At 36.8% G+C, this 72,089-nt stretch overlaps 1 protein-coding gene and 1 pseudogene across 1 annotated transcript; both read right to left on the bottom strand.

The window, feature by feature from the left end:
• Positions 1-13,289: 13,289 nt before the first annotated feature.
• Positions 13,290-45,145, bottom strand: LOC146929457 (uncharacterized; annotated as a pseudogene).
• A 6,323-nt stretch (positions 45,146-51,468) lies between these two features.
• LOC146929456 (uncharacterized) lies at positions 51,469-52,014 on the bottom strand. Its single transcript, XM_085707329.1, has 2 exons — positions 51,874-52,014; positions 51,469-51,765 (listed from the first exon to the last, which is right to left on the bottom strand). The coding sequence occupies exons 1-2, from the start codon at positions 52,012-52,014 to the stop codon at positions 51,469-51,471; spliced, it is 438 nt and encodes a 145-aa protein (XP_085563455.1).
• Positions 52,015-72,089: the final 20,075 nt, after the last annotated feature.

Here is a 72,089-nt window from a genome sequence, read left to right as displayed (position 1 = left end):
AAAAAGTAAATATGAGAGCATGAATATTATAGTCTTGATGAATTAAGCACCCTGTCAATTGTGTCCCATAAATGCGTGTCCCGCCATACTTGAACAGCTTTAGGGCACTCAATAAGAATATGGATGCTATCTTCATAATTGTTATTACATTGAACACAATCAAGTGGACAAGAAACTCCTCTACTACTTAGACGACCACGTGTTGGAAAACAACCACGACATACACGCCAAAGAAAATTCTTGATTTTAGGAGGCACTTTTAACCTCCATATAAGGTTCCACCGGCCATGCACATGCATATGAGAGTTATCTGCAATTTCAGTCGCACATATTCTATACGCACTTTTAACAGAATATTTACCACTCTTTTCCCCTTTCCAAATCAATTTATCTTCCGTTACAAGTGGCTGGAGCGGTGTGTCAAGAATTAATTGCACAGTGTGCGCATCAAACAAGTTATGAATAAGGGGCGCTTTCCACATCTTCAATTCTTGGTTAATAAATTCACTTAATTTCACCTGCATCAAAGGCTCAAAAATTGGATTAGTTGTGGATAAAGACAAACCATCCTTTAGCCAAGGAGCGCCTAAAAAAGGTATATTAACACCATAACCTATTCTCCAACGCGTACCCTGTTTCACCACAATTTTGGCACTAAAAATACTCCTCCAAACATAGCTTGGGTTATGCCCAATATTTGACCCAATGAAGTCAGAATTAGGAAAATATCTAGCCTTAAATAAACGGGAGACAAGACTAGACAAATCAGTTTGGAATCTCCAACCCTGTTTGCCTAACATAACCACATTAAAAGATGTCAAATCCTTAAACCCCATACCTCCAAAATTCTTATGAACAGATAACCTTTTCCAAGGCATCCAATGTAACCCTCTGCGCGTATTACCGCCATTACCCCACCAAAAAGCGTTTATCATTTTTTCAATTGCATCAACTAATTTATTTGGCAGTAAAAAGATACTCATAATATAAGATGGGATAGACTGTAGTACCGGTTGAATCATAACCTCTCTGCCGGCTTTTGATAAACACTTGCTCCTCCAACTATTGATTTTATGCCAAATACGATCTTTGATGAATCCGAAAGTTGCCTCTTTACTTCTACCCACCATGGATGGAAGACCAAGATACTTGCTTGTTCCCATAACTGCTCTGACACCTAATATGTTTGTAATAACTTCCTTCAAGGGAGTTGGAACAACACTGCTAAAGAAAACTTCAGATTTTGGAAGGCTAATAGCCTTCCCCGAAGCTAACTCGTAAGTATGAAGAATATTCTTCATAACCTGCGCTTCCTTCTCATCTGCTCTGAAAAATAAGAAACAATTATCTGCAAACAAAAGATGAGAAATAGTAGGTGCATGAGTACAAATAAATATTCCATGGAGATCTCCGCAGCGTTCAACTTTACGGATAAGAGCAGATAAACCTTCAGCACACAAGATAAATAAATAGGGCGACAACGAGTCTCCTTGTCTCAAACCCCTGCCTGCTATAATCGGACCCACCATCTCATTATTAACCATGACAGAATAGTCAACAGTTTCAACACACATCATAATCCATCGGACCCATTGCCTATCAAAACCCATCTGAATCATCACTTCCTTGAGATAAAGCCAGTCAATTCTATCATAGGCCTTGCTGATATCTAATTTAAGTGCAACATTTTTATCTATTACTTTCTTGCTTACTTTCATATGGTGAACCACTTCAATTGCAATCATGGAATTATCAAGAATAGAACGCTCTGGAACAAATGTTGACTGATTTTCAGAGATACATTTATGCAGAATTTTTTTAAGTCTATTAGCAAGAACCTTTGCCATTAATTTATATAAAACATTGCACAGGGCAATCGACCTCCAGTCCTTCATGGATTTCTGCTAATTACCTTTGGCGATCAATGCAATATTTGTAGAATTTAGCAACGGCGGAAATTGATTATTGTTGAGCCAGGCGCAACACTCCTGAAAAATACAAGAATTACAAACAGACCAAAAATGTTGAAAGAAACCCTGATTAAAACCATCCGGGCCAGGTCACTTATCTGGATGCATGGAAAACATAGCATCCTTGAACTCATGAGCCTTAAAAGGGGCGATTAGTAAAGCATTATCATCATCAGAAACAACTTTTTCTATAATGTCTACAACCGGTATACGAGTACCATTACTCTCCAAAAATAATGTTTCAAAATACCCTTTTGCAACCTGACGCATACCTTGTTCATCTGCAACTCGGATCCCCACATCATTTTCCAAAAAATTAATATGGTTTACCTTTTTCCTAGACGTGGCTGAAGCATGAAAAAATTTAGTATTAAGGTCACCATCACAATACCAGTGGGTCTTAGCTCGCTGCCGCCAATACTTGTCCTCTTGAACCATCAAGTGCGTCATACGCTTTCGCAAATTTGTCTATGTCTTTGGATCAGCCGCTGCCCCTTGGTTACGACAACGATTCAATTCACGTCGACAATTTTCAAGCTCTTGCTTAAGTCCATTTCGGTTTGCCTTGTTCCATGAGCTGAGGTCATTTGCGCAAATTCCAAGTTTTTCAACCACCTGCATACCTGCACTAGACTGCCAACTATCAGAAACAATATCATAAATTTCTGGTTCCACACACCAAGCATTTTCAAATTTAAACATCTTCCTAGGAACCCAAGCACGTTGAGACTCCTCTTTTTTTTTTAAAAGAAGTGGATAATGGTCGGATGTTGGTGCCACTAAATTCTCAACCGTGACATTAGAAAACATACGAAACCAATCTGCATTAGCAAGTGCTCTATCTAGCTTGACCTCAAAAGCTCTAGGCGTGCCTAAACTCTTAAACCAAGTATACGGATAATCTTTCATATAAACTTCAGTTAACCCTACATTAGACACTGCTTGCCTAAACCCATTAATAAGCCACCTAGGACGTATAACACCTCCGCTCTTTTCATGGGCATCAAGAATATCATTAAAATCACCTAAAATACACCAAGGAAGAGAGGTGTTATTCGCAAGATTTCTCAAAAAATCCCATGAAGCACGCCTTCTTCTACCCTCGGGAAAGTCATAGTATCCTGTGAATTGCCACTTTCCTTTATTTAAATCATTAACCTCAACATTGATATGATTAGCAGAGTAATTAAGAACTGTACAAATAAAAGAGTTTCGCCAAAAAAATGCTAATCCACCACTTCGACCATTACTACTAACTTCGTCAAAAAAACATTATCATTAGTGTATACTAAAATATAATTTTACTTAATTATAATTAGACCCTTCAAAAACTTAATTATAATTAGAACAAAAGATAAAATATACTACCTTCGTCTTTACTTATAAGCTGTGAAGCCCGGATACGAGATACGATATGGATACTATACTACACAGATACGCCGATATGGGAAAATTTCAAAAATCAAGATACGATACGGCTGGAATACGTTAATAAAAAATATTATATAATTAAATGTACAATATAATTATAACCATTTTTTTAATATACACATATATTAACAAAAAAAATAAACCAGTCATAGGCTCGTAGCACATCAACATAAATATAAATATAAATAATACTGACGATTAAGAGAGTGATGATTAGTCAATTACATACACAATATATCCCAAAAAGACCACCATAAGTGCTATACTATATCCAAAAGGAACATTGTTAGTATTATACTATATCGATCCAAAAAAGAAGCAATATACTCAAGAGTTTAGTTATTTTAGTTAACATTAATTGGGATGTATTGGGGCAGATATCGGTGCAGGATAATTATTGGATACTTTCCTGATACGTATCGGGAAGTATCGGATAATTATTTTTAAAAAAAATAAAATTTAATCTTTTGATACTCTTCTGATACGTATCGGGAAGTATCGGAAAGGTATCGGTGTAGGATACGCAGGAGATACGATACGTCATCCATTTTGAAGTATCGGGACTTTGTAGCTCATAAGACTCTTTTGAGTTTTTTCTTTGTCTCTTTTTATAAAACCCCTTTCAAATTTTAATGTGCATTAATTACTTTTTTACACTGTAGTCCTATTTATTTTATTTCTGCAATATATAATAAATACTTTTCATGAATTAATCCTATCTCCTAAAAGTTAAACATGTAAAATGATAACAATTATCAACGAAATTAATTCAACACTTAACTTTTTTAATTCTCGTATTTTTCTCGAAAGATTCATATATTTAGAGAGCAATCCACGTGAGCTTAGCTTAGTTGGTATGGACAATGCATAATATATGCAAGGTCTGGAGTTCGAACCCCGACCACCAAAAAAAAAGAGCAAAAAATATATTTTGGAACATTTTTTTTAGCCAATGTTACACTCATACTCATAAAACCGAGAAGGAATATCTTTTTTTAATACAGATCGTATTGTAGTCTACGCTAAGTAGTGAATAGAATGGTATGGACAATGCATAATATATGCAAGGTCTGGAGTTCGAACCCCGACCACCAAAAAAAAAAGAGCAAAAAATATATTTTGGAACATTTTTTTTAGCCAATGTTACACTCATACTCATAAAACCGAGAAGGAATATCTTTTTTTAATACAGATCGTATTGTAGTCTACGCTAAGTAGTGAATAGAACATAGAATAGAATTCTTTTTTGACTTTTTGTGTTAAGCAATAAATGGGAGGCAAATAGATACTGCGATTAATTTTGTCACATTTCTTTCTTTGTTTTCACACTCGTGTTTCAATTTTGGTTCTTTGTCCAAAAAAAAAAAAATCGCTTTTGGTCCTTTATATAAAATAAATAAAATTTCATACAATCTTATTAATTACTGGATACATATAATAAAACAATTGAACTATAAAAAACGTTACGATAATTTTTGAATGAAAAAAACGTTACGATAATGAAAGTACCATGTAGCTGGGTGTGAGACAAACAATCATCTGGATATATTATTAGACAATGAGGTTTGTGTGTGTAATGACGAGAGAGAATGCCCTCAATTAGGGATGGGAATAGGTAAGACCGTTTGTCAAGGGTCTATGGTCCGGCTTACTGAAAGTCTGACCCGACCTAATTCGTTTAATAAATAGGTCAAGCATGAACTTTTTAAAAAGGCTATTAATTTAAATAGGTTAGGCTTAGGTTTATAAAAATGACTATCAGATCGACCCGTATATGAGTATATTACATTTTCCCACATTTATTATTTATATTTTATTATTTATATAGTAATACAAAAAAAATAACAGTTTCTTCAAATTCTCATATTAAGTTGTTGATTTTTTTATTTATGCATTTTTTCCTGCGTACGTGCTGATTTTGATTTTAGTTTCTTACAGTTTGAAAGTTTGTTAAGTTATCATTAAATATCCATATTGTTATTTGATTTGTGTGAACTTTTGAGGTTTGGTACTAATAAGGTTAAGTATGGTTATCATATTAAGTTTGAAATCCTTCTTGTTATCAGACATGATTATTCTTAAGTTTCTATCCATCTATAAATTTTAAAATTGTGTTTTATTTGTTTAATGTGTATCTAATTAATGTTTATCTCTACATTAAGTACGTTGCACAAATTGAAAAGAAAGAAAAATGGATGAATGAACTCTATTTGAAAGTTGTAACACAAACTAGGTTTTTAGACAGACTAATAGGTCAGGCCAAACTCATAAAAAGGCCAGCCCATACTTAAAATAAAGTCTTTGATAGGTAAAAGGTCAAGGCTTAGGCCTTAATTTTTTCAACTAGGCCAAGCCTATTTAAGCAAAACTCGGCTCGGCCCAGCTCATTCCCACCTCTACACCAAATAGGTGAAATTCCACATCAAGCCAGAGGGAGGAAACCTTAATTTTTGGTTGAACGGAGAGAGGAATCCTCAGTCTAGCCCACTGCTATATGACATCAAGAAAAATGGTACCAAAATTATCGGGGGAGGAAGAAAGTAAAAGAATGGTAAGTAGGAGAGAAGAAAATTATGACAAGTGATTGGCCTAAATATAAATAGAAGAGTTAGGAGTCAGAAGTATCACTTTTGCTGAAATGTAGAAACAAGAGAAGATGAGAGGAGAGAAGGAGAAAACCATAGTTGCGAAGGAGAGAGCCAAAAGCCGTGATTTTCAAAGAATTCGAGGTAAGAGGGAGATTCCTTTCACTTTAGGGTATCTTATTCTATGATGGGCTGTTTTAACTCTTTAGATGTTAATGATGTTATGATGTGAATTTCGATGAGAAATTAACGATGAAGGTCCATGATGATGATGTTGAAAGATTAGAATATAGAGAATCTAGTTTAGGTTTTTGAATTGAGTTTATAGCCTTTAAAAGAGTAAATGATATGGTAGGTTAATGGATAATATTGTTGGAATGATAGGGTAACCTTAGGGTGATGACTTAGGACGAGTTTGGCGAGTTTAAGGTCGAAAAACAAAGTTTAGGAAGGTCAGCCAAGACAAAATCATGGAAAATTGTGATTTCTGCATACTTTGGGTAAAACGCACGATCGTGCATGTCAGACGCAGGGATCTTGTGTTTTTCTCTTCCCAATTTCTCCTTTTGTGTTTAAAAACGCACGGTCGTGCACTTTGAGATGCACGACCGTGCACTTTCCCCAACCTTAAGAAAACCATTTTTTTGACCACTTTATGTTCTGGATAAAGCTTATGTGTCTTCATGAAAGTTATAGATATATATGTTAGCTTTCAATTGGCTTTGGTTTCACCTCATTTAGGCATCCACAACTCGATTTCACTTCATTTGGTTTCACTTCATGATCAAAATATTACACATGGGTCAACGCGATCGTGCACTCTTTTCACGCTTAGGAAAAACCAACTTTTCGAATTGAGTCTAGATGTTTTCATGAAAGTTGTAGATAATGATGTCAACTTTCATTTGCCTTTGGTTTGACTCCATTTAGACATCTACTACTTGAGTTATGATTAAAATTTGTACTTGAGGCATGCTAAGTTTTTCATGAGATTTTAGTACAACCCTTTCAATGGACTCCAAAACCACTTTGAAAATTATATGGAGTTTAAGAGAACCTTTAGAGTGAGAAATAGAAGTAAGGGTCCTATACTAATATACCTACATGAAGGAGTGTGTTTAGGTGTAACTAGAAGTGATACCTCCGACTAGTGATGAGTTTAAAATATGAAGAAGTTTAAGAAGAAGAAGGTGAAGCCAAGAGAGATATAGAGGTGCGGTTCAGGGTGGATTGACAATTATGAGAGTAATTTCCTTGAGTATGTAAAGAGTCTAATATTTTATGTTAATTAAGAGGGTATAACCTAGAATAAACCAAGAATGCGGTGGTAGTAGTTACGATAATCGATGGTATTAAAAGTGATTGAAAATATGAAGATAGGGTATAAAATATGAATGGGTTAAAGAAGTGAGAAAGACAATAATAAGAGGGAATAATGGAGTAGGCGGCTACAGGTAACTGATGAGGTTAAACATAATCGCCTTAAAATAATAATGAGCTTAGGGAGGTTGTTAGGTTGTACGGAATAAGAGTTAAGATCAACGGGAACATTAAAAAATTGATAAGGTGTATATAAACAAGGAGGATATGTGGGTTAATTAAATGGATATGATGAGGGATAATGATCGCGGTAGAAATAAATATCGAGTATCCTAAGATTATTAAAATGAAACTATCACAGCGTAAACAACGTGGTCACATTGTGAGTCTATAAACATGAATTTAAGTTGAAGGAGAATAAGACGAATATATGAGGGGTCATAAAGTGGTTATAATATATATATATATATATATATATATATATATATATATATATATATATATATATATATATATAAGTGGTAATGACGTTGGTGAAGTAGAGCCTTAGAATAAGGGTTGGGTCTAATGATATAAACTAGATTTAAAGGATACAAAACCGAGTAAAATAAGTTCACAATGTTAGTGACCTAAAGTAATAGACGACAATAATGATGAAATTAATATCTAAAGATAAGGTCTTAAGACTTAATAAGCCTAGTCGTATAGATGGAAGTTATTATGAGGAAAGACGAAGGAGTAGTTAAAATCTTAAAGACTAATAATTAAGGATAAGATAGGTTACTAGGAGTAAAAGATGTAGACAAATGAAGAAGAAGAAACCAATGATGAGTGTAAGTTCTAAACATGATGTGAGTTTTAATAAGAACATGGGTTAGATATAATAGATGAACATTATAGTTAATGATGAGGTGCTTATGATGTAAGATGATGATGTAAATGATGTTATGATTCCTATAAGATGAACGAAGAGAAATGATGAATGATAAAAAAAAATGATAAATGACGTGTTTGTTCCTAATAACAAGTGAAATGACAAAAGACTGTGACGTAAAGATGATGTCATATTTTAGTATATTCCTTTATAAATATCCTTTTATGACAATTTTTTTTCAGACTAGTGTATTCTTAACACCTTGAAATATGAGCATCTCAAGGTATGAGATTTGAATTCTCCCGATGCAAATTTGAGTAGGCTAGACTGGACAAAGTTTGCTTTGATTTTAAATGGACCACTCTATAGTGAACATGAGATTGATTACCCGGATTAGTCAGTCATTGAGCTGTGTCATACCCAAATTTTTGACCTAAGATCCTACATTCATACTCCTTTTGACCCTGAATAGTCTTTGACTTTTGAGAGAAAAATTCGGCAGAAAGGTATTTTAAAATACCTCATTTTTGGTTTCGAGTCGGACCCCCTTCTCTCTTTATTTTTTAGTTTTTCTATTATTCATTCACTTTTAATTTCCATCTTTTAATTTTAATTTTTAATCCTTATTTTTGTTATTGTTTATTTTTATTTTAGTCATTATTATTTCTTTTTATTTTATTTTCATTTTCTTTTAATTGTTATTTATTTATTTATTCTTATTTATTAATTGTCCAAAAGTGTCCAAAAATTCAATTAGTCCAAAAAGTATATGTCAAGGTCTGAAAAAATCTTTCGCTTCTCTATGCCACAACTTTAGGAGCAAGACACTTTGTTGCCAAATTCAGAAACATGTTCTTTTCTTCACGAAGTTATTTCCATTTCTACATCAACCCTAATCCTATAAAAAGCAACTTGCAACAACACAATTGGCTGATGAGTATAACCGCAAATGCACGGTTCTATCTTAATGACAAACCCTAAGCCTAAACTTTATATTGGACCTACTTTTTAAAGACAAGTTTCTCTTAAGCGTATCAAAGCTTCTCTCGAAGTCATTGAGTGTGTTCCTCTAACAACCACGCCTATTCTCATGGTTGATTGCTATTAGAATCCTTGAAGAACGAAACTTTATGTGTCTCAAGGTTTGCTAGACTATTCTCATGTTTTGCAATCCTTGTCTAATTTCACTTGTTCCAATATCAAAGCTCCGCGTTCGTTTTGTGAATTGATACTTGTGATGATGAATTAACAAATACTTGAAGGTGAGAAAAACATAAGAAGGGGGGTTGAATTGTGTTAGCTTTTTCTTCGTTTTCTCCTAAGCTGAAAACACCGATCAGAAGCAGATAGAGTTCTACTTCTGAAGTGATGTTCAGGACTAACTTGCAGCGGATAAAAACAGAGAGAGAGTAAGAAGAAAGACACAAAGCAATTATACAAGTTCCTTCCACAAACCGGAAGTAGTCATGTCCCCCTTGCACTTCAAAAGAGAGTTCACTAAAATGTAATATCTGATTATAACTGCTCACTGCTAAACTTAGCAAGAGACTTCAAACTGCTCAAGCATAATTGCAAGAGACTTCCTATGCTCCTGAACACAATCAAGAGACTTCTAATGCTCAAGCACAACTGCAAGAGACTTCTATTCAAACAGAATTACTAAGAAAAATGTTTGAGGTTGAACACTTGATATACAATCAGTGGTGTTCACAATACAAATCAGATACAGACTCTTAAGACTCTAGAATTTCTAATATATGAAAGTTGATAAGAAATTCTAAGTGAACTTTTGAATGCAGAACAATTTCAGCAGAGTTTTGGCAATTGTAAATTGTTATTGAGTCCTTACCAATCTCTAAGTCTTCACTCCTTTATATAGAGGTGAGAAAGAGACGTTGTGAATTGCCAACACATCAAAATAGAGTCGTTTGAAGCTTTGATCAATCACCAATGATCTTTTGCCTGATATGATTATTGTCCTAGGAAGGATCAATTTCTAATCCATTCCAACTGTGAAGGAACAACGTTGCAAGCATAGCTGTTTTTCTTGTCTTGTAGCAGAGACAAAACAGAGTAGTGGAGGTAGTGGTTGTACACTTCGTACACTTGTACTTTGTCAACGCTCTTTAAAGAACAAGCATCCAATGCTTTCAAATCCTTTCAAATTATTCGATGCTTAACTCTTCCAGTCTTCTGCAATGCTTAGACGAGATTAAATCCATTGAACAACCTTTGAAGCTTTAAGTCTTGCATCTCCTGATGAACTTCAGCTTCTGGTGATCTTCAGCTTCTGATGAGATGCTTCTAATGAACTTGCTTCTGATGACGTCATCACTTCAGGAGCACTATACTTCAGGAGCACTTCTCTTTAGATGCTTCAAGTTTCCTTTTTGTTGATTCCATTGCTCTCTTTTGTTCTTCCAGAACCTATTTAAGATATCAAATTTTTGTCTATGGTCCTGTACACTTGAACAAATATTAGCATATCCAATTGACAATTTTTAATACCTTGTTATCATCAAAACTCTCAAAGGGTAATGTTAAACACATTTTGTTCCAACAATCTCCCCCTTTTTTATGATGACAAACATTAGTATTTAAAATGTGCAATTGTTGTTAATCTAATTAACAAGTTGACTATTAGAGTGTGAGGTTTGTAAGCTCCCCCTGAGTTCTATCCATGTTAATTAAATTCATCATTAAGAACAAAATATCACTCAGAATAATCTCACATTAATAGACTAAGAGATAAGAAGAAGGTCCTATTAATTTAACTTGATTAAAATTAAATTAATGGGGCTCAGAGCCTACATATACTATACATCTAGTCCCCCTTTTGTCATCAACAAAAAGTATAAAAACTAAAGACAAAAAGAAAGAGTTAAGAAAAAGATAGTGAGAAAAATTCTATATAAATAAGGTATAAACATAATAACGCAAAAAAACTTGGTTCAGAAGCAAAATATTAGATCAGTAGCGCAAAAACTTGTTCAGAAGCAAAATGATTGATCAGATGCAAAATTGAAGTCAGAAGCACAATAAGTTCAGAAGATGTTAAACAAAGAAACTTAAGAGAAATACTAAACAAGCTAAAAGATAATGTGTGCAACTAATGGTTGGCTTGTTTGTTAAACATGTCCATCATCTGTTTCAGCATCTTGTTTGTCTCTTCTAGCTATTGCTTCATTTCTCTCTTGAAATCCTCATTGCTCCTGATCAAGTTCTCTTCCCTTACTCTTGCTTCTTCCAATTTAGCTTCTGTGGATGACTTGTATTCAAGCAAAAGCAATTTCTGTTCCAGAAGTTCTTTCTTCAGCTTCTTGTTTTCTCTTTCCAAGTCAGCATTCCTTTGCAACAAATCCAAACTAGTAGAGGCTGATTTGAAGTTAACCTTGTTTAACCATGTTAAGTCCAATTCCTTGGGGTGCACGCCAGTAGGAATGAAATCAGTTGCATTCCTTTCTCTTAAGCATAGAGGACTTTGCACCCAAGTTCTTAGCACTTTAACTTCTTGAAGATTTTTACCAACTCCTTTCAGCCAATCTTGAAGCTTTTGTTGAGCAGAGTCTTGAGCATCAAGACACGTTCTCTGAAGCTCAGTCAAGATGTAGTTTACTCTCTATTTTAATCTCTGCCACTGCTTCTTATAACTTTCTTCATGAATCAGATCATTCATAGCTTGAATCAGCTTGTTGAGCTCCTGAAATATGTTCTCACACACATCTGCTAAAATAGTAGAATCTAGAAACAATGTGGGTGGAGAAAGGACATTGGTTTTGTCAGGAGCACAAGGTTGAATGACTAAGCTTGATGATGAAGGTTGGTCATTTGTGGAGGTTGGAGTTTGAATGCTGGTTTCAGAGGGTTGATCAGGAACAAAGTTTACAATCATAATAGAGAAAGAGTTTGATTGCTCAACCTCAACATTAGAAGCTTTTGATATGATCATAAAATCAGATTCACTGACGGTTTCAGGAATAGAAAGAGACACAGCTTGATCAGGAACAAGTTGTTCAGGAACAGAAAGTTTAGGAACAACATGTTCAAAGGTAGAGATATTAGGGCAGGTTGTTAAGGCCATTTGTAGGTTTGGTGCATGTTGTTGGGGGCTTTCTAAAGCAACTTCACCAGAAGCTACTTCAGAGGCTATCTCTAAGTTAGACTCAACACCTGGCAGTTCACCTGAGTAGTGACTCACCAAATTCTCTAAGACAGATGTTTCTGAAGATTGGTTGGTTGAGGAGGGATGAGATGATGAAGACACGTTGATGTTTACAGACTCATAATCTACTTGTTCACCTATTAACTCTGCATCAGCAGGAACAAAGCTTAAAGGTTCAATCATAGGTGGTTTGAGAGGATGGTTAACAGGTAGTCTATTGCAAAAGTCTGCTTTCATTTAAGACAGACCAATAATCCTTTCATCAATATTTGAATTTATGGGTTCATGGGGGGTGTTATCAGCAGGCTTTTGTGGAGTTCGGTGGATGATGATGGGGATAAAGCTTTATGTAGATTTTCATAGACTTTGTTCAAAGGAACATCGTCCATGTCTGAAGAGGATGTTGAGGAGGTTGATTGAGAGGATGTGGAGGTTGAATCAGATTCTACTACTATAACATTATCAATGTGTGGAGAATCAGGATTACCTTTATCAGCTTCTGGAGCAGCAGCTCCTGAACTAGCAGCTTCATTCTCCTAAACTTCTTTAGCAGCCTTCTTATCATCAATCATCAGCAAACTTCTAGCTTCTGAAGTCACCAAATTATGTACTTCTTCAGTAGCTTTAACAACTTGTTGTGCACTGACTCCAACATCTTCCCTTGCTATGCTTGATATAGGGACTTCAATTCCTTTTGCAAGTTCCCTTATCTTTTCAAGTGCAACAACATCTTCAGTCTTCTTCTTCTTCACTTCTCTTGCGACAAGATCAGTAGCAGCTGCAATTTGATCCTCTTCTTCCATCACATAGTCTGCTACCTTCAATTTCCTGATAGCTTGCTTTCTCTTCTTCTTTGGGATAGAAGGTTAATCAGGAGCAGACTGTGAAGTTGCAGCAGCTTTACCATTTCTGGTTCTCTTGTTCAGAACTGTATCCGTATCCAAGTCCTAAACTTCTTCTTGAATAGTTGGTACTCCATGACCAACTTCATTCACTTTACCAGAAGCCTTCTCCTTCTGAACTTTCTTGGCCTTCTTCTTCTTAGGCTCTTCAGGAGCATCATCCAGATACTCTTCCTTTGTGAGAGCTTTCCTTTTGGTCTTCCTGCTCTTGGCCAGAGGCAAGGCACCACCATACATGGTGTCTGGAACATCACACAGCCTGATTGTCTTGCCAGTTTTCTGAAAATGATCCATGATGTAGTTCATCTGAACATCAAGAGGATCTTGCTTGCAGATTGGAGGAAACCCATCCATTAGAGCAGATACAACATCTGACTCTTTCAGATCTGTACTAAGCTTCTTAAAAACTCCCTTTCCTATTAGCTTGATCTTCCTGAGTGTTTGCCCATTGATCACTTTGCATGTTTCAGTACCAAGCTGATCATCAGTGAAAATGTTGAGCTCCTTAAGTACTTTCAGAATTCCTCCTTGATGAAGAATCTCTGAAATTAATCTTCCATAAGGAATCCAGCACCTGTTGCTATTTTGACTTTCCCTGAGCTCTTTGATTATGTGCTTGAAGATGTACTTAGGCACATTATCACTCTCTTTGTTGATGAAGTAATGAATACTCTGTGCTCCAGAGAAGGTTGATCTTCACCACCACCTTTTGGTAGGAGATTCTCATTTTATATCTTCAGGAGCAGCTTCTTTTCCATTGACAGATCACAGTAAGCCCCTTTCTTCCTGCTGTTGAACATTGACCTGTTCACAACTTCATTCCAAGGACTATTCTTGCTATTTTCTATACCATCTGCGAAACTTCCTCCTGATGGTCTTCAGAGAACAAAAGCAATAACTTCCTGAGAGATGAAGACATGAATACCCATGATGCTTGACCTAATTTCAGTAACCGTGAAAGGTTCCAAGCCCATTTATCTCCTTGATTTCCCATCAAGAGTGGGATCAATCAGAACTTTCTCATCCATTTCTGCCTGAGCAGCTTTGCGATCATAAACTTGAGCTCTTACCCGGAAATGTCTAACAAGGTTCGTGTACGTTGGACCATTCAACATAGTGAAGTAATCCATCAGACCTTGAGCTTCGTAGTAGCTTCTGATGTCACAACCATGATATGCCAGAGAGATGAAATCTACAGGATTCTCAGTCTGAATGTTGAGTTCTCATTCTTTCAAAGACATAGTTCTTCCCCTGATTTCATAAGCAGGAGCCTCTTGAGTAGTTGATTTTGGAACTATTTCTTGCATATTTGATTTTGGAACGAAGCTTGAGGATGCCATTGTTGAGATTGAAGGTTTAGGGTTCTAGGTTTTGATTGAAGAGAATGAACTTGCTTCGCAGAGAACAGAGTGAAAAGAGGATAGTGTAGGTTGTGAAGTGATTTGTGTGTGATTTGTCTAAGTGTTTTGAGTAAAATGTTTGCAATTCAGTAGGGGACACAAACAAACACAACATTAATGACATAGGGGGCGCGAGATAGTGTATTCAAAGCTTAAAATCATCATTCCCCTTTTACGTTATACACCAGTACACATAAGCCACGTCAGAGTTTCTCACATTAACTTCCAATTTAGTGGGACAGGTGTTACTAAAAAGTAACTTCCAACGTTTCCACTAACTCTGCTATTCAGGAGCACAAAACCCAGCTTCTGGAGTTCAGATGTTGATGTCATCTTCAGACGCACATTTTCCTCAGAACCTCAATAAAGAGCTTCTGATGGACCATAGCTTCTGAACAACTTCGGGACCTAAATTCCTATTCAGGAGCAAGCAAATTTAATCAGACACAAAGTGCATGTTCAAATTTTTCTTTATAAAATCAAATCTTTCCACAGTTAAAGGCTTAGTAAATATATCAGCCCATTGATGTTCAGTATCAATGAATTGTATATCTAAAATTCCTTTTTGAACATAGTCTCTAATAAAGTGGTGTTTGATTTCAATATGCTTGGCTCTTGAATGTAGAATAGGATTCTTTGACAAGCAAATAACAGCAGTATTATCATAATAAATCAGAATACTGTTAGCATTAATGTAATATCCCGCTTGTCAGTATCAGAATATTACCAGTCGATTGTGCCAGAGGATTAATGTTATGGAAAGTAAGTATGACGGAAATGTTTATTATGTGATGTCATCTTAATACGGGTTAAGTGTCAGTGTCGGATTAAACGTGTTCAAGATGAAGGGCATTTAAGTACTTTTGCACGCGAGGAGTATATAAGTGTGTTTGGGCACAAAATATTCATTTTCCATTTCACTTTCTCTCTCTAGGGTTGAGAGAAAGAGTTTTCTCCTCCTTCTCTCTAGAACCCATCGCCCCTCTCCCTCTCAAATTCGTAAACTCTCTCAAGGATCCTTTGGTTGGGGATGTAGCAAGCATCATGATCTTCTCCTTCTCCTTCAAGAAACAACTAGAAGCTTGGATTGATTGTTAAGCTAAGGATCATGGATGAAGAAAGAGTTAAGGTTTGATCTTTGGAAGTTTGGAACTTGAAGCATGTTTCAAGAATCATAGGTGAGTTCTATAGATAGTTTCCTACCTTTGGGATGTGTAAATTCTTGTGAGAATGCATGGATTTGTGTTAATTAGGGGTTTAGAACCCTAGGGTCCCTTTGGGCCAATTCTTGTTGATTAGATGTTAAATTGCCATGAAATATGTTTATAAATGTCTCTATATGTTGCTGGATGTATATGGTGCATTGCAGGATCGATTTGGAAGAGGTTTGGGTCAAAATTGCAAATTTTGCACCACAGACCCGAAGAAACTCGCTATAAGCGAAATAATTTCGCTTATAGCGAAATTTACAGAACCAACCCAGATGAATTTCGCTTATGGCGAAATGCTTATGTCCAGCCGGCAAGTTTTTGGCTTGTTGGCTCCTATTAGGGCCGGTGGTGCATTCCGATGCCTTTCTTTCATCGTTTTACAACTTTATAACCCCAAAACAACATCTAAGCCATGCACAAAACATCAAACGATTCTTGAAATGAAAATCATGGCCAAATTAACAAATGCATCAAGAATGGCACAAGAGAGTTTAAGCCGAGTTACTCGGGTAGCAATGAACTAAGCAAGGGAATGAATGTAGAGCCTTGACATAGCTTGTCAAGAACTAGAATAGCTTGTCAAGAACTAGAATGCTACCCATGAGCATTATGTATATTAAGACGTGAAGCGATTTAGAGTATTCTCTTCGCATATGAACTAGAGTGACCATGCAAGTATGGCAAGACGTGATTTGATTAATTAATCTCTTCACATAGTAAGATGAGCAATGCATATAGTTTACCTCTAGTGGGATCGTTTAAGGATCCGAGGTAAAAGAGATAGCATGTATAGATTTAACCTTCATGCATGTATAGACTAAGACTTTAATAAAGTTGTGAAGCGATTAGCTATCTATTCACAAAGAAAGTTTAAACAAGATGTAGTTGTCATGTCTCTTGTGATCCACACTAGGTTGGGCTCAACGGGTTTCCACTAGGTGAAACGGGATTAGCCTAAGGGGTCCGCACGTCACTGCAGGAGTTCCGTTGGTTATACCTTAGATAGGTTTCCATCGGTTAGATAGGGATTGTGCTCGGGTTTACTCCACCCCGGGTCTCTCCGTAAAATGAACTCAGATAATGTTTATTTGTTCAATGCTAACCTAATGAATGAATCTGACTATGCATAATGTTAGACATGTATATGTTATGTCATACAGCCTTGACATAGATCGTTAAGAACTAGTATGATAGCAGAAATTCCTAAGTATGATAAGATATGATATGTTGTTAGATACAACGTATTTATGCAAGTAGAGCAAGTAAAGAAAGTTATGTCGACGATGATCTTAGGTTTTCCCTAATCGTCCGGCTTAGAATCGTGTCATGATTATGGTATGTGTAGGCCTCGATGCGTAGAGCGTATCTTGGCATAGCGGTCTTAGATTCCCCTTGAACGCCATGACACGTATAGAGATAGCAAGGCATATAGCAAGTTAAGAAGAACCTGTGACGGGTCTAGTATGCACGACCGTCTAGGAAAGCATGACCACACACGTATAATCAACCGTCAGACTATATTGTAGACACGTGGTGACCATAGGTTTTCCCAGAGGTTACCTATAGCCTAGGATTAGGTAGAACTCACTGAGACATTATGTCTCATCCTAATCCTTATTTGTTTCAGATAAACAGGTTGGTTTAGCAAGCTAGTAGCCGAATGGATATTTCAGCAAGTGATCGTTCGTACCCGCTGCAGGATGATATGGATATTCAAGGACGCATTTACTATATTTTAGAAAAGTTGAGTTGTATCATTATTGTACGAACGCTTACTGTTGTATAAGATAATTATTCGAAGTTTTATTGTTGTAAATTTTAATGTATCCAGTACTAAAGTTAATGCACATGCTAAACTTTCTAGACACGTTTAGTGTGGGTGTTACAATCAATCTGATATACTTCTAACTGATGTTTCATCCAAAGTAGTTGTGTACAACAGCTTGCAGCAGAGATGTATTCTGCTTCTGCTGTAGACATAGCAATAGTTGCCTGTCGTTTGCTAGCCCAGGATATCAGATTGTCCCCCAGGAACTGGCAATTGCCACTGGTTGATTTTCTTTCAATCCTGTCACCAGCATTATCAGCATCACAGAATCCAACCAACTGATAATCTAAGGATTTCCTATAAAGGAGTCCAAGACTAGTTGTTCCTTTCAAATACCTGAAGATTCTCTTAATAGTATTTAAATGAGATTCTCTAGGATCTGATTGGAATCTTGCACACAAGCATACACTGAATAAAATATCCGGCCTAGATGCAGTGAGGTATAACAAAGAACCAATCATACCTCTATACAGCTTCTGGTCTACTATTGATCCAGTATCTTCTTTGCTTAAGGTGCAGGTTGGATGCATTGGAGTGTTCATCACTTTACAATCTTCCAGCTTGAACTTCTTCAGAAGCTCCTTAGTATACTTTGTTTGATGAACATATACTCCATTTTTGCTTTGATTGATTTGAATTCCAAGGAAGAACTTCAACTCTCCTATCATGCTCATTTCAAATTCATCCTGCATTAACTTAGAAAATTCCTTGCAAAGAGATGCATTAGTAGAACCAAATATTATATCATCAACATATATCTGCATAACAAGAATGTCTTTCTCAAGAGTCCTCTTGAAGAGTGTTGTGTCAACCTGACCTCTTTTAAAATCATTTTTTATCAAAAAATTACTTAGTCTATCATACCAAGCTCTGGGAGCTTGTTTCAAGCCATATAGTGATTTCTTAAGTTTATAAACATGGTCAGGATGCTTAAGATCCTCAAAACCAGGAGGTTGCTTGACAAACACCTCTTCTTTAATGACTCTATTTAGAAATGCACTCTTGACATCCATTTGATATAATATTATGCCATGATTTACTGCATAGGATAGAAGTAACCTGATTGCTTTCAATCTTGCAACTGGAGCAAATGTTTCAGTATAATCAATGCCTTCTTGTTGACTGTAACCTTGTGCAACAAGTCTTGCTTTGTTTTAAGCTAATTCACCTTGTTCATTCAACTTGTTTCTGAACACCCATTTTGTTCAAATAATGTTCTTATGCTGAGGTTTGGGTACCAGATCCCACACATCATTTTTTGAAACTGATTAATCTCTTCCTGCATAGCTATTTGGTTCTTATGCAGAGGTTTGGCTCATTTTCAAACTCTCCACCATGATCACTTCTTACTTTTAAAATCTTCATTTCTTTTTCAGACTGTATTTGAGTGCAGAAGTTACTGAATACATCATAAACATTATCCTTACTTTTCAGGAATTTTACCCAAGTCCATCTGCTGTAATCATCAACAATAACTAATCCATATTTACTTCCATTTAAGGATGCAGTGGCTAAATTGTCCAAATAAATCAATATGAAGTAATTCTAAGGGTCTGGAGGTTGAGACAATGTCTTTTGTTTTAAAAGATGATTTCACAATCTTCCCTTTCTGGCATGCACCACAAAGTGCATCTGGTTGATAGTCAATGTCTGGTAGGCCTTTGACAAATTGTAACTTACTAAGTTTAGAGATTAATCTCCAGTTAGCATGTCCCAACCTTATGTGCCACATATTTCTTATCATTCACTGACAGAAGACAAATTACCTTCTGATCAACCAGTTCAGAGAAGTTAATTTTATAGACATTTTCCATCCTCTTTCCCTTGAATACTATGGACTTGTTATCTTTGTTGATTACTGTGCAGTTGGTCTTTTCAAACATCACATCATAACCATTATCACAAAACAGACTGATACTTAAAAGGTTATGTTCAAGACCATCTACCAACCACACATTATTAATTGAGATAGAGGAGTTACCAATAGTTCCTGTACCAATGATCTTGCCAGACTGGTTGCCTCCAAACTTCACATTTCCTCCTTTTTTCATTGTGAGGGTGAGGAACATAGACTCATCTCCTGTCATATGCCTTGGGCAACCGCTGTCTAGGTACCATGATTTTTGCTTTTCCTTTGCTCTCAGACATATCTGTAGCATTGACAATTTCAGAATTAGGTACCCATTATTTTATGGGTCCTTTGAGGTTAGTACTAGAAGTTTTACTCTTCACTTCTTGTACCTTGTGTTGTAAGTTTGGTAACTTCTGATTAATCATTACCTTAGGTTTAACACCTTTTGGTTTTTATTCCCCAAGAGCAATAACTGTTCTGTTCTTCTGAAGCTTAGACTTGAGGACCTCAGATTCAGGTTTCAACAGACTCTGAGGAATAAGTTCTATCCTCTTCAGAATCTTGATTTTTGAAGTCTTAGAATCAGATTTTATCATTGCCTTTGGCTTATAGTTCTTTGGCTTTGAAGTAATCTTAGCCTTAGAGCTGGAAGCTTCAGGTTCTGACTGAACTACAGTTTCAAACTTAGCACCTTCAGGTACAAAGAAGATTTTCAATCCTTCCTTGATGCATTCACAACATGCTTTAAGACTGATTTCATTAGGTTTCCCATGTACTTTTGGTTTGTGTCGAACATTGTGTTGTTGTGTCAGTTGTTTAATTTCTATCCCCTATTTGTAAAGTTTTCCTTTGTTTATTATTAATGAATCTGTTTGTTTTTGGAAATTTATCAGTCTCATAACAGTTCTATGCCAATGATATCTCAAAAAGTTCAGAGAAGCATGATGCCTAAATGATTTAAAGGGAAGTGTACGGCAAAAGGAATTAGGTAGCCACAACTCCCAGATAACTCAACTTGTAAGGTCCATAGCCTAAATTTTATTTTTCCAACTTTACATATATGAGTGTTCCATGCAACTGCTGTTTCTAGAACTTGCAATATTTCTCTATTTGTTGATTGGTCTTGTTTTGTACACACTAAGGCAAAGTGCTTGGTACCTTGAGCCTTTTTTAGCCTACCCTGATATGTTTGTTATTTATCCTTTGTAAAGCCAATTTGGGCCATTAGGTATAGATCCCTTTGTTATACCCTAATTTTGGACCTAAAAATACTAACTCAATTCTTCTTTTCTTGCATTTTAAGTCATTTGAACTGTCTCTGATCAATTACTTCTTTCTCTGCATTTTTATTTCAATATTACTTGCAAAATTCATGAAAAAGGGTATTTTAGTCATTTCCTATGTTAAAATTTCCTTCAGTCTTTAAAAATTTTGCTTGAGTCCTTTCAAATAGTTTGAATAAGTCTTCATTTCGATTCTATGTCAAAATCCATTTCAAAAATTGCATTTGAGGTCATTTTGAGTCAGTTTTGCCCCTAGGGGCATTTTAGTCTTTTCATGTGTCAAAACTCTGTTTAAACTCTTAAAATTGTCTCTGAGTCTTTTAATTTTGTTTGTAAACTCTTGCTTTAATCCCTTGTTAAAAAATCCATTTTAAATTTTTTTTTTCATCTGAGTCATTTTTAGTCGTTTTAGCCCCAGGGGCATTTTGGTCATTTCACACGAAATTTTGGTAGAGAGAGGTTACTTTAAAGTACCTCATTTAAGCCATTGGTTCGTTTTAGTCCGTTTTGTCATTTTTAATCGTTTCACTTTACGTTTAGTCAAATTACCATTTTTAGTCCAATTTTATTTTTATTTGTCTTTTAAGTCCTCAAAACTCCCAAAATTGTGTCCAAGTCCTTTTTTGATTCAAATTTTATTTTTAAGTCCTCTTTTTAGTATTTCGAATTTTTTTTTTATTTTTTTTAATTGCAGATTAGTCTTTTTTAAATTTACAGATTGGTCCTTTAGTTTTTAAAATTGCAGAAAGGTCCATGTCCAAGTCATCAGTCCAGCACAGGTGTCAAAAGCTTATTGGATCACAAGCCACAAGCTGGCCTATAAATACCAGCCAACTCATCCCATGTGTCAGAGATCCATTTACTTCACGCCAACTCATCAAAAAATCACCAGAAACACACTTCAGTTTCTCTCACTTCACAAAAACACATCAAACACCAGAAAATTCCAGAAACCACATGAACACTATGAATGTTCATCCCCTTTCAAACCCTAACCGAATTTCTTGAACTCAAATCAAGCTCAATTCTTCACAAATCCGTGTCAGTTTCACCACAAACAGATTGAATCCAACAACAAATTCACAAGATCGTTTCAAATTTCAAAGATTCTCAGAGATTCCATAGAGAATCATCATCACCGAATCGTCACCCTCACAATTCTAGCGTAGATTCATCACAAATTGTGACAAATCCAACGCGATCACGAAGGATTTGGGAAAGACGGAGAAGAAGAGGAATCGAAGCCAGAACTGGATCGAAGAAGAAGAAGGAACTCACCGAATCATTTTCAGTTTCCAGGAACAACAAATCAAATTCCAGAAGAGTTAGAAGCAGTCACGAGGTTTTCCAGAGAAAATCTTTGTACGAATCTCCGATAAAACTCAGGTAACGTCACAAACCTTCTCATATTTCTTTCAAAAAGCATCAACGAAGGCGCGTGAGTACCTCCAACCGACGAAACAATGTAGATCGGTGAATCTTAAGGAAGTTTGTTTTGAAAAAGTTTAAGATCTAAAAAAATCTTTGAAAACCGTAAAAATTTCTTCCGATCTACGTTGATTCAAGGATCCTTTTGGAAAACTAATGTTGGAACCAAAAAGAGGAGAGGAAGAGCTCCAAGAACATGTAATTAGGTTTTAATTCAGAGTGGTTTGAAGCTCCGACGCGGCGGCGCCGCCGCCGGCCACCGCGTCGGAGAAAGGTTGAAGACGATCAGAATTAGGTCGGAGAGGAGAGTCATTTGCAGACTCTCTCCCTCTAGAATGTTTAGAGAGAGAAACGAGTGAGGATTGTGGTGTCTTCTTCACACGTTTTGCTTATATATCTCCCTATGTTCTCATGTGCACACGTACACCATAGCTGCTTGTTCTCCTGCTTTGGGACTGTTAGATCTAGGGTTTCGCTGGACTGGATCAATCAAACACTCCAGATGCGTTTGGATGATCCAGATCCATATTCTCTAGGGCCTAGGCTTGGACTTTTGCGCAGATCACTGCCCTGTCTTGTTTTCTTGCTATGTCGTGCGTTGTTTTTGCTCTCTACACCTCTTTCGACTCCAAAACCTTTAGTGTGTTTCTTGATATTTTTGAGTATTTTACATGTTAAAATTGATAAAAGATATATGTGTGATGTAACTTGTGTTTTGGATGTCTTCCTTGTTAAATTCTTGCAAGTTTTTGCTACGTTTTGGCATGATTTTGTGTCCAATTGATGCATGTGCTTGTTGTGTAACCTTGTGATGTGCTTGTCACTAATTTGCATCTTTGTGTTACTGTTTGTGAATGGGGCTTGTCAATTCCTTGTTTTGCAAGTAATGATAGTATTTTTGTGAAGATAAAGTGCAAAATATGCCTAAAATAAGCTATAAGGCTTGGCTTGATATTTCCACACAATTCTTGTGTTGAAAACTGAACTAAAAAACTTAGTAAAGTGGTCATGATATGAGGATTATGGGTCATATGTTTGCCTTGCTATTTTGGTGAATTTTTAGGCATATTTTACTACTTTTTGTGCTAAGTTTTGCTACTTTGTTAGTGCCATTTTACTTACCTATATCTCTATCTCTCTATGCCTTATATCACTAACAATTTCCTCTATTGTATTTCATACATCATAAGCATTTCATCTCCCATCTCACATCTTCATCCTTTTATTTTTCCATACTTTAAGTTTCACCAAAAATTAGAATGTAACACTTAGGAATTTTGTAATATTTTTTTTCCCTTATGTCTTTTAATTTCTTGCAAGACCATAGAATGTATCTAGGCCAATGATGTAAAGGACAATGGACTCTAATGATGTACACCGACACAAGCACCGACACATGCACACACATCACTTTAGGTACATAGCTAGAATATGCATGTTTAGATGTATGTTTAGGATTGTATGTTTAGATGAATGCTTAGGATTTACGCTTAGGAAAAATCTCTTTTTTCCAAAAAATATGAATAACATCACTCAAATGTTTTTCTTAATAAACCTTGGGATCAAAATCCCATTGAATTTTCCTTTTTCTTTTCTTAAATAAAAACCTTAAAGAATTTTAATCATACTTAGGCCACATTTTGCAATTGACTAATTCCACCTCACTTTTTTCATAATCTCATGCCCTTGAGGCCTCTCTCTCTCATTCTTCAAAATTCCATTTTTTTCAAACTTAAAATCAACCAACAAAAACAAAAACATTTTTGGAAGAGAACTACGGTGGATTTGATCCCTTAAACGGGTACGTAGGCAAGGAACAAAATTCCTTCAATTCAAATAAAATAAAAATTCAAACACATTCTTCTCCCTCCAATTCTTCACTTAGAATACCTTTAGGCTTAATAACACTTTCAAAATAGCATTTAAAAATAAAGCGCGCGCGTAGAAATTAAAGACGGTTCCTATAGGATACTATAGTTGTTATGGGTGCCTAACACCTTCCCGTAGCGAAAACAACTCCCGGACCTCGATTCTCAAGGGTTTTGCTTACTTTTTCCCTTTCCAAGAAAAAATAAGATATCACCGGTTTAAAAGGTTCAAACATAATCAATGTTTGACACCCGAAAACCAAGATAAAACAGCTGGCGACTTCACTGGGGAGATTCGAGAGTTACGCCTAGTCTTTATTTCCACGCTTGCGCTCTTTTTACTTGTTTCTTTTACTTGCTTTTCTATGTGAATAAATGTTTAATTTCTTGCAAACGTGTGGGGTGAGAATATCAAAAGTCCTGCACCCGGGCTGAGTGAACTTAGGATTTAGGAGGGATATAATCGACAATTCATTCCGGGGGTTGCCTCGTGCTTTGGATTATGCGATCAATCCCACATAGCTGAGGCATTTTGGGGGTGATGTTGTCGGCGCGTGTTGTCGCGTTTAGGCACTTTACTTCTAATTGTTCTATGACGCTATGAACCGTAGATAACCAAACCCATCCATGGCCATTTTCTAGGATGTAGTGCGGAGGCTAGACCGAGTGTTGTCTCGAGTTTTAGTCGTCACGCGATACTACACTCAAGCTAGACCTTCCACGGATAATCATGGAGCGAGTGTTGTCTCGTGACACCATGATATACGTCGGAGAGGTTGCAACTTGGGAACCTTTTTTAGAACCCGGTTACTATTTCCTAAAGCCCTAGATTCACCGGACACCGTGTCCGCCCATGACTCCTCGACTTTGAACTTCAACCCACCATGTTTTCTCCGAACTTGAACATAATCATGCAGTCATGCATACATGCATACATGCATAAACTTTTTCCATGCATTGTTATCGAAGGGCTTAGACAAGTTGAATTTGTAAACATTGTAGGAATGAAGAAGACTAAGTCCTACAAGTTCAAGGAAGTGGATTTGGCTAGTTTGAGAGGTTTGGCACTCAAGGTTGAGGATCCGACTGGTTTCCGACATTGTTACGGGGCTTTACTTACTATTCTCCAGACTAATGTGGATGAGAAGCTTGTGCACACTCTAGTGCAATTCTATGATCGGGACTATCGGTGCTTCACTTTTCCGGACTTTCAGCTGGTGCCTACTCTAGAGGCTTATTCTTCCCTGATGGGTCTATCTATTGCTAAGGGGGTACCTTTCTCAGGACTTGAGCATCCTCTTACTCCATTGGTTATTGCTAAAGATCTCTATCTCAAGACCACCGATGTCTCCAAGAATCTTGTCACTAAGGCACGTATCCGAGGGTTCACTTCAGAGTATCTTTTTGGGAAAGCCAACCTCAATACCACTTGTCAGGACACTTTTGAGGCTATTCTTGCACTTCTCATCTACGGGCTTATTCTCTTTCCGAATCTTGATGACTTCGTGGACATGAATGCTATTATGATCTTCCACTCCAAGAATTCGGTCCCTACCTTGCTAGCTGACACTTACCATGCTATTCACGATCGTTCCGGCAAGGGTCGCGGATACATTCTTTGTTGTGTGCCTCTCCTCTATAGGTGGTTTATTTCGCACCTTCCGAAGTCTTTCCACGACAATCCAGAGAACTGGTCTATTTCACAGAGGATTATGGCTCTCACTCCTAATGAAGTGGTTTGGCTCACTCCAGCTTCTAGAGTTAAGGAAATTATCTTTGGTGGTGGAAAGTTTCTTAATGTACCTCTTCTTGGTACCCGGGGTGGAATCAACTATAACCCGGAGCTCGCTTTGCGACAATTTGGTTTCCTGATGAAAGAAAAACCCATCAATCTTGCTACATCTCCTTACTTCTTTCACTACTCCAATGCTCCTACAGGAATAAGAGAGGATTTCATGGATGCTTGGTCCAAGCTTCGGAAGAAAGAGGTGAAGCACATGGGTGTAAGGTCCGGTGTTGCTCATGAGGCCTATACACAGTGGGTGATAAACCAAGCTGAGGAGATTGGTATGCCTTACTCCTCTATGAGATATGTGTCTGCATATGTTCCTACCATGCCTTTGCCTCTACTCCCACCTACCCAGGAGATGTATCAGGAGCATCTAGCCATGGAGAGTCGGGAGAAGCATCAGTGGAGGGCTAGATATTATGAGGCTGAAAACTTGATCATGACTTTGGATGGAAAGGATGAGCAGCAGACTCATGAGGTCTTGACACTGAAGAAAGAGTTAGCTAAGGCTAGGAGAGAGATCGAAGAGAAAGATAGGTTGCTTATGAGAGACTCCAAGAGGGCTAGGGGTGCCCGTGACTTCTATGCACGATACTGCAGCTATGAGTCTGATTCTGAGGATGATGCTTCCACTTCCTATGATTGAGGATTCTCATTTCCTGTTGTTATTTCCAAGTTGTTTATGTTGTTTTACATTTCAAAGTCTATCCCTTGGCTTAGCATTTCAAAGGGAATCGTCTTGTAAAACTATATGTTGGTTGTTTGCTTCCCGTTTATGTTAATTATTGTTTAGTAATGTTTACAAGTTTCTAGTTTGTCTAAAAACCCTTCGATAACACAAAAAAAGAGTCTTTTTGCATATGCATTTACACATCTCATGCATCATATGCATTCATTGGTCACAAAAAACTTCTCTCGTGCTCATTGCCTCCTGGTTTTGTCCGCTGCAGTCTGAAAAGTGGCTCGTGTTCACAAGGTTTACCAACCAGACAGAATTCATCAAACAAGATTTCACAAGAGAAGAATTATGGCTAACTTTGAAGAAGAAAATGCTCAGCTCCGTGCCGAATTGGCTGCTATGAAAGAAGACTTGGCTAAGGCTCATGACGCTATGTCTACCATGATGGCTGCACAGGAACAACCAGCCACATCTGTTCCAGTTTCTACTGAAGCAATTCCATCTATCCCACTGTCTACTGTGGCTACCGATCCTCGGTTTGTCATGCCCAACGGGCGTCCTTATGGGCTCTCCGCTTACTATTCTCCTAATGCTGCTGCTGGTGTCTCTGGTTTTGCTGGTCAAGGACAGATTCCCGTATCCACTGCTATGCCTCAGGTGACTACCATTGTTATCGATCCTATTGTCCACACTGTGCAACAGTTGATTGATGTCGATACTCCGCGTGGACAAGATCCTGCAATGGAAGCTATGAAAAGACAGTTAAAAGAGTTGGCTGGAGAACTCCGTGAGGTCAAGGCTAGCCGTGGAAACAATGTCTCTGCTAAGGCTCGTGATCTGTGCTTGGTATCCCGATTTGAGGTTCCTAAGAAGTTTAAGGTGCCAGATTTTGACAAGTACAATGGATCTTCCTGTCCCCATAGCCATGTCATTCGGTACGTCCGAAAGATGGCCAATTATGCAGATAATGATGCACTGATGATACACTGCTTCCAAGATAGCCTAGCAGAAGATGCGGCAGACTGGTACACTGGATTGAGCAAAGACAATATCCACACTTTTGAGAAACTTGCTGCTGCTTTTGAAAGTCACTATGAGTTTAATACCCGTCTGAGGCTAAATAGAGACTCTCTTAAGTCTTTGTCTCAGAAATCAGATGAAACTTTCCGCGAATATGCCCAGAGATGGAGAGGGGCAGCTGCCCGGGTTTCTCCTCGACTTGATGAGGAAGAATTAACACAGACATTCCTGAAGACTCTGAAGAAGGAATATAAGGAAAGAATGATAGTCTCTGCTCCAAACAACTTCTCCGACATGGTTACTATGGGAACTCGTCTAGAGGAGGCTGTCAGAGAAGGTATCATCGTTCTTGAGAAGGGTGAATCTTCAACCAATGCACCGAAGAAGTACGGTAATGGCCACCAAAAGAGGAAAGAATCCGAAGTAGGGATGGTATCTGGTAACCCATCTGCAGCTGCTACACAATTACCTCTGCCCTATCAATACATGCAATACTCTCAACATCCCTTCTTCCCGCCATTCTATCAGCAATATCCTCTGCCACCGGGTCAACCACTAGTGCCCGTTAATGCCATTGCTCAACAGGTGCAACACCAGCCTCCTGCTCAACAACAGCAGCAACAACAGGGTCCCCGACCCAAACCTTCTTTTCCACCAATACCAATGCGGTATGCTGAGCTGCTCCCAACTCTACTTGCAAAGGGACACTGCGTCACCAGACCAGGCAAGCATCCGCCTAATCCTTTGCCTCCCAGGTTCCGACAAGATCTCACATGTGAATTCCATCGGGGCGCTCAAGGCCACGATGTTGAAGGTTGCTATGCTCTGAAATATATTGTGAAAGACCTGATAGAAAAAGGACGGTTGACTTTTGAAAACAATGTTCCTCATGTTCTTGACAATCCACTTCCAAACCATGCTGCTGTTAACATGATCGAAGCTTTTGAAAGAGTCCCTGTTCCTCAAGAGGATCCCACATTGAATGTCCGTAATGTTGTGACCCCCTTGGTACCGCTACATGTCAAACTTTGCCAGGCTTCTTTGTTCGGTCACGATCATGCTTCTTGTTCAGAATGTCTGCAAAACCCTATGGGCTGTTGTGTGGTGCAAGATGATATCCAGAGTATGATGGATGACAAACACTTGATTGTCAGTGATGTATGCGTGATTGTGCCAGTGTTTCATGATTCTCCTGTTGAAACGGTATCTCAGACAAGAAATGTTGAACCTTTGGTGATCAGGTTACCCGGTCCTGTACCTTACGCCTCTACAAAAGCAATCCCATACAAGTACAATGCAACCATGATTGAGAATGGAGTGGAAGTGCCTCTGGTATCCCCAACTGCAGTTGATAATGTTGCGGGAGAAATTACAGCCCTGAGAAGCGGGAAAGTCCGTCCACCCTTGTTTCAAAAGAAGGTGGTTACACCTATTGCCACAGTGACTCCATCAGTTGCTCCTCCTATTGACAAGATCCCCGGCCCAACAGGCCAATCTATTGACGAGTCTAATCTAGATGAAATTCTGAGGCTTATCAAAAAGAGCGATTATAAAATTGTTGACCAGCTGCTGCAGACCCCGTCAAAGATATCCATCTTGTCCCTGCTCATGAGCTCAGAAGCTCACATGGAAGTGTTAATGAAAGTACTGGAACAGGCCTATGTTGATCATGAAGTCTCTGTGGATCAGTTCGATGGAATAGTGGGTAACATCACTGCTTGCAATAACTTGGGGTTTGGTGACGATGAACTCCCCGAAGCAGGGAAACACCACAATTTAGCTCTGCATATCTCGGTACATTGCAAGTCTGACATGATATCCAATGTGCTGGTGGACACTGGATCATCCTTGAATGTAATGCCTGAGTCTACACTAAGACAGTTGAGTCATCATGGAATTTCTCTAAGGGGAAGCAGCTATTTGGTTAAGGCTTTCGACGGATCTCGCAAAGATGTTCTTGGAGAGGTAGACTTGCCAATCACCATTGGTCCTGAGACATTTCAGATTACTTTCCAAGTCATGGACATCAATGCTTCTTACAGCTGTCTCCTCGGAAGACCGTGGATTCACGACGCTGGGGCAGTTACTTCTACTCTGCACCAAAAGCTCAAATTTTTGAGGAATGGTAAGATTGTCACCATACATGGTGAAGAAGCATATCTGGTTAGCCAAGTGTCATCTTTCTCTTGTGTTGAAGCAGGGTCCGCCGAAGGGACGTCATTTCAAGGCTTGACTGTTGAAGGTGCAGAGCCCCGGAGGGCCAGTGCTAGCATGGCTTCATTGAAGGATGCCCAGAAAGCTGTTCAAGAAGGGCAAGCTGCTGGCTGGGGCAAAGTGATTCAGATTTTGGAAAACAAGCGTAAAGAGGGCCTTGGATACTCCCCGACCTCAGGCGTTTCAACAGGAACTTTCTACAGTGCTGGGTTTATCAATGCTATTGCTGAAGATGCTGCTGAAAGTAGTTATGTGCCTACATTTGTTGTACCAGGAGGCACTGTGAGAAATTGGGAGGCCATTGATGTTCCTTTAGTCATGCATGCCTCCATGTAATGTGTCTTGTTGCTCATGTTTTCTTTGTTTTCAAAATAACAATCCTCTCGCTCTGCCCAAGGTGAAAGTGATATCATTGTAAGGGCGTGTTTGTTTCGGCATTGCCGTTATCAATAAAAGTTGTCGTCTTTCTCACGACTCTTTGTTTTTTACTTTTAGTGCCTTTTTCATGGAAATAATGGTAATGCCAGAAAAAACCAAAACATTTGTTATTTTCTTATTAATTTCAAAAATCTGCATGAAAACCATTTTCTAAAATCATCCCAATCATATTATGCAGATTGAACCATAATAAACCCGTTGAACACAGTGACCCTACGGTTCCTCCGAATTTTGAATTCCCTGTATATGAAGCTGAAGATGAGGATGATGAAGAAATACCGTACGAGATCACTCGACTGCTTAAGCAAGAAAGAAGAGTCATTCAGCCTCACCAGGAAGAAACTGAGCTTATCAACCTGGGTACTGAAGAGAATAAGCGAGAGATCAAGATTGGTGCTGCACTCGAGCCAGAAGTAAAAAAGAAAATCACTCAGCTTCTCCATGATTATCCAGATGTCTTTGCATGGTCCTATGAAGATATGCCGGGTCTAGATCCCAAGATTGTGGAACATCGGATACCGACAAGGCCTGAATGTCCTCCTGTCAAACAGAAATTGTGAAGGTCTAGTCCAGACATGGCTCTTAAGATCAAGGCTGAGGTGCAAAAGCAAATTGATGCGGGCTTCCTCATGACAGCTGAATACCCTGAGTGGATTGCCAATATCGTACCAGTACCGAAGAAAGATGGGAAAGTTCGAATGTGTGTTGATTACAGAGATCTGAATAAAGCCAGTCCAAAAGACAACTTCCCATTGCCGCATATTGATGTGCTTGTTGACAGTACTGCTCAATCCAAAATGTTCTCCTTTATGGATGGTTTCTCCGGCTATAACCAGATACGAATGTCTCCTTAAGATAGAGAAAAGACGTCCTTCATCACTCCGTGGGGAACATTCTGTTATAAAGTGATGCCGTTTGGCTTGATAAATGCCGGTGCTACCTATCAAAGAGGTATGACAACTCTATTTCATGATATGATTCACAAAGAGATTGAAGTATATGTTGATGATATGATTGTGAAGTCAAGTGATAAAGAGCAGCATGTGGTGTATTTGAAAAAGATGTTTGAAAGATTGAGAAAGTACAAGCTGCGATTGAATCCTAACAAGTGCACATTTGGTGTAAGATCTGGAAAGTTGATAGGCTTCATTGTCAGTCAAAGAGGCATTGAAGTTGATCCCGACAAAGTCCGAGCCATCAGAGAGATGTCGGCCCCTCAAACTGAAAAGCAAGTCAGAGGTTTCCTCGGACGTCTGAATTATATTTCAAGATTCATATCTCACATGACTACTACCTGTGGTCCAATTTTCAAATTGCTCAGAAAGAATCAGCCTGTTGTATGGAATGATGAATGCCAGGAAGCTTTTGATAGCATTAAAGAATACCTGTTAGAGCCACCTATCCTTGTCCCGCCAATGGAAGGAAGGCCTTTGATTATGTATCTATCAGTGTTAGATGATTCAGTGGGTTGTGTTCTCGGTCAACAAGACGAGACCGGAAAGAAAGAACATGCTATCTACTATCTGAGCAAGAAGTTCACCGACTGTGAGACTCGGTATACAATGCTTGAAAAGACTTGTTGTGCTTTAGCTTGGGCTGCCAAACGCCTGCGTCATTATATGGTGAATCACACAACTTGGTTGATATCCCGAATGGATCCAATCAAATACATCTTTGAAAAACCTGCCGTTACTGGAAAGATTGCACGTTGGCAAACGTTGTTGTCTGAATATGATATTGTGTACAAAGCTCAAAAAGCAATCAAAGGAAGTGTCCTTGCTGAGCATCTTGCTTGTCAACCTCTTGATGATTACCAGCCGATTAAGTTTGATTTCCCTGACGAAGAGATTATGTATCTAAAAGCAAAAGACTGTGAAGAACCACTGATCAACGAAGGGCCGGATCCCAATAGCAAATGGGGGTTGGTGTTTGATGGTGCTGTCAATGCTTATGGTAAAGGAATTGGGGCCATCATTGTAACTCCGCAGGGGCACCACATGGTTTTGTTAAGATGTGTTGATAAGCAAGAAGCTGAGAAATTGATGCATGATGTACATGACGGTACTTTTGGGACCCATGCTTCGGGTCACACTATGTCAAGGAAACTGTTGAGAGCCGGCTATTACTGGATAACTATGGAGCGTGACTGCCACAAACATGCTAAGAGATGCCACAAGTGTCAAATTTATGCTGACAAGATTCATGTGCCTCCACACGCTCTCAATGTTATCTCTTCCCCATGGCCTTTCTCTATGTGGGGCATTGACATGATCGGAAGAATTGAACCAAAAGCTTCCAACGGACATCGTTTCATTCTAGTGGCTATCGACTATTTCACCAAGTGGGTTGAAGCTGCTTCTTATACCAATGTGACCAGGCAAGTAGTTGTCAAGTTTATCAAGAATAACATCATCTGTCGATATGGTGTTCCCAATAAGATCCTCACTGACAATGGTTCCAATCTGAACAATAGCATGATGCAAGCTTTATGTGAAGAGTTCAAAATTGAACATCACAACTCTTCTCCTTATAGACCTCAGATGAATGGTGCAGTCGAGGCCGCTAACAAGAACATCAAGAAGATTGTTCAGAAGATGGTCACTACTTACAAAGACTGGCATGAGATGCTACCTTTTGCCTTGCATGGTTACCGTACTACGGTACGCAGTTCAACCGGGGCAACTCCTTTCTCTCTGGTATTTGGTATGGAAGCAGTTCTCCCTCTGGAAGTGGAGATTCCATCTCTTCGAGTGATCATGGAAGCAAAACTAACTGAGGCTGAATGGTGTCAAAGTCGGTATGATCAATTGAATTTGATTGAAGAGAAACGTATGGATGCTATGACTCATGGACAGTTGTATCAAGTGCGAATGAAGAATGCTATTGACAAGAAAGTCCGACCTCGAGAATTCAAGGAAGGCGAACTTGTATTGAAAAGAAGGATAAGTCAGCAACCCGACCCAAGGGGCAAGTGGACACCTAACTATGAAGGTCCTTATGTTATCAAGAAGGCTTTCTCTGGTGGTGCTTTGATTCTTACACACATGGATGGTGTTGAGCTTCCAAATCCTGTTAATGCCGATATAGTCAAGAAATACTTTGTCTAAAAAGAAAAGAACAGCGTGGTAGGTCGAAAACCCGAAAGGGCGGCCTAGGCAAAAATGCGCTTCCCGGTGGATCGAAAACCCGAAAGGGCGATCCAGGCAAAAGTTAGGGACAAAAAAAAATGAATATGAAAAAGCTCGCTGAGATTGTACGCAACTCAGGCAAGAATGAGCGCCTCGATGAGCCGAAAACCCGAAAGGGCGGTTCATGCAAAAATGAGGTTGATAAAAGACAAGTAACTATATCTGGCAAAACCACCATCACCCCTTGGGGCATCCGCAACTGTCAATGATCGTCTTCATCAGAGGCTCTGTATTTGTGAATTCAAAATTTCTAGGAAATGTAGCGGTCATCGTGTTCAATGTATCACCAACCAATAAAATTACCATTTTCCAAGCTTTGTAAATCCGTGAAGTCATGCCTTTGGCTGACTCTCACTCTTCTACATCAATTTGAGCCTGTGCTATTGTTTGAAACTCTATTTTTCTTTCTATTTTCTATGCTATATACAAAATATTTTTCTTTCTACTTGATAATGTCAATGTCTGAAACAAACATTTTTGAAAGTTAAAAGTCTTTTTCTGTCTATTTTGAAAGTAAACCTGAGCAATAAGGTACATTTCAATGGAACATGCATGAATAAATGAATGTCAATGTCTATTTCAATACATGTTACAAGCAGGTTACTCCCCAGGATGATCTGTGGTCAATGGCAAGAATGAAAAATAGAATGAAAATGAAAAAAATTGAAAAAATAAAAAGCTCGCTAAGTTGAAAACCCGAAAGGGCGGCTTAGGCAAAAATGAGCACCCCGCTGATTGACAACCTATGAAGGCAATTCAGGCAAACATGGGGCAATGAAAAGAATTTATTCCCCGGTGAATCGAAAACCCAAAAGGGCGGTTCAGGCAAAAATGGGATTGAAAAATGAAAGAATGAAAAGAATATAAAAGCATTGACCACAGATGCGAACATCCAAAGTTTACCCAGCATTGAAACGCCTAGCAACGGCGACCTGTATCCAAGAATCTTCCAAGGATCCCTCCTCTACAAGTTTATATTGCCCTCAGCCATGGTTTTGATACGTCTCTCAACGACGATCTCTCCAAAGAGGATTTCTATGTGAATATGTTGCAGCACGAGCCACTACGTGCCCAATCTTCCAGTGTTTTGTCTATTTCTGTGAAACTTCTCTGTCAAATTACAAACCAATCATGCATTTCAAGCATTCATACATGCATAATCATGCATTTTATGTGCTCATACATTTAATAATCTTGCTATACCATACACACATGCTGCATTTCCAATTTCAACTTTCAATCCAACTCAGCTCCCAATTTCAACTCAATCCAAATTGCAACTGTCAAACTCAATTTCAATTTCAATTTCAATTCCAACTATCAAATTCATTTCAACTGTCAAATTCGATGCAATCTCAACTCTCAAATTCCAATTTCAATTCAATTCAATCTCAATTCGAAGCAATCTCAATTTCAATTTCAACTTGATCTCCAATTTCAATCCAATCTCAATGTCAATGACAATTTCAATTTTCAATTCAATTCCAATCCAATCTCAATGCCAATTTCAACTCTCCAATCCATTGTCTATGTCTATGTCTCTGCTCAATCTCAATTCTCAATCTCTCTTTCAATCTTAAACTTTCAATTCAATTCAAATCAATGTCAATTCACTCTCAATTTGCTCTTGGGCCAACAAAAATGGTCATGTCTATCTTCAAATCAAGTCAATGACAATTTACCCTCAATAGGTATCTTGTCAAATCAGACTCCCAACATTTCTTGTTATCGGTCAAGTGACTAGTTCGATCCAAAGAACAACTTGTACCCACTTATATACCTATAGTTCCGGACAAACGACAAGTTCGATCTGAAGAACAGTTTGTACCCAGCTTATGCTTTGTTATCAGTAAAACGACAAGTTCGATCCAAAGAACAGTTTGCACCTGCCCACATGATGTGGTGATGATCCAACGGCAAGTTCGATCCAAAGAACAGTTTGTATCTACCCTTCTGTCTATATCTCCAGCCAAACAGCCAGTTTGATCCAAAGAACAGTTTGTACCTGTCTATCTGTTTGTATCTTCAATCAAGTGTCAAGTTCGATCCAAAGAACAGCTTGTATCTGCCTATATGTCTATGTTTCTGGTCAAGTGCCAAGTTCGATCCCAAGAACAGCTTGCACCTATCTCTTGTTTTGTATTCCTTGGTCAAGTGACTAGTTCGATCCAAAGAACAACTTGTACCTTATTTTCTATTCCCTGGTTTGTCTACCCTGTCAATGTCCACCTGAATCCCCAGTGACATGACATGTTCCATAGACTCCAGTCGTTTGTCTTGCATTCATAATCAAAATGCTGCATGGCATTCATATTTTTGAAAATCTGAAGACGTATTTTTATGTCCAAAAACAGTGCAAATGTTAATATTTAAGTATCTTCGTCCCGTCAACTCTAAGACTTCGTCTCTTGACTCTCCGGACAAAGAAACTTAAATAGGGGCAGCTGTTATACCCTAATTTTGGACCTAAAAATACTAACTCAATTCTTCTTTTCTTGCATTTTAAGTCATTTGAACTGTCTCTGATCAATTACTTCTTTCTCTGCATTTTTATTTCAATATTACTTGCAAAATTCATGAAAAAGGGTATTTTAGTCATTTCCTATGTTAAAATTTCCTTCAGTCTTTAAAAATTTTGCTTGAGTCCTTTCAAATAGTTTGAATAAGTCTTCATTTCAATTCTATGTCAAAATCCATTTCAAAAATTGCATTTGAGGTCATTTTGAGTCAGTTTTGCCCCTAGGGGCATTTTAGTCTTTTCATGTGTCAAAACTCTGTTTAAACTCTTAAAATTGTCTCTGAGTCTTTTAATTTTGTTTGTAAACTCTTGCTTTAATCCCTTGTTAAAAAATCCATTTTAAATTTTTTTTTTCATCTGAGTCATTTTTAGTCGTTTTAGCCCCAGGGGCATTTTGGTCATTTCACACGAAATTTCGGCAGAGAGAGGTTACTTTAAAGTACCTCATTTAAGCCATTGGTTCGTTTTAGTCCGTTTTGTCATTTTTAATCGTTTCACTTTACGTTTAGTCAAATTACCATTTTTAGTCCAATTTTATTTTTATTTGTCTTTTAAGTCCTCAAAACTCCCAAAATTGTGTCCAAGTCCTTTTTTGATTCAAATTTTATTTTTAAGTCCTCTTTTTAGTATTTCGAATTTTTTTTTTATTTTTTTTAATTGCAGATTAGTCTTTTTTAAATTTACAGATTGGTCCTTTAGTTTTTAAAATTGCAGAAAGGTCCATGTCCAAGTCATCAGTCCAGCACAGGTGTCAAAAGCTTATTGGATCACAAGCCACAAGCTGGCCTATAAATACCAGCCAACTCATCCCATGTGTCAGAGATCCATTTACTTCACGCCAACTCATCAAAAAATCACCAGAAACACACTTCAGTTTCTCTCACTTCACAAAAACACATCAAACACCAGAAAATTCCAGAAACCACATGAACACTATGAATGTTCATCCCCTTTCAAACCCTAACCGAATTTCTTGAACTCAAATCAAGCTCAATTCTTCACAAATCCGTGTCAGTTTCACCACAAACAGATTGAATCCAACAACAAATTCACAAGATCGTTTCAAATTTCAAAGATTCTCAGAGATTCCATAGAGAATCATCATCACCGAATCATCACCCTCACAATTCTAGCGTAGATTCATCACAAATTGTGACAAATCCAACGCGATCACGAAGGATTTGGGAAAGACGGAGAAGAAGAGGAATCGAAGCCAGAACTGGATCGAAGAAGAAGAAGGAACTCACCGAATCATTTTCAGTTTCCAGGAACAACAAATCGAATTCCAGAAGAGTTAGAAGCAGTCACGAGGTTTTCCAGAGAAAATCTTTGTACGAATCTCCGATAAAACTCAGGTAACGTCACAAACCTTCTCATATTTCTTTCAAAAAGCATCAACGAAGGCGCGTGAGTACCTCTAACCGACGAAACAATGTAGATCGGTGAATCTTAAGGAAGTTTGTTTTGAAAAAGTTTAAGATCTAAAAAAATCTTTGAAAACCGTAAAAATTTCTTCCGATCTACGTTGATTCAAGGATCCTTTTGGAAAACTAATGTTGGAACCAAAAAGAGGAGAGGAAGAGCTCCAAGAACATGTAATTAGGTTTTAATTCAGAGTGGTTTGAAGCTCCGACGCGGCGGCGCCGCCGCCGGCCACCGCGTCGGAGAAAGGTTGAAGACGATCAGAATTAGGTCGGAGAGGAGAGTCATTTGCAGACTCTCTCCCTCTAGAATGTTTAGAGAGAGAAACGAGTGAGGATTGTGGTGTCTTCTTCACACGTTTTGCTTATATATCTCCCTATGTTCTCATGTGCACACGTACACCATAGCTGCTTGTTCTCCTGCTTTGGGACTGTTAGATCTAGGGTTTCGCTGGACTCCATATTCTCTAGGGCCTGGGCTTGGACTTTTGCGCAGATCACTGCCCTGTCTTGTTTTCTTGCTATGTCGTGCGTTGTTTTTGCTCTCTACACCTCTTTCGACTCCAAAACCTTTTGTATAAACATCTAAAAATTTCTTGAGTATCTTTAGTGTGTTTCTTGATATTTTTGAGTATTTTACATGTTAAAATTGATAAAAGATATATGTGTGATGTAACTTGTGTTTTGGATGTCTTCCTTGTTAAATTCTTGCAAGTTTTTGCTACGTTTTGGCATGATTTTGTGTCCAATTGATGCATGTGCTTGTTGTGTAACCTTGTGATGTGCTTGTCACTAATTTGCATCTTTGTGTTACTGTTTGTGAATGGGGCTTGTCAATTCCTTGTTTTGCAAGTAATGATAGTATTTTTGTGAAGATAAAGTGCAAAATATGCCTAAAATGTGCTATAAGGCTTGGCTTGATATTTCCTCACAATTCTTGTGTTGAAAACTGAACTAAAAAACTTAGTAAAGTGGTCATGATATGAGGATTATGGGTCATATGTTTGCCTTGCTATTTTGGTGAATTTTTAGGCATATTTTACTACTTTTTGTGCTAAGTTTTGCTACTTTGTTAGTGCCATTTTACTTACCTATATCTCTATCTCTCTATGCCTTATATCACTAACAATTTCCTCTATTGTATTTCATACATCATAAGCATTTCATCTCCCATCTCACATCTTCATCCTTTTATTTTTCCATACTTTAAGTTTCACCAAATATTAGAATGTAACACTTAGGAATTTTGTAATATTTTTTTCCCTTATGTCTTTTAATTTCTTGCAAGACCATAGAATGTATCTAGGCCAATGATGTAAAGGACAATGGACTCTAATGATGTACACCGACACAAGCACCGACACATGCACACACATCACTTTAGGTACATAGCTAGAATATGCATGTTTAGATGTATGTTTAGGATTGTATGTTTAGATGAATGCTTAGGATTTACGCTTAGGAAAAATCTCTTTTTTCCAAAAAATATGAATAACATCACTCAAATGTTTTTCTTAATAAACCTTGGGATCAAAATCCCATTGAATTTTCCTTTTTCTTTTCTTAAATAAAAACCTTAAAGAATTTTAATCATACTTAGGCCACATTTTGCAATTGACTAATTCCACCTCACTTTTTTCATAATCTCATGCCCTTGAGGCCTCTCTCTCTCATTCTCCAAAATTCCATTTTTTTCAAACTTAAAATCAACCAACAAAAACAAAAACATTTTTGGAAGAGAACTACGGTGGATTTGATCCCTTAAACGGGTACGTAGGCAAGGAACAAAATTCCTTCAATTCAAATAAAATAAAAATTCAAACACATTCTTCTCCCTCCAATTCTTCACTTAGAATACCTTTAGGCTTAATAACACTTTCAAAATAGCATTTAAGAATAAAGCGCGCGCGTAGAAATTAAAGACGGTTCCTATAGGATACTATAGTCGTTATGGGTGCCTAACACCTTCCCGTAGCGAAAACAACTCCCGGACCTCGATTCTCAAGGGTTTTGCTTACTTTTTCCCTTTCCAAGAAAAAATAAGATATCACCGGTTTAAAAGGTTCAAACATAATCAATGTTTGACACCCGAAAACCAAGATAAAACACCCTTGTTCGGTGACGAGCCATATTACAAACCTAGACAGCCTTATGAGTGAATGTCCCAATTAATTGTTTGAAGTTAAGCTATATAGGTTGTGTGAAATGTTTAAGTTTGGGGTTGCTTCTGGAATTAGAAACTTACTAAGTTTGGGGTGGGGGTACTAGAGAACTAAGAGAAGAGAAAACGTTAAATTTTACATTTTATCTCTTGGAAAGCAAAGCAAAAAGCACTTGAAAATGTGCAAAAAAAAAAATGAAAAGAAAAGAACTTTGTGTACGAGACCAACAATGCTTATATGTCTCGAAAGAAAAAGAATAGGTTCTCTAGTACTCTTCTGTTTTAAATTTGGAAGGAAGGAATTTGGTTTACTGTGATGTTATCAAAGATATCCAAGTAGAATGATCTTAACTTCATTGTTCTATAACACTACTTCCCAAAATATATCCACCTTTCACCTAAGCCCCGTTATAACCTTGAAAGACCTTAAAAGTGTGTACTTGACTCTGACTTTGATTGACAGCTTAGAAATTTTTCAAGCTTATGGTAATACAGCGGACCTGCATGATGATTGAGTGATCCTATTCAAACATATGAATGGAGTTGTGGGTTTGGAGGTAAGAGCTAGGCATCCGGTACATCATTACAACGGAAAGGCGTGAACTTTTTGAACATATCATTGGTTGGTAATTTGTTATCTTACGACGATTTTTCCATTTGCAAATTTGATTCCTTGAGGACAAGGAATGGTTTAAGTTTGGGGTTGTGATGACTGTGCATCAACACTAGTTTTTAGTCTTATTTATGTCTTTATTATGGCATTTTAGAGAGTCAACTGCTTATAATTTCATAGTGAAATCAGACCAAAACAGGAACAGGAGCTCAAGAGAAGAAACTAGTGAAAAGATAGGAAAATTGCCCAAGTATGAAACATCGTGCCACGTTGAGGACATTTCATGGCACGATTGATGAACGTGGGACAAAGTGATTATTACTGGAAATTTTGTGGCACGAAGGTTGGTGTAACGTGCCACGTTTCTAGGTTTTGTCTGCTGCCATGTAGGATTAATGAAGTGATCGTGCCACGATTGTCTCGTAACGTGGCACGATGGTGGGCGTTTCTGAAACCCTAAAATTCTTTCTATATAAAGCCAGCTGCAGGCAAGGATTAGGGTACCGATTATTGTTGTGATTTTTGAGCATAGAAGACATTAGGAGACCGAAGAACAAGCCCTGAATCTCATACCAACTCTCCGTTGGTCGGATTTATGTATGTTTTCTCTTGTTTATGTTTATGATTTTTTAGTTATGAGTAGCTAAACTCTTAGTTTGATTGAGCCATGATGAACCTATTGTAATATATGAATCAGTAGTTGAACTTTCTTTATTATCAATGTTATTCAGTCTTTATTCAGAATTATTTGTGTTCATAGCTTTTCATATGATTATTTGTATGACTATTAACCCTAGCTTCTTGTAATCACATAAATTGATCTTAGGAATTGAATGACTACTAGCCCTAGCTTTTAATCCTGAACTAGTAATTCTGTTTAACTCAAAACTAGGAACCTAGAGATAGGAAATTGATGGTTATGACATACAAATTAACGTTCCGACATCGCTTCCACGGTTATTCAATCTGTTTAAGAGATTAATAGGGTTATAACTTAGGAAAGGGTTTTTGAGTCAAGAAATTGATCAAAACTGTAACGCCCTATTTTATTATTTATTTATTTGATTGAGTTTAGAGTTTTTTTATAATTTAATTAATATATTTGATAAGTGATATTTTATTATTATGTGTTGATATTTATTAGTAGCCCCTATTTTATATATTTAGTGGAAGAATATATTTAGTGGAGAATTATATTTAGTGGAAGAATATATTTACTGGAGAAATATATTTAGTGGAGAAATATAATTATTTAGAATAATGAGGCTTTGGGGCAGAATTGAAATTAAGAGAAAATAAATAGGTTAAGGTTTATATTAAAAGGAGAGCTAGAGTTAGAAAATTATATTACGTGTAAAACTGTTTTGGAGAAAGAGGAGAAACCTAGAGAAAGAGGAGAAACCTAGAGAAGAGAAGAGTCAGAGAAGAGAAGTCTGTAGAATCCTTGCAATCAATCAATCTAAGGTAAGGGTGGGACTAGCCTTCTTTAATCATAAGAATATGGTTCTGAAATAGGGTTTAACATGTTTGTTGTTGTTTTATTTTGATGATTAGAGAAGTTAGGGTTTGAAAAGAAGTTAGGGTTTTGAATTGCAAATTTAATTGATGAAATTCGTGCTCTAGTTGTAGTGATATGTTTGGGTATGTTAATTTTTTGATAAATGAATTGTTGATGATGAAATTGCATGCTCTTGGTATATGTATTTGGATACTTGATGAATTATGCTCAATTGATGATTTATGTTATGTTGTTGTTGATTTGTGGTTGGATTCATGATTATGAGTTATGGTTGTTGATGATTGTTGTTGTTAATGTCATATTATGAATTGGGTATGAATTATGTTGAGTTTGTTGTTGATTGTGATGATTTTGAATGAATGTGAAGTTTGAATAATGTAAGTTGCTTTTTCTGATTTTTTTATCTCTGCCCCGAATTTTGAAATGTGCGGAATTGTTCTTAGGTGTAAACACGAAAGTTGTAGCTATAGATGTTACCTTTCTAATGCCGTTGGTTTGACTCCAAAATGATTTATAGAACTTGAGTTATGGTCAAATTACTGCACGTAGGTCACAACAAAATTGCACAGTGACAGCATTCTCCGTTCCATGTTTTTGCGTTTTTTTCACATGTTTATGTTTTGAATTGGCCTTTGGTGTAAACATAAAAGTTTTAGATAATTTTGTTAGCTTTCCAGTGGCTTTAGTTTGACGTGAAAATAATTTTTGGTTTTTGATTTATGATGAAAATACTCCAAGGAGGTCTTAGCGAAATTGCACAGTGACTACATTCTCTGTTTCATGTTTTTGCGTCTGTTTCACACGTTTTTGTTTTGAATTGGTCTTTGGTATAAATATGAAAGTTGTTGATAATTGTGATATCTTTCCAGTAGTCTTGGTTTGACATGAAAATATGTTGTGGATAATTTATTATATTTTTACAAAGATGCATGATGAATTGTTGATGTTTAAATACGATGTTATATGATGTTGTTTGTGATTGATGAATTATGAGATTATGATGCGAATTCGTTGTTGTTGCCTCTGTTGTCGTCATTGTCATTAAAGTTGTAAGTTGTTGTCGATGTCGTTGAAGTTGTTGGTCGTCGTTGCATTGTCGTTGAGTCCATGCATCATCATTAAAGTTGAGGGCTTATGCCCTGGAATGCTTAGCCATTCACATTTGAAGTTGAGGGCTCATGCCCTAGAATGCTTAGTCATTCACATTTAAAGTTGAGGGCTTATGCCCTGGAATGCTTAGTCATTCACCACGTTGAGAGCCTATGCTCTATAAGTTGAGGGCTTGATGCCTTGATTGGTACCACATGCATAATTAAGTTGTCAAGTTGATGAAGTTGTCGTTGCATTTGTCGTTGAAGGTAAGTTGTCGTTGATGTTAAGTTGTCGTTGATGTTGAGTTGTCGATGTTGTTGTCGTGTTGTCAAGTTGTCATTATAATTAATGAGATGATAATAAGTAATTATGTGAAGCATTAATGTTGTATAATTGTTGTTTAACATTGTTAAAATTGTTGTTATTTATGTTGTTAAATTCTGTTGATGAATTATATGCTTATTATTATTGAATGTGAATCTCACCCCTACTATTTGAATGTTGCCTCTACGTGGGTAATGTACAGATAACCAGGATTAGTTGTTGATGTGAGTTGACTCCCTCACGCGTCGTCTTAGGGTTGCTCTGATACGTAACGGGATGGGGATCTTTGCATTGTTTTCCATTTGTTACGTATTATTATGAATTATGTTGATGAACCATTTGAAATGGAATTTTTAGGAAGTTGTTTATGATGTGCCGTAGTGTCATTTTGTTGAATAATGAAATGTTTTTCCGCTGCGATGTAATTTGAATTATTGATAAAAGTTGTTTAAATAAATAGTAATTTTACTCTATTTATCTTTTAAGGAAGTGTGACATCCTTTTTAAGTTGAACTCTGATTTATTTTATACTATTTATATGTTGTGAAAACGGGGTGTTACAAAAACCACTTAGTTAATTTGTCGTAAAGATTGAATAGTATTTGAGAGTAAAGAGAGGCAAACTAGTCATATAAAACAATAGCGGATTCACAGGCTTGATCATTCATCTCAAAGTAATTTTCGCTCGCACTTTATTTACTAAGTATTGAACCTGAAATCAACTGCCTAGGGCAACCATTATAATCTTTACACATCCTAACGAATAATGCACTTGCTAGACTTGAAATTAACACAGTCCTTGTTGAACGATATTTATTACTACTTCGATAGTTTTTGGTACACTTGCCAAATATCTATCATGTCCATTGACAAAGTAGGTGTGCCATTGTTTGAGTTTTCTTCCTGGACCTTCGGCTAATCCCCTCAAATGATATATTTGTGTAGTCGGTTGAGCATTTAGCTCTAATATTAGGCCTAAGTGGTAATAACAATATTATTAGGGGTAAACAGAGTTGATTTCTAGCCCTAATTTGACAAAGTAGGTTTAATCAAGAAGGCCTAATATTCCAATATTGATCTGTTGGAATTTCCATCCGTCTTTGTACTCTGGATGATTGTACATAGATTTCTATTGGTAAAACTGGGTCATGCCCAAAAGCCAAACAAAATGGTGTAGAGTTTGTTGACTCTTTTGGGCAAGTTCAACAAGCCTGAAGGATTTGGTTTAAAGTTTTATGCCAATTTTTTGGTTGAGCATGTGTATGTTTCTATATCAAATTAATGACAACTTTATTGGCAGCTTCAACTTGACCATTTGCTTGAGCATAATATGGTGTCGAAGTAAGCAACTTAAAACCTGTTTGGTTGGTAAAATTAACCATTTTTTGACCAATAAAGACTGATCCTTGATCCGTAGTGATAGTTTCAGGAATTCAAAATCTATAAAGAATATGATTCTGAATAAAACTAATTAGATTCTCCTGGTTGATCTTAGACAAAGGAATGACTTCAATCCATTTAGTGAAATAATCTAATCCAACTAAAATAAAATGATGACCTCCCGACAAAGCAGGATGAATTTCACAAATTATATCTAAAGCGCAACCTCTAAATGGCCAAGGTTTTACGATGGAATGTAATTCATTTGCAGGTACATGTTGAATTCCTTCATGTTTTTTGGCACTCTTGGCATCCTTATGCAAACTCAATTCAGTCTTTCAACATGGATGGCCAATACAAACCTTGTTGAAATATTAACCATTTCATTTTGTGACATGCTTGATGAGAACCACATTCCCCAATATGTACCCCAGAAACGGCTACGTAAGCCTCATTCTCATTGATGCATTTAAGTAAAACTCCTTCAGCAGTTTTCTTAAACAATTCATTTTCAATGATCACATAGCTTAAGGCTTTATATCTAGTCTTTCGACTAACTGTGCCTGATGGATTCTCAAGGTACTCTACGATCAGCTTTCTCCAATCGTTATTTAACAAATTGTCAATGGCAAAAATTTCAAAAATTTCAGGATAAGAATAATTATGATAGGGCATTTAGTAGGATAGGGTACTCACTAGAGTCTGATTCACCTTCTGCCCCAGAAGTTTTGGCATTGACAATTATGTCGAAGGGCAATCAGTAGGAACCAATTTAGCCTTGATTTCAGTCAATTCCTGTAATCTATGTTTAGAAAACTTATATTCTAAAGCAACTTGATCTAAATCATTTGCCACTTGATTCTCAATTCTTGGCACATGTTGAATATTGACAGATTCAAAATTATTTAACAAAGAATTAGCAGAAACAAAATAAGAAAACAAATTCTAACTTATGCATTTGTACTCCTTTGTTAGTTGCTTCACCACCAATTCTGAATCTCCCTTTATCACAACATTCTTTGCCCCCGGTCCAAGCAGTATCTCTAATCCCACTATCAAGGCTTCATATTCAGACTCATTATTGGAGCAAGTGCCATTAATTTTATACTTGAATTTCGTTGGTATGTTCAATGGAGATATTATGAAAATACCAACTCTAGTACCATTTTTATGGCTAGAGCCATCAAAGTACAAAGAATGATCAAAGAATGATCAACTATGAAGTCAGAAACAATTTGACCCTTGGTAGATTTCAAAGGCTGATAAGTTAGTGAATATTCAGATAAAGCTAATGGCCATTTTCCAACTCTACTATGTAAAATTGGCTTCGATAGAATATGTTTTATAACATCAAAATACGAATAAACATAAATTGAAGGTGAGAAAAACACAAGAATGGGGGGTTGAATTGTGTTAGCTTTTTCTTCGTTTTCTCCTAAGCTGAAATCACTGTTCAGAAGCAAATAGAGTTCAGCTTCTTAAGTGATGTTCAAAATCTAGTTGAAGCGGATAAAACGGAGAGAGAGAGAGAGAGAGAGAGAGAGAGAGAGAGAGAGAAAGAAGAAAGACACAAAACAATTATACAGGTTCCTTCCACAAACCGGAAGTAGTCCTGTCCTCCTTGCACTTCCAAGGAGAGTTCACTAAAATGTAATATCTGATTACAACTGCTCACTGCTAAAACTAGCAAGAGACTTCAAACTACTCAAGCACAACTGCAAGCGATTTCCTATGCTCAAGAACTAAATCAAGAGACTTCTTATGCTTAAGCACATAAGCAAGAGACTTCTATTCAAACAAAAATACAAAGAAATTTATTTGAGGTTGAACACTTGATATACAATCAGTGGTGTTCACAATACAAATCAAATATAGACTCTTAAAACTCTAGAATTTCTAAGATATGAAAGTTGTTAAGAAATTTTAAGTGAACTTTGATGTGGAATAATTTCAGCAGAGTTTTGGCACTAGTAAATTGTTGTGTGAGTCTTACAATTCTTCAAGTCTTCACTCCTTTATATAGAGGTGTGAGAGAGACATTGTTGATTGCCAGCACATCAAAACGAGTCGTTTGAAGCTTGATCAAATCACCAATGATCTTTTGCCTGGTTTGGTTATTGTCCTCTGAAGGATCAATTTCAAATCCATTCCAAGTCTAGAGGAACACTGGTGCAGGCATAGCTGTTGTTCTTGTCCTATTGTAGACACAAAACAGAGTAGTGGAGGTAGTGGTTGTACACTTCGTACAATTCTCCTTTTTCAAATCTCTCCAACGAATAAGCATCCAATGACTTCAAATCCATTTGAATTAGTCGTTGTTTCATGCTTCTAGACTTCTGCAATGATAGGCGTGATTAAAACATTTGAACAACCTTTGAAGATTCAAGTCTCTCAGCTTCTGATGATCTTCAGCTCCTGATGATCTTCAAAGCCTATGATGACGTCAGCTTCTGGTGACCAGCTTCTGAGGAGAGTGTTTCTGATGACGTCAGCTTCTTAAGAACCTCTTTTCTTCAGACGCTTCAAGCTTCCTTCTTGTTGATTCCATTGGTCTCATTCGTTCTTTCAGAACTTATGCTTTAAAAAAGACACTAAAATTTTTGTCTATGGTCCTGCACACTTGAACAAATATTAGCATATCCAATTGATAATTTTTAATACCTTGTTATCATCAAAACTCAAAGGGTAATGTCAAACAAATTTTGTTCCAATAATCTCGCCCTTTTTGATGACAAACACTAGTATTTAAAAATGTTCAATTTTTGTTAATCTAATTAACAAGTTGACTTTTAGGGTATGAGATTTGTAAGCTCCCCCTGAGTCTAATAGTACTTTAAGGTGAGGTTTGTAAGCTCCCCCTGAGTTTTATCCATGTTAATTAAATTCATCATTAAAAACGTAATTCACTCAGAATAATCTCACATCAATAGACTAAGAGATGAGAAGAAGGTCATATTAATTTAACTCGTTAAATGAATGGTGCTCAGAGCCTATAAATAAATACTATACAACTACTCCCCCTTTTATCATCAACAAAAAAATAAAATAAAGACAAAAAGAAGAGAAGAGAAAAACATAGTGAGAAAATTCGATATAAGACATATATAATTAGTTCAGAAGCAAAAACATAATCAGAAGCAAAACATGGTCAGAAGCAAAACAAAATATTCATAACCAGAAACACAAACAAAAGACAAGATAAAGAGTAAACAAGCTAAAAATAAGGTGTGCAATCTAAGCCTTGGCTTGTTTCTGAACCATTTCCATCAGATCTCTAATCAAACTATTTGTTGTTTCTGATTGCTTCTTCATTTCTTCTTTGAACTCATGGTTATTCTTGATAAGATTTTCTTCTCTGATTCTTGCTTCTTCCAGTTGAGCATCTGTCTTTCTCTTGTATTCAGCAAATAACAATCTTTGCTCTAGGAGTTCTTTCTTCAACTGCTTGTTCTCTTTCTCTAGCTCAGAATCATTCTTCAACTTTTCAAGTATAGGAGAATCTGTTTGGACTTTCAGCTTAGTCAACCATTTGAGATCAGGTTCATTAGCTTGAACACTAGCAGTGATAATGCTGGAAGCATCCATGAAGATTGTTGTATTAGAGATGTTGTAACATCCCAGACTGCTTTTAGGATTGCCGACTGACCCCACAAACCAACACGAGTCTTTTCAGCGTGTTTTGTCGTCACTCGCACGCTTATCGGGAAACTTCCCGGTAGGTCACCCATCCCAAAATTGCTCCAAGTCAAGCACGCTTAACTGTGGAGTTCTTATGGAATGAGCTACCGAAAAGAAGATGCATCTTGTTTTCGGTAGCTCATTCCATAAGAACTCCACAGTTAAGCGTGCTTGACTTGGAGCAATTTTGGGATGGGTGACCTACCGGGAAGTTTCCTGGTAAGCGTGCGAGTGAGGACAAAACACGCTGAAAAGACTCGTGTTGGTTTGTGGGGTCAGTCTGCAATCCTAAAAGCAGTATGGGATGTTACAAATGGTATCAGAGCAGACCTCTCCCAGTACGATGTGGTTCGGGGACGAACCAAGCGGAAGCTGGTGGGCATGTAACACCCACAACTGACGAGGACAGGGGAGTGGTCGCCGGTGCACAAGGCACGACAATGAGCAGCTCCCGACAGTTTCAAGAGGAACCAAATCACATCTGAATGAGCGGGGTCCTGAAGTCGTGTAGGTATGGGACTACATGGTTGAAGGAAGGCTTATAAGAATTGTTTGGTACTACATATATCAATAAGATGCATCTTCTTTTCGATAGCTCATTCCATAAGAACTCCACAGTTAAGCGTGCTTGACTTGGAGCAATTTTGGGATGGGTGACCTACCGGAAGTTTCCTGGTAAGCGTGCGAGTGAGGACAAAACACGGTGAAAAGACTCGTGTTGGTTTGTGGGGTCAGTCGGCAATCCTAAAAGCAGTCTGGGATGTTACAGATGTACTGCTTGCTCTTTTCTTGATCCCTTTTAATTTTTAATTCTTCATGCTATTCACAACATCTTTGAACCAGTCATTGAGAGTGTGTTGAGCTTGATCATATGCTTCAAGAGATGTTTTCTGAAGTTCACACATGACAAACTCTACTCTTTCTCTTAGTTTTGCCCATTTATTCACATAGTCTTCCTCATGAACAAAATTATTCCTGGTCTTCACTAACTTGTTCAGGTCCTTAAAAATATTCTCACACATAGAATCTAGTAAAAGAGTGGGTGGGAATGAGACATTTGTGGTTTGGACAGGTGGACATGTTTGATGGAAGATGAAGGTAAGTCTAAGGACATGTTGTCAGCAATTTGGGTAGGTTCAGTAGCTATGATGGTTGAAGTGTTGGCTTCAATAGCAGGAACATAGGGAGGATCATGAATAGATTCTAGAACAATAGGTGAAGATGAGCTTAAGGGTTTATTTAGGAATCCAGGCCAAAACCATTGAGTAGGTTGTTCATCTTCATCATCAGAAGAATCTGATGTAATCAAAGAATCAGGTTCTTTAGAGTGTTCATGTGAAGATTGAGAAACAAATGTAGCTTGTGAAGGTGGAGCTACATTGATGGGTTGCACAACAAAAGTTGATTCTTCTGATAAGGAAGGATGATTATTAGAAGCATGTTGTTCTAGGATGAATGTTCTTTTGTTGGCTAGGTTCTTCACAGCAATACCAAAAGATATATTGGAGTGTGTTGCATTAAGATGGCGTGGTTGAATTTCAGGGTGAATAATCAAATCAGTACATGTATTTAAGGCCATTTCTAAGTTAGGTTCTTGTTGATGGGGGCTTTCTAAAGTGACTTCATCAGAAGCTATTTCAAATGCTCTTTCTAGGTTAGGCTCAAAACCTGGTAATTCACCTTGATAGTGATTAGCTAGTTCTTGTAAAACAGATGGATCACCGTTTTGGGTTGTTGGTTTCAGATTAGATGATGATACCTCATGATTGGCAGACTCAGGCCATACAGGTTCACCTACAACATCTGCATCAGCAGCTATAGATTGAAGTGGCTCAATCATTGGTGGTCGTAGAGGATGATGGGCAGGTAGTCTTGCACAAACATTAAACCTCATTTGTGCCATCTCATCTATTCTATCAACAATGGATGGGTACATAGGCACAAATGTATCATCATTAGGCTTTTTCTTGTGCTTGGTAGATGATGGTGGGGATAAGGATTTTTGTAAGTTTGATAAGACTCTATTCAAGGGAATATCATCTATATCTAAGGAGGTTGAAGCAGAGGTTGAGTGAGAGACTGAGGTTGAACTAGATTCTATTTATATTACATTAGAGATGTTATGTGAATCAGTGTTACCTCTTGTTGCTTCTGAAGCATCAACTTCTAAACAAGTAGCTTCCTTCCTCTGAATATCTTCAGCAGTCTTCAATATCTCATCTGCCACCACCATCTCTTGCAAACTCCTAGTTAGCTCAACTACCTTCTGAGTAGCTTCAATTATTGATTCCTTCAGCAATGATTCAGCAGGAACCTCAATATCTTCAGCAATCTCAAGTGCTTTTTGTAAAGCAGCATCATCAGCAACTTTCTTCCTTCTGACTTCTCTAGTGACCAACTCAGTTGCAACTTCTACTTGATCATCCTCTTCCATCACATATGTAGACTCCTTTAGTTTCCTTACACTATGATTCCTCTTCTTCTTAGGAATTGATGGTTGAGGAGGTAGAGATTGTGAAGATCCAACTAACTTGCCACTTCTGGTTCTTCTATTTAGAATCTTAGCAGGTTCTAAGTCCTGAACTTCATCTTGAATTTAGAGCCAACTAACTTGCCACTTCTGGTTCTTCTGGCACATCAGAACCAGTTGCTTGTTCTTGAGGAACATCCTTTGCTTTCTTTGCCTTCTTCTTCTTTGGTTCAGAAGCTTCTTCATCATCATCAGCTTCTGAAGTTGCTTTCTTCTTTGATTTCCTCTTTCTAGCAATAGGAAAAGCACCACCATACATTGTTTCTAGAATGTCATCATACTTGATAGTTTCTCCAGTTCTTTGTCAGTGCTCATACACATAATGAGCTCTAACTTCAGGAGGATCTTGTCTGCAGATTGGAGGAAAATCATCCATTAAGTTAGATACAACAGATGATTCCTTGAGATCAGTCTTCAGTTTGAAAACATCTTTTATCATCTTCATATGTTTCAAGGTGCTACCATTGATGCATTTGCCAATCATTGTGCCTAATTGATGATAATTGACTATATTGGACTGCTTGACTGCCTTCAGGATTCCTCCTTAATGAAAGATTTCTGACAATAATCTTCCATAAGGAATGTAACTTCTACTCTTGTCCTCGCTTTCTTTCAATGCCCACAACATGTGATTAAAGATGTACTTAGGCACATTTGCTTTCTCCTGAGTTATGATGAAATGCAGGAACACTCCGTGATATAATGAAGGTTGATCCACCCCTCCACCTTTGGGTAGAAGACACTCAGTCATTATCTTCTGAAGTAGTTTGTGTTCCTTCTGCATATCACATTATTTTCCTTTCTTCATGCTGTTTAACATAGTCATGTTCACAACCTCTATCCAGGGACTTGTCTTGTTATCCAGATTCTCTTCAAAAGAACCTTCTGCTTCTCTTCTACAAGCCTTAGCAATAGTATCTTCTGAGATAGAAACAGGGATTCCCACGATGCTTGAGCGAATCTTTGTACAGATGAATGATTTCAAACCAAGTTGTTCTCTGGACTTCCCTTCCAAGCTAGGATCTATCAGAACCTTTTCATGCTCTTCTAACCTAGCAGCATGAATGTCATAAATTTCAGCCTTGACCTAGAAGTGTTTGACCATATTCTCATAAGTAGGACCATTCAGCATGCAGAAGTAACCATCCAAGTCTTGAGCGTGAAAGAAGTTTCTGAGCTAACAACCATGATGAGCCAAGGAGATGAAATCCACTGGATTCTCCACTTGAACTGTCAATTCCCATTCCTCCAGCTTCATCGTTCTTCCTTTAATCTGGTATGCTTCACCAGTAGCTATTTGCATGGAGGTTTCTTGATTTGAACTAGAAGTTGCCATTGAGGCTGATGAAGGTTTTAGGGTTCTAAGCTTTTGATTTTGAAAAAGACGATTTTTACAGAGATTCAGTCTAAAATCAGAAAGTGTAGGATGTGAAAAGAGTAGTGTGTGTTTTTGTCTAAGTGTTTTTAGCAAAAACGATTACAATTCAGAAGGGGATAAACAAACACAACATTAATGACTTAGGGGGGGCGCGAGATAGTACATTCAAAGCAAAAAATCATCATTGCCCTCCTACATTATACACCAATACACTTAAGCCACGTCATAGTTTCTCAAAGTAACCGCCAAGTTAGTGGGACAGATGCTACCAAAAAGTAACTTCCAACATTTCCACTAACCCTACTATTCATAAGCACAAAATCCAGCTTCTAGAGTTCCGATGCTGATGTCATCTTCAGAAGCACATTTTCCTCAGAACGTCAGTTAAGAGCTTCTGATGGACTATAGCTTCTGAACGACTTCAGAACCTAAACTCCTACTCAGAGGCAAGCAATTTAATCAGACACAAAGTGCATGTTTAAATTTTTCTTTATAAAATCAAATCTTTCCACAGTTAAAGGCTTAGTAAATATATCAACTCATTGATGTTCAGTATCAATGAATTGTATATCTAAAATTCCTTTTTGAACATAATCTCTAATAAAATGGTGTTTGATTTCAATATGCTTGGCCCTTGAATGTAGAATTGGATTCTTTGACAAACAAATAGTAGTAGTATTATCACAATAAATGGGAATACTGTTAGCATTAATCTGATAGTCTTCCAATTGATGGTTCATCCAAAGCAGTTGTGTACAACAACTTGCAGCTGAGATGTATTCTGGTTCTGTTGTAGGCATAGCAATAGTTGCTTGTTTTTTGCTAGCCCAGGATATCATATTCTCACCTAGGAACTGGCAATTGCCACTGGTTGATTTTCATTCAATCCTGTCACCAGCATAGTCAGCATCACAAAATCCAACCAACTTATAAGCTATGGATTTTCTATAGAAGAGTCCAAGATTTGTTGTTCCTTTCAGATACCTGAAGATTCTCTAGGATCTGATTGGAATCTTGCACACAAGCATACACTAAATAAAATATCTGGCCTAGATGCAATGAGGTATAACAAAGAACCAATCATACCTCTATACATCTTCTGATCTACCTTTGATCCAGTATCTTCTTTGTTTAAGGTGCAGGTTGGATGCATTGGAGTGTTCATCACTTTACATTCTTACAACTTGAACTTCTTCAGAAGCTCCTTAGTATACTTTGTTTGATGAACATATACTCCTTCTTTGTACTGATTGATTTGAATTCCAAGGAAGAACTTCAATTCTCCCATCATGCTCATTTCAAACTCATCCTGCATTAACTTCGAGAATTCCTTGCAAAGAGATGCATTAGTAGAACCAAATATTATATCATCAACATATATCTGCACAACAAGAATGTCTTTCCCAAGAGTCATTCTGAAGAGTGTTGTGTCAACCTGTCCTCTTTTAAAATCATTTTTAATCAAGAAATTACTTAGTCTATCATACCAGGCTCTAGGAGCTTGTTTAAGACCATATAGTGATTTCTTCAGCTTATAGACATGGTCAGGATACTTCAGATCCTCAAAACCAGAAGGTTGCTTGACAAACACTTCTTCTGATATCACTCCATTGAGAAATGTACTCTTTACATCCATTTGATATAATATAATGCCATGGTTTACAGCATAGGATATAATTAACCTGATTGCTTCCAATCTTGCAACTGGAGCAAATGTTTCAATATAATCAATGCCTTCTTATTGACTGTAACCTTGAGCCACAAGTCTAGCTTTGTTACTGACTACTTCTCCCTGTTCATTAAGCTTGTTTCTGAATACCCATTTTGTTCCAATAATGTTCTCATGCTGAGGCTTGGGTACCAGATCCCACATATCATTTCACTGAAATTGATTGAATTCTTCTTACATAGCTATTATCCATCCATCATCTGATAGTGCTTCATCAACTGTAGTAGGTTCTATCAGTGATAACAATCCTATCATAGACTTTTATTGTCTGAAATATGATGTTGTTCTTCTAGGACTTTCTTTGTTTCTAATGATTTGATCCTCAGGATGTGAAGACTTGTACTTGAAGGTATTCTTGGATTGATTAGCTTGTTGAGAACCATCTAGAGCTTCATCAGAAGCTACTTCATTTTGAGCTTCTGGAGTGGGTTCAACTTCTGGACTCTCTTCAGACTCAGGAGTCTGATCAGGTTTTGAAGTATCTTCAAGCACCTGTATATCGGCAAAACTTTCACCTTGCTCTGGAGTTTCATTTCCAGGCTCTTTGTCATCAAATTTAACGTGCATTGATTCTTTAACACAGAGTGTCTCTGAATTATACACTCTATATGCCTTTGACCTTTCAGAGTAACCTAAAAAGATTCCTCTTTGGGCCTTGACATCAAATTTCTTTAGGTAGAGCTTGTTATTTAGAATGTAACAGGTACATCCAAATTGATGAAAGTAAGAGATATTGGGTATTCTTCCCCTAAAGAGTTCATATGCTGTTTTCTCCAAGATAGGTCTGATATAGATTCTATTTTGGACATAACATGCTGTATTCAGTGCTTCTGCCCAAAAATGTTTAGCCAAATTATTTTCATGAAGCATGGTTCTTGCCATTTCTTGTACAGTCATATTCTTTCTCTCTACAATCCCATTTTGCTGTGGAGTTCTAGGAGAAGAGAATTCATGAATGATTCCATGTTTTTCACAAAAAGTTTCAAATGGCTCATTTTCAAATTCTCCACCATGATCACTTCTTACTTTTAAAATCTTCATTTCTTTTTCAGGCTGTATTTGAGTGCAGAAGTTACTGAATACATCATATGCATTATCCTTACTTCTCAAGAATTTAACCCAAGTCCATCTGCTGAAATCATCAACAATGACTAATCCATATTTACTTCCATATAAGGATGCAGTATTAACTGGTCCAAACAAATCAATATGAAGTAATTCTAAGGGTCTGGAGGTTGAAACAATGTCTTTAGTTTTAAATGAAGATTTAACAATCTTCCCTTTCTGACATGCACCACAAAGTGCATCTGAATGATAGTCAATGTTAGGTTAGCCTTTGACAAGTTGTAACTTACTAAGTTAGAGATTAATCTCCAGTTAGCATGTCCCAACCTTCCGTTCCATACCCATTTCTTATCATTCACTAACAGAATGCAAATCACCTTTTGATCAACCAGCTCAGAGAGGTTGATTTTATAGACATTTTCAATCCTCTTTCCCTTGAACACTATGGAGTTTTCATCCTTGTTAATTACTGTGCAGTTGGTCTTACCAAATATCACATCATAACCATTGTCACAAAACTGACTAATACTCAAAAGGTTATGTTCAAGACCATCTACCAACCACACATTATTAATAGAGATAGAGCAGTTACCAAAAGTTCTTGTACAAATGATCTTGCCAGATTGGTTGCCTTCAAATTTAACATTTCCTCCTTCTATGATTGTGAGGGTAAGGAACATGGACTTCTCTCCTGTCATATGTCTTAAGCAACCATTGTCTAGGTACCATAATTTTTGTTTTTCCTTTGCTCTTAGGTATTTCTCATTTTCATCTTCAAAGTCTGAGCTAGGTTCAACTTCAGATGTCAATGTAGCTACGAACCCCATAGCTACATTTGATTCATCTCCAGCTTCTTCCTTTTCAAACCTAGATTCGCTGTCTAAATCTTCCCAGGTTGCCATTAAACTCTTCTTAATCTGCTTCCTGAATTTTCTTGAGTTGAAGCTTGATTTCTTTGACTTTTCCTTTGATTTCTCCTTCTGAAGATCAGGGTAATCAACAATGAAATGTCCAGGCTTCTACAGTTGAAGCATCCCTTCTGATATTCTTTCTTGGAGCTTTTATAACCACCTTTCTTACTCAGAAACTTCCTATTCTTCCTTGCCTGATACTCAAGCTTGTTGGAGAGCATAGCCATCTTTTCAGTTGGATCATCATCAGAATCTCCATCAGGTGATTCTTCTTCAGATTCAATAGATTTACTCTTCTTAGCAGGCTCATGTTCATTTAGACTTATATCAAGAACCTTGAGAGAGCTAACAAGATCTTCAACACTTAAAGTTATTGGATATTTGTATGTTGGCTTCACTTTTGCCTAACACAAATATTCAAGTGTGATGTTGGATACGATGTTCCAACATCCTGGCATGGTTCAGTTGATCTGCACCCTGCCTTGTTTTTCACACGCATTATTTTATTTAAGGAATCCACGCCTTTATTCTTGTTGGTCAAGCTGCGTGCTTTTTGGTTGAGAATCAGTGGTTTGTTATTTCCTAAAGTTGTGACAACAATTTAGGAAACTTTGGATGTGTTTGGATTGTTCCTAATAATGTGCCTACATAATAGGAGTTTCCTTTTCTGGTTCTGTTGTTCGTGATATGGATCACCAGATTGTTCTGAAGCCCAACAAGTTTACTGACCCGTATTGCTTCAGTATTTAAACAAGACTACATGACCTAATTCATGATCGTAGCTTTCATTTGAAGATTAGATCGGTTTAGGATTTTGAGTCTTTTGTTGTGTGCCTTTCGTGTATCATTTTGATGCATGCTAAGGACTGTGTTTGAGTTATAATTTGTTCACTACTCTGAAGCTTTTAAGCAAAGAGTTAGGTTGTTTGTGTACTACACCAAAGCTGTGAAGCACGGTTGTAGGTTATTTTGTTTTGAAGGTAACTTCATCTTTGATTGTGTCTGTAAAATGAGAATCACAAGGGCTGTGATTGTGTTGTAGGGAGTGAGATGGGATCTCAGATCTAGGAGTTCCTAGGTTGAAGTCTATAAGGGTAGGTCCTAGGTCTTTAGTGTAAACTAGGAGTTTGCTGAGAGCTAAAGAATAAGGACTACACTAGTGGATTTCCTTCCTGGCTTGGTAGCCCCTGAGTAGGTGACGTTGCACCGAACTGGGTTAACAACTCACTGTGCCATTTACTTTCTTGTCTTTTATTTTGTTGTTTTATTTATGTCCACTGCTAGCACGATGATCTAAACATCTCATTCAACATTCGTAATCTGTGCCGAGTGTTGGAACATCTCGTAGAACATTCTGTTGCTAGCCAGCCAGAATTTCAATTGGCATCAGAGCAGGCACCCTTCCTGTTTTAGGGTGAGATCCAGAGAAGATACTTTCTAGCATAATGGACAAGGCATTAGGATTTGTTAATAGACCTCCTTTATTGGATGGCTCCAACTATGATTATTGGAAGTCACGCATGAGTGCTTTTCTCAAATCCATTGATAGCAAGACATGGAAGGCAGTCCGGAAAGGTTGGGAGCATCATGTTGCTCTTGATAAAGATGGCAACAAGACAGCTGTTCTGAAATCAGAAGAAGAATGGACTACAGCTGAAGATGAATCATCAGTTGCAAACTCTAGAGCCTTGAATGCCATTTTCAATGGAGTAGACAAGAACATGTTCAGAATGATCAAGCAATGCATTGTGGCTAAGGATGCTTGGGAAATTCTCAAAACTGCTCATGATGGTACATCTAAAGTAAAAAGTTTAATACTTCAACTTCTTGCCACAAAATTTGAAAATCTAAAGATGATGGAGGATGAGAACATACATGATTATTACTTGAACATTCTTGATATTGCTAATTCTTTTGACTCACTTGGAGATAAGATTTCTGATGAAAAGCTTGTTAGAAAAATTCTCAGATCTCTACCTAAGAGATTTGATATAAAGGTGATTGCGATTGAAGAAGCACAAGACATCTCCAGTATGAAGGTTGATGAGCTAATAGGATCACTTCAAACTTTTGAATTAGCTAATGGATTTAAGAAGAAAAACATAGCCTTCGTTTCTAACACCGATGGGGAAGATGTTCAATGTGAAATGGAGACTAATGAAATTATTTTAGATGCAATTATGCGTCTTTGTAGAGAATTTAACAAAGTGTTGGAGATGTTTGACAAAAAGTCGAGATCAAATGTTCAGAACATCTCGTTCGACATCAGCAGCAACAGTGAGTCTCAAAGAAGGGATAGAAATGATGATGAATATTTCAATTATGTAACAGCCTTGATAGGAAGATGTAAGTCTGATGAAGAATCTGATGATGAAGAGGTCACTTATGAAGAATTGCTTGAATCCTTCAAAAATCTCTATTCCAAAAGTGTAGAAGTGATTAAGGAAGGAGATGAGCAGAAGAGAATCATAGCTCAACTGCAGGCTGAAAAGAACAAACTTTTGTCAACTAACTCTGATCCTCAAAATGAGGTAACTCTTCTATCTTCTAAACTAGAGAAACAGAAGGAAACCATCAATGATTTTTCTCTAGAGAAAGAGAAACTTATATCTAACATCACTAGTATACAAGAGAAAAACACCTTGTTAAATTCCAAATTAGAAAACATGACCAAATCTGTTCGAATATTGAACAAAAGTTCTAATGTGTTAGATGAAATTTTAGAAGTTCAAGTTAAAGGAAAACCAAATGGAATAGGTTTTGATTATGAACATCTAAACCAGAAACAACGGAACATGAATTTTGCCTATGCCTTAGAAGACCATGGGTTGATAAGAAAGCAAAAGCATGACAAAGATATCAGATTTGTAGGTGCTACAGGAACAGATGTTGCTTCTACTAGCAAGCCAATGTTGAAGCATCCTGAAGAACTTCAGAATTCTAAAAACAAAAAGAAGTCACCATGGGTATATCACCATTATGGTAGAAAGGGTCACATAAGGCCGTACTGTTATAAACTGTATGGATATCCTCAACCTCATGTTCAACCAAAGGTCAGTGGTAAGATTGCTCAAGTTAGGAAAGAATGGAGACCCAAAACTCCAAATGTAAGTTCTTCTTTGACTTCCTCTGTGTTGATTGGTGTTCCACCTGTTTTGACTAAGTCTGGCAACCTTGTTCAGTCTAGTTTGAATGTTAGTGATATTGATAAAAGTGTTTATGTGTCTGCTTTTAAAACTGTTATTGCCCCGGATGTTGCGTCCGATGTTACAACATCCCTGGTTCAACCTGATAAAATAAAGTTTGTGGCTGAGTTAGCCTCTGATAATGAAATGTCCCAAAGTAAGAAGGTTTCTGATCTTAAGGATGGTAATTTTGTGTCTGTTGGTGATGAGAATGATAGATCAGAAAGTGATGACCAAAGTGTGTGGAGTTTACTTCTGTTCTGATCTTATGTTCTGCTACTTTCTGTTTGGCATATTTTGTGGCTAAAAAGGGGGAGAAAAATGGTATTATCGTCTCTCTATCTGTCTGCATTTATTATGCAGCTTTATATATGATATGCCTGTTATGCCTGCATTTTCTGTTGTTGCATTTATTTTGCAACTATTTCAAGTACGTGTAGATGTTGACATGTATGTTGCAACATCCTGATGTTGTTTTGAGAATTTATTTTTCTCAGTATTTCTGCCGTACATGTTCTCTGCTGCTGCTATAAGGAAATTGGAACATATCTTTGTCTGACCTTGATAGGTCTGCTAGCTTGGTATGCTAGTTGGTGAATATTCCCTGAGGTTTTGGTTGAATCATTACTGAAGTTTTTCACATTCTATGTGTTAAGAGTTTTAGTTTTTCAAGATTCTTTTTGTGCATGTGTTCAGGGGTAGTAATGGATTATTCGTATTAGTAATCACTCTATGGTTGCATCTTTGAGGGGAAGTGATACTATGAGGTGTGCTGCAGTTGCTAGTTTATATGGAAGTTTATTTTTCCTATCAGTTGGATGTTTGGATGGATGTTGAAACATTCTATGTAGCTTCTGCATGATTTATGGGAATTTATTTTTACCTTATGGTTCCGTTGTTGCAAGTCTCTGATTATCTAGTATGATACCTTTCTCTCTTGTCTGCATAATTCCATGTGATGAATTTTTGTGAAAATATTGGAAGCAAGGTCTGAGATGTGTGATATACTTCTTCTAGTCTTGAAGATTATGATGTGACTGAAGAACTATATGTTTGGTATCTGTTAGTTATCTGAGGTTGTGTACCTTTCTTCATGGTTGCATGTTTGTGATGATTGAAGAATAGGTTGCATGTTATCTCTCTTCTGTGTTTGGACTGACCTCAATTTGTTTTAGCCAAAAATTTCCAAAGGGGGAGATTGTTGGATATTTGTATGTTGGCTTCACTTTTGCCTAAAACAAATATTCAAGTGTGATGTTGGATACGATGTTCCAACATCCTGGCATGGTTCAGTTGATCTGCACCTTGCCTTATTTTTCGCATGCATTATTTTATTTAAGGAATCCACGCCTTTATTCTTGTTGGTAAAGTTGCGTGATTTTTGGTACAGAATCAGTGGTTTGTTATTTCCTAAAGTTGTGACAACAATTTAGGAAACTTTGGATGTGTTTGGATTGTTCCTAATAATGTGCCTACATAATAGGAGTTTCCTTTTCTAGTTCTGTTGTTCGTGATATGGATCACCGGATTGTTCTAAAGCCCAACAAGTTTACTGACCCGTATTGCTTCAGTATTTAAACAAGACTACAAGATCTAATTCACGATCGTAGCCGTCATTTGAAGATTAGATCATTTTAGGGTTTTGAGTCTTTTGTTATGTGCCTTTCGTGTATCATCTTGATGCATGCTAAGGACTGTGTTTGAGTTGTAATTTGTTCACTACTCTGAAGCTTTTAAGCAAAGAGTTAGGTAGTTTGTGTACTACACCAAAGCTGTGAAGCACGATTGTAGGTTGTTTTGTTTTGAAGGTAACTTCATCTTTGATTGTGTCTGTAAACTGAGAATCACAGGGGCTGTGATTGTGTTGTAGGGAGTGAGATGGGATCTCAGATCTAGGAGTTCCTAGGTTGAAGTCAATACGGGTAGGTCCTAGGTCTTTAGTGTAAACTAGTAGTTTACTGAGAGCTAAAGAATAAGGACTACACTAGTTGATTTCCTTCCTGGCTTGGTAGCCCCCAGAGTAGGTGACGTTGCACCGAACTGGGTTAACAACTCACTATTCCATTTACTTTCTTGTCTTTTATTTTGTTGTTTTATTTATGTCCACTGCTAGCACGTTGTTCTAAACATCTCATTCAACATTCGTAATCTGTGCCGAGTGTTGGAACATCTCGTAGAACTTTATGTTGCTAGCCAGCCAGAATTTCAAAAGTGTTTAAATCTTTAGCTTCCTCAATAGCAGAAACCTTAGGTGTTCATCTAGCAGGCAAGCTTCTTAGTATCTTGCGCACATGATCAAAAGCAACATAGCTTTTCTTCAGTATTTGTAGTCCAGAGACTAGGGTTTGAAATCTTGACTACATTTCCTCAATACTTTCATCATCCTTCATCTTGAACAACTCATACTAAGAGCCTTTGCCTCTCTGACCTTCTTACTACCTTCATAGTTTGCACAGAGAGAAGCAAACATTGCCTTTGTAGTAGATTTGTCACTCATTTTCATATACTCTGCACGAGGTATAGCAAGAACAAGTGAACCTCTGATCTTGTGATGTTTCTTGTAAATTTTCTTCTGAGCAGGAGTATGTTTCTTTCTATCAATAGCAGCTCCTTCTTCATCAAGAACCAAGTCACCAATACCTTTTTCAAGAATATCCCACAGTTCTTCATCTAAACCCATGATGTAACAGTAGAAGTTTGTTTTCCACCAAGAGAATTCTTCAGGATCTCCATTAAACTTTGGAACTTTTCCAGAGTCAGCTTTCTTATCACCATAGTCATATGGAACAGCATTGTTGTTCTGACCAGAACTAGAGCTTTCACCAGACATGTTTTTCTCAGATCTTTTCCTGTTACACTGTTAAGTATTAAGACAACAGACTAAGGCTCTAGATACCAAATGAAGGCGAGAAAAACACAAGAAGGGGGATTGAATTGTGTTAGCTTTTTCTTCGTTTTCTCCTAAGCTGAAATCATTGTTCAAAAGCTGATAGAGTTCAGCTTCTGAAGTGATGTTCAGAATCTAGTTACAGAGGATAAAAACAGAGAGAGAAAGAGAGAGAAAGAGAGAGAGAGAGAGAGAGAGAGAGAGAGAGAGAGAGAGAGAAGAAAGACACAAAGCAATTATACAGGTTCCTTCCACAAACCAGAAGTAGTCCTGTCCCCCTTGCACTTCTAAGGAGAGTTCACTAAAATGTAATATCTGATTACAACTGCTCACTGCTAAAACTAGCAAGAGACTTCAAACTACTCAAGCACAACTGCAAGAGATTTCCTATGCTCAAGAGCTAAATCAAGAGACTTCATATGCTCAAGCACACAAGCAAGATACTTCTATTCAAATAGAAATACAAAGAAATTTGTTTGAGGTTGAACACTTGATATACAATCAGTGGTGTTCAAAATACAAATCAAATACAGACTCTTAAGCCTCTAGAATTTCTAAGATATGAAAGTTGTTAAGAAATTCTAAGTGAACTTTGATGTGGAACAATTTCAGCCGAGTTTTGGCACTAGTAAATTGTTGTGTGAGTCTTACAATTCTTCAAGTCTTCACTCCTTTATATAGAGGTGTGAGAGAGACGTTGTTGATTGCCAGCACATCAAAAAGAGTCGTTTGAAGCTTGATCAAATCATCAATGATCTTTTTCCTGATTTGGTTATTATTCTCTGAAGGATCAATTTCAAATCCATTCCAAGTCTGGAGGAACACTGGTGCAGGCATAGTTGTTGTTCTTGTCCTATTGCAGACACAAAACAAAGTAGTGGAGGTAGTGGTTGTACACTTCGTACAATTGTCCTTTTTCAACTCTCTTCAATGAATAAGCATCCAATGACTTCAAATCTATTTGAATTAGTCGTTGCTTCATGCTTCTAGACTTCTATAATGATAGGCTTGATTAAAACATTTGAATAGCCTTTGAAGCTTCAAGTCTCTCAGCTTCTGATGATCTTCAGCTCCTGATGATCTTCAAAACCTCTAATGACGTCAGCTTCTGGTGACCAGCTTCTGAGGAGAGTGCTTCTGATGCCGTCGGTTTCTTCAGAACCTCTTGTCTTCAGAACCTCTTTTCTTCAGACGCTTCAAGCTTCCTTCTTGTTGATTCCATTGCTCTCATTTGTTCTTTCAGAACCTATGCTTTAAAAAGACACTAAAATTTTGTTTATGTCCTGCACACTTGAACAAATATTAGCATATCCAATTGAGAATTTTTAATACCTTGTTATCATCAAAACTCAAAGGGTAATGCCAAACACATTTTGTTCCAACATAAACAACTACATGCTTTATATATTGCTTAAGTTTGGAATATGAAAAATAGAGACAAAGACACAATTTTTCATCAGGACTATATATAGTTTCAGCGTCGTTTAAAGCTCTACTAAGGTAATAGATGACTCTTTCATTATTTTATTGATAAATTTATGCAGATTTACATTGATGGTATTGTTGTGAAGTCTTCGTCGGAAGATGATCATTTGGAACACCTTCGACTATCATTCGAAAGAATGAGAAAATATGGATTAAAAATGAATCCACTGAAATGTGCCTTTGGTGTGTGTGCATGTGACTTCTTAGGTTTTTTTTTGTGCATAAAAAAGGTATTGAAATAAATCAAAATAATACTAAGGATATTTTTGGCAACTAAGCCTCCTTCGACAAAGAAGGAACTTCAGTCTTTGTTAGGAAAAATTAACTTCTTGAGAAGATTCATCTCTAACTTAAATGGGAAAAAACAAGCATTTTCACCACTACTTCGACTAAAGAAAGAGGATAGTTTTAACTGGGGGCAGGAACATCAAAAAGCTTTGATGCAATCAAGGATTATTTGACTATGCCTCCAATTTTATTGCCTCAAATTTGAGGTTGATCTTTAGATTTAATTGATGAAATTCATCCTGCTTTGTCGGGATGTCAGCATTTTATTTTAGTTGGAATAGATTATTTCACTAAATGGATTGAAGTCATTCCTTTTCTAAGGTCAACCAGAAGATTGTGATTAGTTTTATTCAGAATCATATTCTTTATAGATTTGGAATTCCTGAATCTATCACTACGGATCAAGGATCAGTCTTTATTGATCAAAAAATGGTTAATTTTGCCAATCAAAAAAATGGTCAAGTTGAAGTTGTCGATAAAGTTGTCATTAATTTGATAAAGAAACATACACATGCTCAACCAAAAAATTGGCATAAAACTTTAAGCCAAATCCTTTGGGCTTGTCGAACATGCCCAAAAGAGTCAACAAACTCTACACCATTTCGTTTGGCTTTTGGGCATGAAGCAGTTTTACCATTAGAAATATATTGACAATCATCCATAGTACAAAGACAGATGGAAATTCCAACAAATCAATATTGGAATATTAGGCATTCTTGATTACACTCACTTTGTCAAATTAGGCTAAACACCTACTTCTTGATTCCAACTTCTTCCATTCGAATATTCCAATATTCAAATATTATTAGGGCTGTAAGACAATCATCTAGTGAATCTCATCTCTGACCATTTATTATTATAAAGTTCAAACCAATCTTAATTTGATTTTTATAATTGTTATCTAACAAATCCAATAACTTTTTGTTCAATTAAAATATAATTAGTATTCGACAGTATAACATGATCCTCGAGTTCACACTTGGCTTTACCATTTTAATTTTACTACTTTCATGATTTCGTATACTTGCGAAAATCGTTATCAGGAAGAGAAACTATATCTTTATCATATCAAGAAAACTCGAAACCTTATTTTAGAAAACATAATGTGCCTACAATATGAGGAATTGGAAGAGAAAAACTAGATTAATGAGAGGGTTGCACATGGTTTACATAGTGATTAGATGAAGAAATACCCACATTACAAAGTGAAAAAAAGAAGAAAACAAATCCAAGAAACAGACGTGAATACAACAAAATATCTAATTAAAAATATTGAGTTTTAAATTACAAAATTACCCATCACAAATATTATATTTTAAATTACATAATTGCACATCACTTTAAAAGAAAAGGTGGGTAGTTTTTGGTCCAAAGTGAAATTTTGCAAAATGCTATATATATTCGATAGATAAGGCTTGGAAATGAACCCTAGCCGCTGCTACCCATTTTGTTCTTTCCACTGGCCGCTCTTCACTATGCATTAACTCACACTATTATCTGCCGTTATCCCTAACCCAAATTATTACTGAATTGGCTTAACTACACACAGGTTTGCATTTGATCTGATTCCACTTTTTGTCATTTATTCATTTTAATTCTGCAAAATCATCTTATTATTTCCGTGTTATAATTTTAATTTCTTATCTGTAACAACTTGTTGCTGCTTCATTGTAACATGCTGATGGTCCTTGTTCATGATTTTAATTTCTTGTCATCATATACAATGTTTTATCTTTGGTGGCTCATTGGTGACATCATTCTATTTTTTTCTAATTCAATATCGACCATGACTTCTTTGAATAAAAATGAGAAATTCATACGGGATTGGATATTAGGTAAGAATTTCAAAAGGATGGATCAAAATCAAAATCAATATCACTACTAGAATTCAATGAATTAACCCAAAACATAAAATCTAAATTGGATTTCCGTGTACCATTTTGTGGATCCATCCTTTTAAACTTCTTACCTAAGATCCAATCTTGTATGAATTTCTCGTTTCTAATCAAAGAAATCAAAGTCAATATTGAAATAGAAAATAGAATGATGTCACCAATGAACCACCAAAGAAAGGACATCTTATACAATGACAAGAAATAAAAATCTTAAACAAGGACCATCATCGGGTCACAATAAAGCAACAACAAGCTATTTCATATAAGAAATTAAAATTAGAACACGGAAATAATAAGTTGATTTTGCAGAAATTAAAATGAATAGATGACAAAAAGTGGAATCATATCCAACACAAACCTGTGTGTAGTTAAACCAAATCAGTAATAAGTTGAGTTAGGGATAACAACATGTAATATTGTGAGTTGATGCATAGTGAAGAGAAGCCAGGGGAAATGACAATCTGGGTAGCTGCGGCTAGGGTTCCTTTCCAAGCCCGATCTATCTAATATATATAGCATTTTGCAACTTTTCATTTTGGACAAAAAACCCCAATTTTTCTTTTAAAGTGATGGGAAATTATGTAATTTAAAATATAATATTTGTGATGGGTAAATTTGTAATTAAAAATTCAATAATTTTAATTGATATTTTGTTGCATTCATGTCTGTCTCTCGGTGTTCTTTTTTGCGCTTTATAATTCTGGTATATCTTCATCTAGTCTCTATGTAAACCATGTGCAACCCTCGTTAATCTAGTATTTCTCTTTTCAATTCCCCATATCGTAGACACATTTATCTTTTATGAAATAGGTTTTGAGTTTTCTTGATATGACAAAGATATAATGTCTCTTCTTTCTTGTGATAATTCCACAATCAACAAGTCATAATTCCACAAGAGTCATCATCAAATCATCATCAACAATTATCACCTCAAAGAAACATTATCGTTTCAAAATCACGTTTTACAGAAAAGATGGACAATTAACCACATCATGATATTTATCATATTAATCACCCAATCATCATTCATTCATTCTTATTATATCCTATTATCATGAACACAAATCCATTTGCAAGTTATCCGATCATATTAAGTTCGTCTATTTTCTCCAAAACTATCATTTTTCCAAATAATTCACCGAAAGCAAAGCATTGATGTTCAAACACATCAACAAAGCATATCCACATGTCACATATGATCACAGTAGCTCATACATATACACATCATAGCTTGCCATAATCATTTTAAAACCATTGTTTAATTCAAAAAATCATTGTTTAATTCAAAAAATTCCCTAAGTTCGTCTCATTTTCCCCTTTTTCAAATAGAAAGTAATTTTTCAAAGCAAGACTAAGTTTAAGCTTACTTACCCCATGTCTAATCATTTTAAAATCGTTGTTACAGAAAACAAACCCTAACCCTACCATTTTCCTTGAGAGAAACGAGTTACAGAAATTTCATGTTCTTGAACATTTTTTAACTAAGTTTCAATTCGATATGAACTTATCCAATTTTTCTGGGCAACTTGCCACAACGCACCACAGGCTCGCCTAGCGAGCTACACCAGCACAGGAGCCTAGTATTTTGGGTTTCGTGGAACCCATCCAATTTTTTCATCCAAATCCCCGATTTTGATACCCTTTGACCCAAATTAGTCCCCCAAACTTTGTTAATAGTTATCATACACCAAAAGGCAATCAAATCACTTACAAACATGAAATCATAACATCATTTCATATCAAAATGATCATCAAACTCATATTTTTTCATTTTCATTCAAACTTCACAAACAACACCAATTCAAACCCCAACAACATACAAACATATATAATCATTTATTAACTGAATTTAGACATGTTTCAACAATAATCACTCACCAATTCATGGTTTAATCTTAATTGAGCAAAAATCACCAAAACAACTTATCATAAACATCAACTATGAACTTGAACACATAAACATATAAATTCCATGAAATCTAACATACCCATAACTACACATAAATTAAGAGCACGAAATTCAATATCAAAAATCACAAAAGTCATAATTCACACAAAAGCACTTATGACCTAAAAGCAAAAAGATGAGAGTATATTTTATTTGTTGAAAAAAATCTACCTTCCTTACCTCATGGCTTCACAATTACTAGCTATGGCTTAAATCTCCCTTCTAGCTTGAAATCTCTAGCTTTCCTATTCTCCAAGTTCTTCATTTTCTCTTCTTCTCTCTATTCTTCTAACTTTCTCTCTCTAGCCTCCCTTTGTTATGAGATAAAAATGTTCTAACCCTAATTTCTCTTCATGAGTTAAGTATATAAACTACTCTCCAATGGGCTTGGTCTCTAATATTCATAATGGGCCTAACCCTTACTAACAAATTCTAAAAGAATTCTTCTCTTTACCCAAATGATTTTGCTCATTCCCAAAGTAGATGTCCAAAATACCCCTACGCATGTTAACTCACGCTAGTGTTAAATTTGCGTGAGTTAACTCACGCTGCGTGACTTAAGTCACGCTAAAAAAAAAACCCACTAAAACCCAGCGTGAGTTAACTCACGCTGGTATAAAAAAATTTAGTTGTTCGTTTTCTTCCTTCTTCACTGTTTTTTATCCCTCCCTCTTTCTTCATCGTCCTCATCATATTAATTTGAGGTATTTTCATTCCTTTTCAATTATAGTTTCTAATTGAATCTATTATTTCTATTTGATTCGAATCTTCTCGAATTTGTCGGATCAAGATTTGTAACCTTTTTTTGTGTGAAATATAATGTTTTGTGATGGAATTAAATACTCAATCACACTGATTTTCTGTCTTTTTTTTGGTATGTTTCTTTATCAATTCAATTTGGAGATATTCCAATCTTCTCTTATTTGTATCGATAAATGTAAGCAGCAATTCCAGGCAAACGAGCAATTAAATTCAAGCTATCCTCATAAATTGGCTCCCAGTACCTACCCACACAGCAAAAACATTACAGTAGCTTATAAGGTGCAAATAACGCTGGGTTTTAGTGTGTTTTTTTTTTTGCGCGACTTAAGTCACGCAGCGTGAGTTAACTCACGCAAATTTAACACTAGCGTGAGTTAACATGCGTAGAGGTATTTTGGACATCTACTTTGGGAATGAGCAAAACCGTTTGGGTAAAGAGCAGAATTCATTCTAAAAAGTTACTAGTCACTTAATCCGCTAAAACACTGAATACTTATAATCTCCAAATAATTACCTCAATTCATTAGTAACTTAGTCAAAATAACTTTTCTCACTAAAATACAAAAAATAACCTTCTTGATAAAATTACTAATTTACCCTTTCTCGCAAAATGACCAAAATACCCCTTAGTCTAAAAATGACTAAAATACCATTATCGACTTTATGTCAGAAAATCAATTTTCTATTTTGGTAAGAGAAATGTTCGGGACACATACACTAGCACACACTTTTAACACACCCAATAAGAATTAGCCATATATTCTATTTTTTTTTAATCTCATTTACCGGTAACCGGTTCACTCTTCTAGTGTTATTATTTATTTTATTTTATTATTATTAAATTAGGCTTTAACTTTTCATCTCCTGTTCTCAACCTCGCACAAACACAGTCTTTTCATGTTCTCACAGATTCTTCTCTGTCAAAGAAATTGGTTGTTTTCTCAAAATTGACTAAATCCATTTTTTCTAAGAGGAGGTACGTACCCTTATCACATGAAATAATGTTTCTGTTCTCACGTTTTCTCTCTTTAATTATTAGTTTTTCTTTTCTTTTCTGATTCTCACCATAGCCATGGACAAGTTCAACATATTTTCTCGTCACAGGTGCTATTGTTATAATATCATATATGAGTTGTTATCTTTTTTATATTAGTTTATCTTGATATTCATACCATGCATAAGTTATCGTAATCTAAATAAGCTATCATTTTTAGGCATTACTGTTATTCATATCATACATAAGTTATCCTAACTTCTTATACTTTCACGCTTTTAAGCAATTATTTTTAGAAGTTATTTAATACTTGTCACAACATATTAGGCTGTAATGGAAGCTCTTAACAGTAATGGAGATGAAATTGTTGATGGAAATTATTAAGAAAGTGTGAAAAAGAGAATTGATTCATTGAATTGTAAAGAGAGTACAACATAGTATTTATACATCAATGAATTGTACTATCTAATCTTGAGTGTAATATACAAATAGCCAAATGTACTACACTAATTAGGTTGCTTGTACTTCAAGTCACTTGTGTTCTCATGCTTCATAGTTATGGATGCTATATTGTGTAATAGCCCCCCACAAGTTGGAGGGTGGTAGATGTCTAACATTCCCAACTTGGAAAGTAAGAGGCCAAAAGGTTGTGGATACAAAGCTTTGGTAAAGAAATCAGCAATTTGATCATGAGTGTTGACTGGAAGGAGCTTGAAAATGCCAGCTTGCAACTTTTCATGTGACAGTGAATCTCAAGGTGTTTGGTTCCTTCATGGAAAACAGGATTGGCTGCAATGTGCATAGCACTTTGATTGTCACAATAAAGTACAGGAAGCTTAACACATTTAACTTGTATATCTCTAAGCAGATATAATAACCACTGCAGTTCACATGTAGCAGTTGCCATGGCTCTATACTCATCTTCAGAAGAATATCTGGAAATTGTAGGTTGTTTCTTAGTTCTCCAACAGATGAGGGATTGACCAAGAAAGAAGCAATGGCCTGAAATAGAGCGCCTGCTATCTTTGCATCCTGCCCAGTCTACATCAGTGTATCCCTGAAGATGCAAGCCTGAAGCGCTTGGGAAGAATATGCCTTTGCCTGGTGAACCTTTCAAGTATTTGAGCACTCTAAGAGCTGCATTATAGTGAGTTTGAGTTGATTTGCTGAGAAACTAGCTCAATTGTTGAGTAATAAAAGTGATGTCAGGTCTGCTGTATTCAAATAGATCAATCTGCCAATGAGTCACCTGTATGCTGAAATGTCAGTAAGAGGAGGGAAAGTATCATTGTGGAGTTTGATAGAAGGATCAGAAGGAGTGGAGACAGGCTTGGAACCAAGGAGACCTGAATCTTTCAACAAATCTAAACAATATTTTCTCTGACATAGAGAAATCCCACTATGAGAATGAGCAACTTCAAGGCCCAAGAAATACTTCAGAGTGCCAAGGTCCCTGATTTTGAATGCTTGGTGCAAAAAATTCTTGATGATATGAAACTCAGAAAGAAAATTGCCAGCTAAAATAATATCAGCAACATAACCAAAAGGGCAGTGAAGGTCTCAGAAGTTGACTTGATGAACAAGGAAGCATCAGAAGCAGCCTCTGTATAACCAATGGAAATGAGTAGAGTATTGAGCTTTTCATACCACATTCTGCTGGCTTGTTTGAGACCATATAAGGATTTGGACAATTTGCAGACTTGATTAGGTTTGGAAGTGGATAAACCTGGTGGAAGCTTCATGTAAACATCTTCATGAAGGTCACCATGAAGAAAGGCATTGTTTACATCTAATTGGTGAAGATACCAATGATTGATTGAAGCTAAAGCAATTACAAGTCTGACTGTAGTTACTTTGGCAACTGGTGAGAATGTGTCAAAATAATCCAATCCTTCAATTTGGTTATAGCCTTTAGCTACCAGTCTAGCTTTATACCTCTCTATAGAACCATCAGCATTGTACTTGATTCTATAAACCCATTTGCACCCTATAGGTTTAGCTTGTGAAGGAAGATCCACTATTGTCCAGGTACCAGTTTGATCAAGAGCATTAAGTTCAAGTTGCATAGCTTGTTTCCAACAGTCAAATTTGATGGCCACAACATATGATTTTGGTTCAACATGAGAAACAATGGACAAAGCAAATGTGTGGTGAGAGTTAGATAAATGTGTATGTGAAATGAAAGTGGATAAAGGAAATGAAGTGCAAGCTTTATTAGTATGAGATGCAGAAAAATTAGATGAAGGACAAGTGTAGTCTTTCAGATAAGATGGAGTTTTCTTATTTCTAGAGAAAACTCTAAGAGGAGAAGATGAATTAGTTGTGGATGATGGTGAAGAGTGGGTTCTGTGGTCAGTAGGTGGAACAGATGGCAGGGAAGGAGATGATGGAGGTGAAACTGGTTCATGTATAGCAGGTGATGAAGAATGATATTGCCAATTGGATGTAGAAGAAGGAGTTGAGGAGTTATAAGGCAGAAGAAGTTCATGAAAAACAACATTTCTAGAGACAAATATTTCTCTAGTGTCAAGATCATAAAGAACATAGCCCTTAGTACCTGACTTGTAACCTAAGAAAACAGACTTTCTTGCTCTAGATTGAGGTTTTGATCTATGAGCAAGAAGAGTAGAAGCAAAACACAAACAGCCAAAAACTTTGAAGGAATGTATGTCAGTTAAGTAGCAAACACAAACAGCCAAAAACACTTTAGTCCCTGAATATGTAATGATTAGTCATTTTAGTCCTTCATTGTATCAAAATTTCAAAATAGTCCCTGATTGTACATTATGTTAGTCAAAATAGTCCTTGACACTAAAATAACCTCTCAATGTTCACAATAACTCTTTTCATATAGGGACTAAAATGACAATAAGCATGTACTTAT

The sequence above is a fragment of the Medicago sativa genome, chromosome 4 (genome assembly GCF_051527215.1).
Source record: "Medicago sativa cultivar Bolivia chromosome 4, Bolivia_mono, whole genome shotgun sequence".
Classification (NCBI taxonomy): Eukaryota; Viridiplantae; Streptophyta; class Magnoliopsida; order Fabales; family Fabaceae; genus Medicago; species Medicago sativa.
This window is presented reverse-complemented; position numbering and strand designations above follow the sequence as displayed.

Excerpts from the sequence above, each read along its gene's own strand:
- LOC146929456 (XM_085707329.1), bottom strand. The coding sequence starts at position 52,014 with ATGGCAACTTCTAGTTCAAATCAAGAAACCTCCATGCAAATAGCTACT. Across the intron at positions 51,766-51,873 it reads CAGTGGATTTCATCTCCTTG|GTCAAGGCTGAAATTTATGA; the intron begins GCTCATCATGGT and ends AAACACTTCTAG.